The sequence below is a fragment of the Oryx dammah genome, unplaced genomic scaffold (assembly GCF_014754425.2).
Source record: "Oryx dammah isolate SB20612 unplaced genomic scaffold, SCBI_Odam_1.1 HiC_scaffold_3, whole genome shotgun sequence".
Lineage (NCBI taxonomy): Eukaryota > Metazoa > Chordata > Mammalia > Artiodactyla > Bovidae > Oryx > Oryx dammah.
The window spans coordinates 72,349,234-72,421,322 of record NW_024070187.1 but is presented as its reverse complement, the minus strand read 5'-3'; positions in this window follow the sequence as shown (position 1 = coordinate 72,421,322).

Genomic DNA, 72,089 nt, shown 5'->3' with positions numbered 1-72,089 from the left:
AGTTTTTGCCAAAACATGTTCTATAGAATTGTCCCCTGAGGTGTCTTTTCTCAAAGCTAGTCAAACAAACATGGAAACTACTGTATTCCCCATGCACCCTCCCTTAGAAATTTACAATAAATACCAACATTTTAAAGGCTCTTAGAAATCTCATCAAAATGAAACATATTAAAGTATGTTTCACTCAGAGGGCTTTTTTTAAAGTAACAAATTTTTTTATATTACAAACAACAATAACTACATTGAAAAAATAATATTTTAGAAATTTTGAATCATCCAAATTTTAATTAAGGCATTGTGATTCCTTGGATTACTTTTCAGATTAAGTAAACAGAAACTATGCAAGAGATTGAAGGCAGTTATGTAGATCTTAAACACTGTTCACCACTGATCTTTTTAAGGGATTGCTATTTCAAAAATTATTGAAATAAATTATCATAGTGATCAGAATTTAATTAAAAAGTAAATAGAGTGAATATTTCATGGTTTGCATGAATATTGCATATTGATATGCAAATTATGGGTAGAAATTATTTTTAATTGCTGTCTTAAAATCTCAGTAGGGCTATCAGAAGGAAACTTTCAATTTTTTTATTTTTACTTTTGCTCTGATCGTTGGAAAAGACATTTTATACCTACTATGTGCCTGGGTATTTGACATTTGAAAAGTCCCATAAAGAGATTCTAAGAGCCTTCAATCATCACATAACTGTTTTCTACTAAAAGTTGATATGAAAAGGGGCTTCAAAATGAATAAAAGGCCTTCCTGAAGTATGTTAACTTTTGATCTTCACTTGATCCTGAGGGAGAGACAAACAAAGAACAGTTTCTCTTTCAGGTTCAGCTAAGCACAGTTTTTCAGATACATGTGCTAAGAGCACATGGTTAAATGTTTCTGCAAAAGGGATCCCAAATTCTCCAGGGTCAGCAACTTAAAAAAAAAAAAAAAAAAAGTACTGTATGTGTTGATTTAATAATATCTATCACAAAGCCCTGCAGCACAACAGTAGGTGAAAGGACTTTATGTTTTCATTAGGTTCTGAATGAATGAGGTCCTGCCTAAAACTGGAACACAAGTACTTAAAGAAAAAGTAAATAAAAAAGAGTAAGAGAACTAAGTTGGAGTGAAAGGAAAAAACTTAGGATGTGAATGAAAACACTTTAAAACTTTCAAATCTGGTGCCTTTTTCAAAGTCTTTCTATTAATAAATGAAAGCCTTTGTAACATAGTATTATATCTGGAAGTCTGATAAAGAATGTTTAATATTCATTCACATTTTTTTAAGTGGTACTCCCTCATGGTTTGACTGTACATGGTCAAACACTACAGGCTCAATAAAGAAACAACATAAAATGACATTCTGATGGATTTTCTTTTATTTTATTCACTTTCCTGTTCCAGTTACTCTCCATTTTCACCACCTTGACTTCTCCTGTTAAAAAATAAAGATGGACTAAAAAAATTTAATTTATATTGACAAATTAATCACCAATTTAAAGACAATGTCTAAATAAAAAATAGTTTAAGCAACTTCACTGACAAATGCACACACACACAAAATTGTTATAGGTTCAGATCAAGGACCCTATTTCAGATAGACCAGTTTGTTTTGTCGTTGTTGTTGTTGTTCATTTGCTAAGTTGTGTCTGACCCTTTGCGATGCCATAGACAGAAACACACCAAGTTCCCCTGTCCTCCACTATCTTCAGAAGTTTGCTCAAATTCATGTCCATTGAGTCGGTGATGCTTTCTAACCATTTCATCCTCTGTCACCCCCTTCTCCTTTGGTCTTCAATCTTTCCCAGCATCAGAATCTTTTCCAGTGAGTAGGCTCAAATTCACTTTTATTTTAAAACAATCTGGATTCAGCTTAATAATCAATGAAATGTAATTATTAATCATTTTATATTCTATTCATTGTTATAATTCAATAATACATTTTATCAGATTTAGTTGGATATACAGATACTTGACTTTGAATACATTATCTAACTCTTCAGGTTGCAGACCCTTATATGATGAACCAGGCTTCCAGCCTCACCAGGCAACTTTTATAAGCCTTCTATTTTGTCTGACCTCCTCCATACCATCCTTACCACAGGATGATCTTGGTTGCCATTTCTGTGTAGAAATAAAAACAATGGACACATTTCTTCTCCACACACTTAGAAGTAATATTCAGCATACACAGTTGTCTTCTCATGTATCCCTCTAGGCTCAGGGGAATAATTGCTTCCCTCCTTTTCTAAATATAACCCCTGTATTTCACTCCTTCATATCGTTTCTCAGTTTCTATAGGGCATTGCAGGTTCCTGACTTTTATGATTTTCTTCTTTGACCCAGATCTTGAAACTTATGTCTGGTCTTTCCTTTCATTACCTCCAAGCAACTACAATACTATATAATAGTAGTTGGTGGTTCAGAAAGCCTCAAAGTAAAAAAAAATAATAATAAAAAAGAAGAAAGAAGAAAGAAAGAAAATCATTGTCCACTTTTACCAAGACATGAAAATAGACTAAGTGATATTAAGAACATTTTCAACATCTGAAATAAAATTAAATTCTAAAAAGAGTTGGGATCACAGGAGGAAATAGTTTACAAAAAGCCAGGAAATGTATAAATCTATTATCCCGCCCCTAGAGTAAGCTAATGAGATTAGTGGTAATAACACTGGAATAGAAGTCAGAAAATTGCCTTTCTGTTGCATTTCATCATATTTTTATGTGAAGTAATTCACCTTTAATGAACCTCAGTCTTCATTTCTATAAAATGAGAGAGTTGCTAGAGTGTTTTAAAACTGCTGGTCACAATCCATTCAGAAGGGGTGAGCAGAGGTGGTTTCACTTGTGTAAAACCTGTGCTGCCTCTCAGGGCTTCATGCTCAGGGGGGCCCAAGCTTGGATTAATGATCTGCTAATGCAATCTTGAAATCTTTAAAATTTCAAATGAATCTTTAAATAATAATTTGACCAAGGAGAACCATAGTTGCTTTTGGATCTGCAAAATATACAGCTGGTCCTGGTGGTTAGTTTGATGGGTTGAGATCAGCTTTCTTTTTCTTAATAAATTAGTTGAAAAGCTAAGGTATATCACACAAAGCATAAATATTCTTTCATAATACTCTTTTCCAATTTTGTTTACATGCATGCATACATCTGTGTAGAGCAGGCAGAGGAGTTTCGGTTGCAATATAAAACATACTTTTATGTGAGTTGTGGTCAGAGAGTACTAAGGTCTCTACCAGTTCTAACATTCTAGGATTCTATGTCTCTCACTATTAACTGAGATTACATAAATAAAGAGAAGAAAAGCCCATCACCCAGTGGGAAAACCAAATGATTCCTCACAAAAAGATTCAAGTTCAATCCAACTAGAGCCACCTTCCATTTGAAACATTCCTATATACAAAATAAAATAATAATAATAAACATTATAACTATGGAACTATAATATAAACATACTTTTTAAAAGAATCAAGATCAGTACCACACAGTATCTAACAACAAAAACAGGAAAGGTAGAATTATTCTTTATAAGATATCAAGCATGTATTCTCCAACATGCTTAACTATAAGGGTTCTCATTATGTTTTATCTTCCAACATCATCATCATAAATGTTAATATTGGGGTACATGTGTCTCTTTCAATTCTGGTTTCCTCAGTGTGTATGCCCAGCAGTGGGATTGCTGGGTCATAAGGCAGTTCTATTTCCAGTTTTTTAAGGAATCTCCACACTGTTCTCCATAGTGGCTGTACTAGTTTGCATTCCCACCAACAGTGTAAGAGGGTTTCCTTTTCTCCACACCCTCTCCAGCATTTATTGCTTGTAGACTTTTGGATCGCAGCCATTCTAACTGGTGTGAAATGGTATCTCATTGTGGTCTTGATTTGCATTTCTCTGATAATGAGTGATGTTGAGCATCTTTTCATGTGTTTGTTAGCCATCAGTATGTCTTCTTTGGAGAAACGTCTATTTAGTTATTTGGCCCATTTTTTGACTGGGTCATTTATTTTTCTGGAATTGAGCTGCATAAGTTGCTTGTATATTTTTGAGATTAGTTGTTTTTCAGTTGTTTCATTTGCTATTATTTTCTCCTATCCTGAAGGCTGTCTTTTCACCTTGCTTATAGTTTCCTTTGTTGTGCAGAAGCTTTTAATTTTAATTAGATCCCATTTGTTTATTTTCGCTTTTATGTCCAGTATTCTGGGAGGTGGGTCATAGAGGATCCTGCTGTGATTTATGTCAGAGAGTGTTTTGCCTATGTTCTCCTCTAGGAGTTTTATAGTTTCTGGTCTTACATTTAGATCTTTAATCCATTTTGAGTTTATTTTTGTGTATGGTGTTAGAAAGTGTTCTAGTTTCATTCTTTTACAAGTGGTTGACCAGTTTTCCCAGCACCACTTGTTAAAGAGATTGTCTTTTCTCCATTGTATATTCTTGCCTCCTTTGTCGAAGATAAGGTGTCCATAGGCATGTGGATTTATCTCTGGGCTTTCTATTTTGTTCCATTGACCTATATTTCTGTCTTTGTGCCAGTACCATACTGTCTTGATGATTGTGGCTTTGCGGTAGAGCCTGAAGTCAGGCAGGTTGATTCCTCCAGTTCTATTCTCCTTTCTCAAGATTGCTTTGGCTATTCGAGGTTTTTTGTATTTCCATACAAATTGCAAATTGAAAGAGACACATGTACCCCAATGTTCATCGCAGCACTGTTTATAATAGCCAGGACATGGAAGTAACCTAGATGTCCATCAGCAGATGAATGGATAAGAAAGCTGTGGTACATATACACAATGGAGTATTACTCAGCCATTAAGAAGAATACATTTGAATCAGTTCTAATGAGGTGGATGAAACTGGAGCCAATTATACAGAGTGAAGTAAGCCAGAAAGAAAAACACCAATACAGTATACTAACACATATATATGGAATTTAGAAAGATGTTAATGATCACCCTGTATGCGAGACAGCAAAAGAGACACAGATGTAAAGAACAGACTTTTCGACTCTGTGGGAGAGGGAGAGGGTGGGATGATTTGGGAGAATGGCATTGAAACAGTATACTATCATGTAAGAAATGATTCGCCAGTCTAGGTTCGATACAGGATATAGGATGCTTGGGGCTGGTTCACTGGGATGACCCAGAGAGATGATATGGGGAGGGAGGTGGGAGGGGGGTTCAGGATTGGGAACTCACGTACACCTGTGGCAGATTCATGTCAATGTATGGCAAAACCAATACAGTATTGTAAAGTAAAATAAAATAAATAAATGTTAATACAATTTTTGGAAAACTCAATTATTTAGAACTTATATTTGGTCTTTTAAAAAATATATAACATTTAATATGATTGTACACCATATTCTGATATCTATTTATTGAACCTGCACATTGAACCAGGGATAAGACACCATATTCATGCAATAATAAGCACTCTCCTGAGATGGGTGTGTTGATATAAAACCGAAAAATGTATCTAAGCCATATAATTTTTTTCATATTTAGAAAGCAATGGCATTTTTTCTCTTCAAGAAACTACTTTTACAACGCACATTTACAAAATGTGAGCTTTCTAGAGATTAAAAGCTTTTTCCAGCCAAGCAGAAATAGGATAGAGTTAAAACATTTTCCTGACATACTCTAGACACACTAGAGATCAACAGGGAAGCAGAAAGAAAACCCAGTCAGCGTTAAGACTCTCCTGAGAGAAGGTTGAAAAGATAAAATTATGAACCCAAGGTAAACCAAGAGCCAGGGAGACTTCTGCTTATAATTATAGTTCCAAAACCATGTCAATTTAAGTGCATTTCAGATTTTTATATGTGAATTATTTGTCATCTTGCTACCATTACACATGCCATACATATATTTTGGGTGCTCATCACAAGCACCTTGCAGCTAGAATTCAGTTTGGGTATACAGAATCTGAGTCTGATTCATAGTTATCATTTTTTTCCCCTGTGGTTAAAAAAGTCTTATTCATACCCTACTTGATAACACAACACAAGCGGCATTTCTAATGTATCCCAGCATTTAGACGAAAGATCAGGGAGGAACAATCCAGCAGTAGTAAAACCAGTAAGTGTTATGAGTGTCAAGAAATTAGCTATATGTTTATGCAAAAAGAAATCATGGATAAAGTTGACAGTTCATAAGGAGTTAAAAGACTTGTACTCGTCTCTTATTTCAACCCCAGCCATGATTTTGTTTTATCTTGCACTTCAGGGACCTTTTTAGCAAAGGGAGGCAGTGAATATGTTTCAAACTCATCTTCCAAACTTACTGTTAGAATGACTGAAAGACAATATGATATAGAGAAAGATGCCAGTCTCTGAAGCTTGAGACTCATGTCTCAAGCTGCTGTATGGATGAGGGCCTTCACTCCCAGAGAAGGTCAATTTTTTTTCATATGTAAAATGAATCTTATAATACATAGTTTACAGAATTGAAATGCAAATGAAAAAACTTCTTGTATGGTTAAACTGATTTGCAAACAGTAAATTGCTACTATTAATGTTAGATTACTATCTTGAAGTTACATGAGACATATTTCAGAGAGGATCTATTTAGATATCCTGGATCTAAATTCCTAGGAAAATAACTATTAAGGAAGAATTATAATTCCAATATCAGCAGAATACTGGAAGAATCTGCAATGATACAATGCCATACACTACACAGTGAATAGTGTTAGGGCAAAAAAAATACACAATTTGATGGTCTATCCATATGTATCCATCTGAAATGAAACAAACTTATAAGCTGAAAAAACGTAGGAAAAAAGTAGGAAGGGCCTTACTTGTTTAGAGCCATGGAACCACCTCACCAATCAGGTATCAGAGAGTTTTGGTTACCCCATAAGAACTTCTCTTCCAGCTCATTCATTCCTGTTCCACATCCTACACATATACGTACTGTAGTAACAGCTACTACCACAAATTTTACCTGAAGAAAGGACCAGTTATGGTTAGATAGATAGGCTGTTCTTACCAGTCTGGTCTGTTTAATGTGCTGGAACTTGAAGTGGACCTAACATAACTCAATCCCATGGACAACAAATGAGCAAGTGGTGAGGATTTCAAAATCAAATTAAAGTGCTCCTTCTAGGAGAAGAGTAAATAGATGCCACTTGATCTATAACTAGATAAAAGAGCAAAGCATTATAATCACTGATTCTCTATCAGTACGAGATAAGACCACGCTTTTCACATATAGCACAGTTTTTCTGATCTGACCTCTGCCTTCCCCAGTGTCATTTTTGCCATTTTACATTGCATATTACATTCTGGCAATATCCAAATGCTTGTATTTCTTTATTAACTCAGCGTTATTTCTGTACTTCATAATTTGCCTTAAAATAAAAACAGCTTTGCCCTTATACACATGCTGCACAAAGCTACTGCCTTCACATCATGAAGCCTCAAGTGACAAGTCTTCCAGATATCTTTCTAACTGTGAGGCTTGACTTCTTGGTCTTCCGTGTTCTCACAAAACTGTATGCACAGACTTGTACTATATTTATCACATAAAAAAAAAATCTATATATTTCTACTCCCCTTACTGCAACAGGTAAACCAGTTTCCTGGGACGGACACTGAGTCCTGGTCTCCTTTGTGGTGTTGGCACCAGACACAGAGCCTGTCTATGTCTTTTCTAGATGCAACAGTATTTCAGATGGTAACTCAAGTTCTAAGATTCCAGGTAGGGCACAGGTGGTCTGGGACAAAACCACAAGAGTCAAGGGTAAGCAAAAGGTAGAGCCAGAGGTAAGTAAAAAGTAGAGCCAAAGGGCAGCATCAGGCATAACCCAAAATTGATCACTTGAGGTGACAGCCCAGCATTAATCCAGTAGAAAGTAAAATCCAAGAGTCCTTAGCTCAGGAGCAGATGAAAGCATGGATAGGTAAAAAGAGAAGCAAATCAAGAGTATAGTAAGTGGATTATATCAGAGAACTGAAAGCAGAATCTAGAACTCTTCTCCTCACTAGAATCCGAGTTTCAGGAAACCTGATAAGAGCAGCTCTCGTTTCAGGAAAAGGGGTAGGAAGAAGGTTAAAGATATAAAGATGGTCAGAAAGCTGTGAAGGTAACTTTACATGTAATACCTTATTTGTGCTCATTACATCTTTACGAAACCTAAGACAAAATGTAACTTGATGTCACAAATATAAATTAAAAGTGTCCTTTTAAAAACCATAACCTCAATCTTTTGACTAAACCCATCTAATAGAAGATTGCAATCAACAGCTGCCTAAAAGTATGTTACGTTAGCTCCTACATTATGAGACAGTAAACTACCGGGGTCCAGCCCCGGTGGATTCAGGGAATTCGAAGGTGGGGACGGCGTCGGCGTCTTTGGAAATAACTTATTTAATCACAGATAGAGAGGGATTAGAAGATTGGCAGAGAAAAAGAGGCTGAATAACTTGGTTCACATGGGATACCAATCACCACCTACGTAGGCTGCAGGCGTCTTCCCATTCTCCCGAAGGAGAGGAGGCACTGAGGCCCCCCCAGTCCGATCTTAGAAGCCCAGGCAAAATTAATAGGCTTGGTGGGTACCCATGTACCAGATGGGAATTGGCCAGAAAATAGTAGGAGAGAAAAAGGGGCTGAATAACTTGGTTTACGTGGGATACCAATAAAATTCCAAGACAAGGAATTTGCACCATCTACGTTGGGCCACCGGCGCCACTTGAATATCAGAAGGTGCCCCTCCTTGGGCTCCTTCTCACGTGGGCTTGAAAACCGGGGCAAATAAATAGACTTGGAGGGCACCCACGCTCCAGATGGGAATTCAGCCAGAAAAACGGGGAGCAGAAAAGAACGACACGAGGGAATCAGTCTTTCCAGAAACTGATCCGATTTCTTTATTTTGGGGTTTGCTTATATACCTTTTGTTACACATAGGGATGAATACAGAGTCACGTGGGGGTCAGCAGTCCTGACCTTTATCAAAATCAGGTGCTTCACATAAATGTATAACAAAAAAAAAAATGGTCTTATCATCTTCTGGCCATGAGTGAGACCTGCTGACATTCTATGATCCTTTCTTTCTGATAACCAAAAACCTTATTTCTTCCAAGGGTGTTTTTTCTTAAACCAGGCACCACCTTCCAGATAAAGCTGCATTCCTATAGGGTGAGGGTGTAGTGAGTTACAGTCAAGAAAGGAATTTATTTAACCCAAGGTTAACAGGATTAATCTTAAAGGTTAATACTTATTTCTCCTATATGCTTAAAGGTTAATGTTTATTTCTCCTATATGCTAGTTATATTCACTATAAGGGCAGGGAACATGGAGATTTAGCAGCAAACATCAGCCCAACAAATGAAAATCCTTTCATCAATGCTCCCCTTAAGATCTATTTAGTCTTAAGATAGCGATAAAGTTACATTTTTACATAACAAAGACACAGTGATTTATAACAAAGCACAGTGATCTATTACAAAAGAGAAAATCCATTAACTCAAAAAGTCTAGTATTGCTAACATCAAAAACTACTATATTTCCTTTTCTATATTCCAAATACATTGATTAATATATTCCCAGGTGCCTAAGGATATGGAGGCCTGGTGTCAATCATTGACTCAATGAGAAGAAAAAGCCCTATGCTAATTAAGACTCTCAAAATACTCCAAAACTCTCTGTGCTGTTTATGGTTGAGAGGTAGTAAACAATCATGTGGCAGGAGTATGGATAATCCTGTCACACAAGCTAGTCTGCCAGCAGAGAGGTTTGACCTGTGACATCCTTGTCCCACCCAGAGCAGGGAATTAACAGCAATTATTGGCACAACAAATGAAAAACCTTTCACCAATATAATTCCTAACCAACCCACTATACTAATAATTTCTAACTCCCCAAAAGAATTTGCCTTTAATAAGTCTAAAACATCTCGTGCCTCTCAGATTGGGAGGCTGTAAACAATCACATGTGGCCGGACGAACCTATACAGGTGGGTTAGATAAACTTCAGAGGAGTTGGTAAGCTGAAACACTCTTGTCACGCCCAGGAATTTTTATTGCCTTGGAGCTGCACGTTTACTCCTTCTCCGAGAGAAATGGTTAAGGGGAGAACATAAAACAGACTCTGGTTTTGGGGTAGATGCTCAGGAACAGGGGGTTTCCTGAGGCTTGATCATGCCTTTGAGTATGCCAAGCCTCCTTCCTCATGACCTTTGCCATGGGCAGAGTTCCTCACGCTGGCCCCCAACAGTACACCATCAAATGAGTCCACAAAATTATTAAGTAAATTGGTTACAATGTTTTGGAAACTGTTTTCAAATGCATTACTATATGCAGTTTCAAAGTATATTAATAAATGGCAGGATAACTCAGAAATGTGTTAAACAAAAGATTATACACATATGTAATATTTGCAGTAGGTAAAACTGCCTGATTTGTGTTTGCAATAAACATGTGAATCTATTAAAGGGCCAAGAAAAAAAAGTTAACATTGAATATTCAGAACAAGGAATAGTTTTATCCGAGGGAATATTTCATTGGCAGATGGAACTGAATATGCAAAGTTGTTCCAGTTAAGCAAATGTTCCAGATAAATTTTCAAGATAAAGCATATTTGCAGTCCTATGCAATTTGCACTATTTTAATAGTCTATTACTGGATGATTTTTAATATGACATTTTTATCATCATCCTCCTTTGGAGCAACACTATTAAAAACTGAAATGCAAGAAATGCTCTGGCCAGGCAGTGGATAAGAGTAGAAGTAGAATGATGATGTTTTAACGGAACTATGAAAGGATGACAGATGCACAGGGGAAAGTTCTTAAACATCTTGGAGATGAAGCCCGTTAAGTCTCCAAACCTCATGATGTCTGTCTCATCACTCAGTCTGGGATTCATTATACAAATGGCTCAGCACTTCCAGGATGCATTAGACTCAGGGCCCCAGTGTTGGGGCCTCATTCCTGGAAACACAGTATTGAAGTTATGGATGGATTTCAGAAAAAAAAAAATTGTGATTCCAAGATTAGAAAGAAATACATGCCACAGGGATTAAGAGACTCTTAAATCATAAACTCTGGATTTGATTCAAGCTCTATTGAGTGTTAACATATGTCAGTCAGTCAGCTCAGTCACTCAGTCGTGTCTGACTCTTTGAGACCCCATTGACCAGCAATCCAGGCTTCCCTGTCCATCATCAACTCCCAGAGTTTACTCAAACTCATATCCATTGAGCCAGTGATGCCATTTAACCATCTCATCCTCTGTCAAACCCTTCTCCCCCCACCTTAATCTTTCCCAGCATCAGGGTCTTCTCAAATGAGTCAGTTTTTCACATCAGGTGGCCAAAGTATTGGAGTTTCAGCTTCAGCATCAGTCCTTCCAAGGAATATTCAGGATTGATCTCCTTTAGCATGGACTGGTTCAGTCTCCTTGCTGTCCAAGGGATTCTCAAGAGTCTTCTCCAACATCACAGTTCAAAAGCATCAGTTCTTCAGCACTCACCTTTCTTTATAGTTCAACTCTCATATCCATACACAATCACTGGAAGAACCATAGCTTTGACTAGACGAACCTTTGTTGGCAAAGTAATGTCTCTGCTTTATAATATGCTCTCTAGGTTGGTCACAGATTTTCTTTCAAGGAGCAAGCATCTTTAAATTTCATGGCTGCAGTCACGATCTGTAGTGATTTTGGAGACCCAAAAATTAAAATCTGTCACTGTTTCCATTGTTTCCCCATCTATTTGCCATGTAGTGATGGGACCAGATGCCATGATCTTCGTTTTATGAATGTTGAGTTTTAAGCCAGCTTTTTCACTCTCCTCTTTCACTTTCATCAAGAGGCTTTTTAGTTCTTCTTTGCTTTCTGCCATAAGGGTGGTATCATCTGCATATCTGAGGTTATTGATATTTCTCCCAGCAGTCTTGAGTCCAGCTTGTGCTTCATCCAGCCCAGCATTTCTCATGATGAACTCTGCATATAAGTTAAACAAACAGGGTGACAATATACAGCCTTGACGTACTCCTTTCCCAATTTGGAACCAGTTTTTCCATGTCTAGTTCTAACTGTTGCTTTTAGACCTGCATACAGATTTCTCAAGTTAAGATATGTGACCTTGGGCAGCTTGGTAACTCTTAATATGCATCTGCTTCCTCACATGTAAAATGCAAATAATAATGTCACCCACCTCGTAGAGCTGCTGTAAGAAATAAATCACGCCATGACTATTAAATTCTGGCACACAATAAATTCATGGATGAAGACAGAAAGAAATGGCTGAAATAATCAAATAGTGCAGCATTCACATGAATGTCTTTCTGTTGCATTGATCTATAAACTCTAAGAGTTTTTGTCACCTATATATGCCATTAGAAATATTACTTGACTAAACTCAAATTCAGCTTGAAAATAAAGGTAAGCGTTTCTGACTTTTAGTTGGAAAAATCTATGTGTTTCACACATAATAGTAACAGCTTAAATGAACCACAGTCTCAAGGTAATTTAACATTAGCTGGAAATAGCTGGCTTCTAAATCTTAATGGGAATAAAAAGAATATTTGAATATTTGTGTCACTTTACTTAAACAGACACAAGAAATGCACAACTTCTTTCCAAGTTGAATTACTAAGAAAGCTATCTTTAAGTAGTCATCAAAAAATTTTAACATTCACATTTTTCTGAAAATAAATTTACTTTTAAGGTTTGACTAGGCTTTTGATATCAAATCAAAAGTACTCACTTTACACAAGAGAAAACTGAGTCCCAAAGATGTTTGATTTGCTCAAGGTAAATAGAGTAGTGATCAGAGACTAAGTACCAGAATCAGGTCCCTAACTACAATAACATCATTCACTTTAAGACCTCACAACCAACAGTGAGATGTATTGATTAGTACATAGTTACAAACTAGAGAGGGGCTGTATCTTTTGGTATTTTCTTCAGTTCAGTTCAGTTACTCAGTCATGTCCGACTCTTTGTGACCCCATGAATCGTAGCAAGCCAGGCCTCCCTGTCCATCACCAACTCCCAGAGTTTACTCAAATTCATGTCCATCGAGTCAGTGATGCCATCCAGCCATCTCATCCTCTGTCGTCCCCTTCTCCTCCTGCCCCCAATCCCTCCCAGCATCAGAGTCTTTTCCAATGAGTCAACTCTTTGCATGAGGTGGCCAAAGTATTGCAGTTTCAGCTTTAGCATCAGTCCTTCCAATAAACACCCAGAAATGATCTCCTTTAGAAGGAACTTGTTGGATCTTTTTGCAGTCCAAGGGACTTTCAAGAGTCTTCTCCAATACCACAGTTCAAATGCATCAATTCTTTGGTGCTCAGCTTTCTTCACAGTCCAACTCTCACATCCATACATGACCACTGGAAAAACCATAGCCTTGACTAGATGGACCTTAGTCGGCAAAGTAATGTCTCTGCTTTTGAATATGCTACCTAGGTTGGTCATAACTTTCCTTCCAAGGAGTAAGTGTCTTTTAATTTCATGGCTGCAGTCACCATCTGCAGTGATTTGGGAGCCCAAAAAAAATAAAATCTGACACTGTTTCCACTGTTTCCCCATCTATTTGCCATGAAGTGATGGGACCAGATGCCATGATCTTGTTTTTCTGAATGTTGAGCTTTAAGCCAACTTTTTCACTCTCCTCTTTCACTTTCATCAAGAGGCTCTTTAGTTCTTCTTCACTTTCTGCCGTAAGGGTGGTATCATTTGCATATCTGAGGTTATTGATATTTCTCCCGGCAATCTTAAGTCCAGCTTGTGCTTCATCCAGCCCAATGTTTCTCATGATGTACTCTGCATCTAAGTTAAATAAGCAGGGTGACAATATACAGCCTTGACATACTCCTTTCCCAATTTGGAACCAGTCTGTTTTTCCATGTCCAGTTCTAACTGTTGCTTCCTGACCTGCATATAGGTTTCTCAAGAGGCAGGTCAGGTGGTCTGGTATTCCCATCTCTTTCAGAATTTTCCACAGTTTATTGTGCATTTATGTAACACTTACCAATTCCTATCGAGAGTCAAGTATCCTATGTAAGGTGCTGATTTAAAAGATATTATCCATATATATGCGTTAGTATACTGTATTGGTGTTTTTCTTTCTGGCTCACTTCACTCTGTATAATCGGCTCCAGTTTCATCCATACTAACGCATATATATGGAATTTAGGAAGATGGCAATGATGACCCTGTATGCAGGACAGCAAAAAAGACACAGATGTGTATAGCGGACTTTTGGACTCAGAGGGAGAGGGAGAGGGTGTGATGATTTGGGAGAATGGCATTGAAACATGTATAATATCATGTAAGAATCGAAATGCCAGTCTATGTCTGATGCAGGATATGACACGCTTGGGGCTGACGCGCGGGGATGACTCAGAGAGATGTTGTGGGGAGGGGGGCGGGAGGGGGGCTCATGTTTGGGAACGCATGTACACCTGTGGTGGATTCATGTCAATCTATGCCAAAACCAATACAGAATTGTAAAGTAAAAATTAAAAATAAATAAATAAATTAAAAAAAAAAAAGATATTATCCATTTTCCAAAAATAGAAAAGAACTAATTTAAGTTGTGAAATAGGACTTAATCAAATATTCCTGGACGGAAGGGTTGAAAGAGAAGATAAAACAAAAGATCATTTTCTTCATGACTTCACGGTGTGAAGTCATTATCAAGAGGAAAGTGTTAGTTGCCTTCCAAATTCAGGGCAAAAAAAAAAAAATAGGCAAAATGCCAAGAGATGTAGACCAGTGTGGTAGATCATATTTCCAAAGATGGTCACAGAAAAATCTCCCATTCAACATCCTGCTTTACGATATGAATTTATATTCCCATCAGTAAGTGGAGTCTATTTCCTCTCTCTTTGAAAATGGATGGTTCCTATGATCTGTTTTGAACTATAAAGTGTTATTAGAAGTGATATTGTATAACTTCTCTTGCAAGGTCTTAAAAGGTCCACACATGTTTCAGCTCTACTGTCTAATAACCCTTCGTTTGAAAACCCAATCACCATGCTGTGAGGAAGCACAAGTAGGTGTGTGGAGAGGACCACATGGAAAACTGAGGCTCTTGGCTAACAGCCCACACACACTGGGCTCCCAGCTGACAGTAAGCACCCATTTCCAGCATGTAAATAAGATCACTTAGACCTCATCTGATGCCACATGAAGCACAGCTGCTCAGAAGTGCTCTGTTCAAATTCCTGATGCTGAAAACATTGAGCAGATTAAATGCTATTGTTGGTAAGCCAACCAAACATCACCTTCTACTTATTCTTCAGGCTAAATGACCTTTCTATGTGCTTCTGTAAACACTATTATTGCCCTACCAAAGCACTTATCATGCTTCATCTTAATTACGTGTATCAGCATTGCCTCTGACTGAAGCTTTGCTAGTTTCTTCCAAATGCTAGTAGCCTTAGTATAATTTTGAATGTTAACAAAGTTGGACATAAATATTCTTTATCTTATGTATAAATTCAATACGTAATCCCTTTCCTTCCCTTAGATAATTCTCTCTCTGAATTCCCAGATGGATAACAAGGGATGACATATGTTAATCGAAAGTAAATGTGCTTTCTTCCTCCCTCCTGTTCTGGCACTATTTTCCTTCTCTCTCTCAATACACACACACACACACACACACACACACACAATACAACACAACACAGGCAAAGAAAAATACCGTTAGTCAACAGATGCACTGCTAGAATAGAAGTCAAACTGGGAGCTCATAAAGCAAAGAAAAAAGAAAGAAAAAATGTTCCTGACAGTATATAAAGAAGAAGCTGGCTAATTGCCAATTCAAAAAGGAATTATTTAGGTAATAATCTTCAAATCATATGCCATAATTTTATTACTAGAGCAAGGAAATGAATATGTAGAAGCTCAGAGCAAACCGAAGGCTTTCACACCATTTCTGGCTTGTCTAAAACTTCAGACTCCTCTCTCCTTCACACCTAAGCCAACTGAGCTTATATATAAACACATACCAAGTACCACGAAACAAAGGCCCCTTTTGTTTAAAGTAGTTGAATATATTTTATGAGCTATATTAAAAATAAAGTGGAAACTTATTGGTTGCTTATAAATGTTCAGATTTTAATGAATATTTTGATGCAAACTGCAAAATGCAAACTATGCAAACAAGAATCGGCTGAATTGTGTTTCCCTAAAATTCATAAGCTGAAGCTCCAATACTTTGGACACCTGATGAGAAGAGCTGACTCATTAGAAAAGACCCTGATGCTGTAAGAGATTGAAGGCAGGAGGAGAAGGAGGTGACAGAGGATGAGATGGTTGGATGGCATCCCTGACTCGAGGGACATGAGTTTGAGCAAGCTCTGGGACAGGGAGTTCGGCGTGCTGCAGTCCATGGGGTCGCAAACAGTAGGACACGACTGAGCAACCGAACAACAGCAAAATTCATATGTTGAAGTCCCAATGCCTCACATCTGAGACTATGGCTGTATTTGGAAACTGAGTCTTTAAAGAAGGAATTATGTTAGAGCGAGGTCATTAGAGCAAGCCCTAATCCAATATGACGGGTGTCCTTGTAAGAAGAGGAGTTTAGGACATACAGACACACCAAGGAAGGCCAAGTAAAGACACAGGAAAAAGCTGGCCATACACAAGCCAGGATGGGGAGCCTCAGAAACCCACCCTACCCATCCTGTGATCTCTAACTTTTAGCCTCCAGGAGGGAAGAAAATAAATTTCTGTTGTTTAAGCCACCCAGTCTGTGGTAATTTGTAATGCCAGCCAGAGCAGACTAATATAACTACTAACTTCCTAAATTCATGGCAATAGGCACTTCCTAAATACAATACTGGTATTGCTCACAAAGATCACTTTTCCATAAATATCACCCACAACTAAAGAGAAATATAACTGAGAGAATTTCTTGTAAAATCAATGTAACACATTCTATGGCTGTATATCTATGTGTTTTCTTCCTAAGTCTGGCCAAGTATTTCATAACAGCCTCAGGGGGACAGAAATGGTATATTCAGGAACCCAGGCAGAGAGCTGCAAGTCAGAAAAGCTCAGGACTGGAATGTGGAAATAAGAAAAGAACTGGCTGCAGGGTTAGTTTCCTGGGGTGATGATAGACTTTCTACAACGGGAGAGAGTTTGCCTCAGATCCAAACAAGTTGTCCTGGGTCAAAGGCACCTTGATTTCTTGCTCTTATTCCATGGTCCCCTACAAAACTTCTAGCTGAAGGTTTCTTTCTGTTGCTCTAGTCATTTGTTTATGTGTCTGCCTCAGTTCACTGGCTCAGAATTTCTGGTAGAGCAAAGACCACGTTTCTGGCACAACAAAGGCACGTGTTTGATAAATTGTTGAATGAGTAAATGGAGAACTACCAAAAAAAAAGAAACCAAAGATTCAGGGCATCTGACAAAATTCCAAACAACAGGCAATCAGCAATGTGGGTAGATTAATGTATTTAATAGTGGATATCAGTATAATGAAGTCATTGAACAATACATATCATCAGCCCCTTGAGGCATTATTCATCTCACTGTAATTCAGTCTCAAGAAGGTTGGACCCATTACATTCAAATCTGGTTATATGTTTATAACAGATAAACAACCAGACTCAGTCAGTGTTGAAGCAATGAACTTCAGCCTTTCCTTCCAAGGAAATGATTAATCCCAGAGTCCCTTGGGATGAGAAGACCTCTATTTGGAATGTGATTTAGGAACAGAACACAGTTAAGCTCTATAGGGACAAATTATATAGCTATACTGAATCTCTAGCCTAATTTCTAATATATTAGGTTCTCAATTTTTTTTTATTGATTAAATCAAACAATGCTCATTCACTTTCAAAATACATCCAACTTAGCTCGAATGTATAATACTTTGCAAATTAATAAAAGCTGTGCTATAAAACACTTTTCAATAATTAACTATTCCACTGATACTAAATATGAATGGGTGGAATTTGGTGATACCAGCCCTTCCAGCATTGTCCCTCTTTAAGTCACATAGAGCCTGTCAGGCTCACGCAGTCCCACTCTGTATTTGATCTGCAGCCACTGAGAAAGCACATGGATCAAACTGCTTAATCAAGATGTGTTCTGTTATACCCACCATGCCAGTTATTTTCATGTGAGCTGAGCATCCATCACTTTAATTACATATTCATAGTGACTTAGCCATCTATATGACAACTGAATTATTAACAGTGTTGACTATATGCCTTTCTAATCCAAGGGAGAAAGCTGTAGGAAAGGAAGGGGTGAAAAGGAAGGTGGAGCTGATAAAAAAGGTGAAAGGAGAATTGACATTAATTAGACACATGCTATGTGTCAGCTGTGGTGATAGGCCTATTTATAACATCTCTCATATAACACAGTCCTCCTAACAACTGTTTGAGACAGATGTAATCATCTCCATTTTACAGATAGGTTAAGTGAATCTCAGAGGTTTACTAAATCAATTTAGTTTAAGACAATAATCATTTATATTTCATGATTCCATAAGCTGAGTTTGGAGGCAGGGTTCAGCTGAGATATTCTCTCATCTCTGCTGGCCTTTATCGAGCATCTGTTGTCACTGTAGCTGAGCTTGGGAGACCTTGGCTCTGGAGAGTGGCCAGTCATTAGCTGGGGACCTCTCCTTCATGCAATGTCTCTACATGTGGCAAGAAGTCTAAGCGCCAATGGGCCACACAGCCATTCATTCTCTAGCCACTTCATTATGTTGGTCAAAGAAATTAAAAGACCAAATCAGAGTCAAGGGCTGAGGAAATAAACATCACTGCTTAATGAGAGGAGACACAGTCACATGAACAGAGTGGCGAGTAAAGAATTAGAAATACTTTGCAATTAAACTAGCATAGATTTCAAGTAGCTTTTCCAAAATCACCACACTATTAAGCACTGAAATAGATTTCGAACTCAAGTTTTAAGTCCTAATCTTATTCTTTACTCTTTCTTCATGTTATTATTCTCCTTGACTTCCCTGGTGGCTCAGAGGGTAAAGCGTCTGTCTACAATGCGGGAGACCTGGGTTCGAGCCCTGGGTTGGGAAGATCCCCTGGAGAAGGAAATGGCAATCCACTCCAGTACTGTTGCCTGGAAAATCTCATGGACAGAGGAGCCTGGTACACTACAGTCTATGGGGCTGCAAAGAGTCAGACACGACTGAGCGACTTCACTTCACTTAAAACAGGTTGTAATTAAGTTAATGGGGTTGAGGAGAAATGCCAGGTTCCAATTAAACTGAGATAATTCTGTATCTCTCCATACCTTGGAAACCCAGTCCTCACCTAGAGATCATTTTCAAGTAAACTAGCTTTCCATGTAGAGAAGGATTCTCCTAGGTTGAAATGCTTTTCAGGATTAGTATCAGGCTATGTTTCACATGCATCAAATTGAGTAACTGCTTTTGAACCATTACATTGGAAAATCATTATACACAGAACTATACAAAAGTGCATACTAAAAAAAATGAACTCAAACTGAGAAGCATAATTTTTCTTTTATAAAAACAGTAGAAACATTCTGTGGAGCTAGTGTCATATAACACAACTCTGTTATCATTATCATTGTAATTTCCTGTAATAAGGCTGCCTCTGCATGTAAAAAAAGATATTAGGATTAGAAGAATCTTGCTATCAACCTTACCCCTAAGCCCGATGGCCAATTTTTATCTATCCAGATCTTGTTCAGAATTTTCCAGACCTTTACATATTTATTTTTTAAAGGACTCTCCTTCAAAATGTGTTATTCCAAGTTGAATTATACTCAGTTAAGAGTCCAGTTGGTTCATCTTTTGATACACTTAAGAATAGCAGCTTTCTACCTAAGCAAAGAGGATTTGGCTCCCAAAATATAAATTGTGGATACAGCAAAAATATTAATACTAAAATAATGAGCCAAGTTTTGCTGATTCATTAGTATCCTCAGAGCCTAAAGAAGGAGTGAAGACAAGTAGAATCCTGCTTGCTCTGTATAACAAACAGAGATAATGCAAAACTAAAGCTCCACATACTGGCTTGCTGCCCATACATAATGTTCTCCATCCCCAACTATAGCTTTTTCTCTCATCACTGTAAGTTTTTGGAACAAATTCTATTTTATTCTAGAACAGTCCTCAGCAACTGCCACAGAGCTACATAAATGGTGGATGTTCGAAACTGCTGGAACAATGACAAATTCCATTAACTCTGCTGCTGCTGCTGCTGCTGCTAAGTCGCTTCAGTCATGTCCAACTCTGTGCAGCCCCATAGATGGCAGCCCACCAGGCTCCGCCGTCCCTGGGATTCTCTAGGCAAGAACACTGGAGTAGGTTGCCATTTCCTTCTCCATCAACTCTATTGTATATCTAATTAAGAGCTGTGTCCTGGGTGGGCTATTTTTGCTCCTCATCCGATAAACTGCCACAAGACCTGCTGCTGCTTGTTGCTTAGTCACTTCAGTCGTGTTCGACTGTGTGTGACCCCAGGAACTGCAGCCCTCCAGGCTCCTCTGTCCATGGGACTCTCCTGGAAAGAATGCTGGAGTGGGTTGCCATTTCCCTCAGACCTAGTTTACTTTAAAATCTCCCCAAAAAAATTCTTTTCAAAAGAGTTAGTATGTTATTTATGATCCTTAATAGCCTTTATTTTCTGGAAAGAATCTGTTAGAAATGCTATATATCAACTGTTTTGTTGGTCTGTTTGTCTTGTCTGATTATCTTTAAATGTTAAGTGAAAGGGAGAGATTCCTTAAAAAAAAAAAAAAAAAAGCCAGATTCTCAAACGCAGACTCGAATCAAACTAAATAAGTAACAAGAAGCCATCCCACAAATGACAAGTACACTGTGCTCCTCCAGTTTGAGAAAGATTCCAGCACAGAAGTTTTTCAGAGACTGAGTATTCTCTAGAGGTCATTCCCCACAGTGGTTACAACCAAGACAAGGACACCAGGCAGGGGCACCATTCAGGATTAGGAATGGCTTTCAGAGCAAATTAATTCAAGCAGCACAGTGCTATCAGCATCATCTCGGCCTAACTCCTCACCACAGAAGGACCTTACAGGCCCTTGAGCTTGACTCTGAAAATGACACCTCTAAAAAAGGCAGGAAATTTCAGCCACTGAGCTAAGGATAACCCACCCAGAGAAAGTGAGGATAACCCACACAGAGAAAGTGAGGATAACCCACACAGAGAAAGTGAGAATGCCCTTCTTGGCAGCAAGTAAGAAGTTCCACAGTACTCAGGAAATAACAGCAAACAGCCAAGAAAGATAATTTTTTAAGTACTACAAGGTAAAACTAATTACACAAATAAGGGTAGGAGTTGTGAACAGTAACAACTAACTTTGACCCCTAGCATGCAACATATACTACAGTAAATGTTGAATTACTATTTCACTGAATTTTCACATTGACTCCAGAAGGTAGATTCTGTTTTATTCCTATTGACAGGTAAGAAAACCGGCACCCAGGTCACATAGCTAGTACATAACAAGGCTTGTTTTGTTTTTTTTTTTTAATTTTATTTTTACTTTATTTTACTTTATAATACTGTATTGGTTTTGCCATACATTGACATGAATCCACCACGGGTGTATCCAAGCTCCCAATCCTGAATTGAAACCACAGTTCTCTGATCCCAGAGCCCATACCTTCAACCTGTACACTATTGCCTCAAGTGAAGCCTGGAGTTCCACTTAAATGAGGAAAGGATGAGCAAAACCATATTCTCTTTACAAAAGGGGGGTTTTCATTGTTGTTATACAACTAAATATAACTAATCACAGACGATTTTGCATAAAACAATTATTCAAAGTATGATGCTACACATAGGTATAAATTACCATTGTCAGAAGAGGATCGAGGAGCCCTTTCTTTTGGTAAGAACAGAATATCAGCTCTCTCAGTTCACAAAATAAAGCATCAATCTTTCCATTATCACTTTCTGTCATTCAAAGCACAAACATACTTAAGTCATCAGCTCAAAATTCCAAATCATCAGGTCTGAACTTGAGGGTGAAACCTGGAATAAAGTCAAAATCAATTGTCAAAATTAATTCAAACTCTCACCAAAAGGGTGAATATACTATAATTACAGTCACCATTTCTTGAATACTTATTTTGTGTCAGATGCTTTACATGCATTGGCTTCAATTCTCATATAGCAGGGCAATGCATATTGATATATTTTGTTGGTCATTTGTTTTTGTTTGTTTTAATCCCTTTTACACATAATTGTCCCCCTCCCATTCAAATGACAGTAATATTTATCTATACATAGATAAATATTTTTTTTAGCTTAGCATTTGATACAGAAAGAAAAATGAGTCAAATTCATGCCTTTCAAGCACTTCTACAGATTTTTATAAATATTTTATGGCAACATTAATATTGAACTCTACAGTTTCAATTGCAGGAACTAGATGCTTGAGAAAAAAGTTTCTCTCCCTCAATTTTCTTTGTTCCTTTCTCCACCTCCATCTCTCTCTTCCCAACCTTCCCTTCCTTCTTCTCACTTTTTTAAAAGTTTAATCATTTGATTTTATTTATCAAGATCCAAATCCTACAGAATTCACCAATGACAATTTCTTCATTAACCACAGAGTGGTTAAAAGAAAAATAATGTATGAGATTATATAATAGCCTTATTTAATGAGAGTCATATGCCAAGGATTTAGATGAGGTGGGACTGAAATGAGGTGGGAAATCCAGCTACCTGCCCCCTTCACCATCACTCAGAATTAACATCTGGTGGGGAAAATGGTGAAATGGTAGAAACTGCAAAAGGTTATTAGATGTATTTTGAAAAATCACAGAATATAAAAAACAATCACCTGAAAAACTAAATATAGTACAAACCTACAATGAAATATTGTTCAGCCTTAAAAAGGAAGAAAATTCTGACAGATGCTACAACATGAGTGAAGTTTGAGGATATTATGCTAAGTGAAATAAGTCAGTCAAAAACAAAAAGACAAATGCTGTGTTATCCACTTATACGAGGTATTGAGAGTAGTCAAATACAGAGACAGAAGTAAAATATGATTTCCAAGGGCATTTCCAGGAAGGAGAAATGGGGAGTTATTGTTTCATGAGTATAAAGTTTTAATTCAGCAAGATGAAAAGAATTCTGGAGATGGATGGTTGCACAGCAATGTGAATGTATTGTTAACACTAGTGAACGGTACACTTAAAAATACTCGTGATACTAATTCTATGCTATGTGTATTTTACCACATAAAAAAGTACCAACTTTTTTATTTTAAATAAGTATCTGACTCTCCAGAGTATATACTGAGAGGATATAAGCCTTACATATCCAGCATAGCAGCAGAGTAGCAGTGGCCCAGAAAGTTGTCTAAGAAGATAGCTATCATCAAAGAAATGAAGATAATAACTGCTGGTGAGGATGGAGAGAAAGGCATTGGATAGTGGGAATGTAAATTAGTACAGCAACCATGGAAAACTGTATGGAAGGTCCTCAAAATATTAAAAATTGAATATCATGTGATCCAACAATCCTATATCTGGGTGTTTATCCAGAAGAATTGAAATCAGGATCTCAAAGAGATATCTGCACTTCCATGATCATTGCACTATTATTCAAAATAACCAAGACATGAAGGGAACCTAAATCTCCAACAAAGGACAAAGAGATAAAGAAAATGTGGTATAAATATGAATGGACTATTACTCAGCTTTTTAAAAGAAGAAAATTCTGTACACCCTAAACTTCAGTTCAGCTCAGTTTAGTCACTCAGTCATGTCCGACTCTTTGTGACCCCATGGACTGCAGCACACCAGGCTTCTCTGTCCATCACCAACTCCCAGAGCTTACTCAAACTCATGTCCATCAAGTCGGTGATGCCATCCAACCATCTCATCCTCTGTCGTCCCCTTCTCCTCCTGCCTTCAATCTTTCCCAGTATCAGGGTCTTTTCCAATGAGTCAGTTCTTCACATCAGGTGGCCAAAGTATTGGAATTTCAGCTTCAGCATTAGTCCTTCCAATGAATATTCAGGATTGATTTCCTTTAGGATTGACTGGTTTGATCTCCTTGCTGTCCAAAGAAACCTCAAGAGTTTTCTCCAACACCACAGTTCAAAAGCATCAATTCTTCGACATTCAGCTTCCTTTATAATCCAACGGTCACATCCATACATGACTACTAGAAAAACCAAAGCTTTGACTAAATGGATCTTTGTTGGCAAAGTAATGTCTCTGCTTTTTAATATGCTATCTAGATTGGTCATAGCCTTTCTTCCAAGCAGCAAGCGTCTTTTAATTTCACGGCTTTAGTCACCATCTGCAGTGATTTTGAAGCCCCAAAATATAGTCTCTCACTGTTTCCATTGTTCCCCCAATTATTTGCCATGTAGTGATGGAACCAGATGCCATGATCTTAGTTTTCTGAATGTTGAGTTTTAAGCCAGCTTTTTCACTTTCCTCTTTCACTTTCATCAAGAGGCTCTTTAGTTCCTCTTTGCTTTCTGCCACAAGGGTGGTGTCGTCTGCATATCTGAGGATATTGATATTTCTCCCGGCAATCTTGAGTCCAGCTTGTGCTTCACCCAGCCTGGCATTTCGCATAATATACTCTGCATATAAGTTAAATAAGCGGGGTGACAATATACAGCCTTGATGTACTCCTTTCCCAATTTGGAACCAGTCTGTTTTTCCATGTCCAGTTCTAACTGTTGCTTCTTGATCTGCAAACAGATTTCTCAGGAGACAGGTCAGGCGGTCTGGTATTCCCATCTCTTTCAGAATTTTCCACAGTTTGTTGTGACCCACACAGTCAAAGGCTTTTGTCAGTTATATCCCAATAAAGGTGGAATTAATGAATGGATTAACGAATAAGTGAAAAAAAGAAAGAGAGAACGTGGGGGAAGGGGGTTGGAGGAGGGAACGAGAAAGGCTTGATAAAAACCTCATGGAAAAGAAACTGAAAGAGGGCTCCTAAACCTCTTAGAGGGACACAGAAATGAAAAGGAGCATTGGTATACCAGAAAGATATTTACATTCACAGTTAGCATAAGCAGTGAGTAGACTGCAGAACTAGAGGCTATTATTTGTCCAAAGATACCCAAGACAAACACATAGGCCCATAAGGCAGCACCTAACACCTAATGGAACAAGTTATACCTCAACAGATGCCAGTAAGCCCAGAAACCAGAAAGGTAACCAACCAGACTTTTCTCTTCTATCAACAGCATACTTTCATATTGTATGTTTCTCTCAAACTAGGATCACATGGAGAAATAGGAAAAAGGGACAAGAGGAAGGGGATTTTTTTGTTGACCTGAATGTTTACTCAAAATAGATGGTTTTAAACAAGTGGTTGACCAATCAGGAAAAGGGGAGGGGGTAGGATGAGTTGGGACACTGGGATTGACATATAAATAATATTGATACTATGTATAAAATAGATATCTAATGAGAACGTACTGTATAGTGCAGGAAACTACTCAATGCTCTGCAGTAATCTAATGGAAAGGAAGTCCAGAAAAGAGGGGATATATGTATATGTATAGCTGATTCACTTTGTTGTACAGCAGAAATTAACACAGCATTGTAAAACAACATACTCCAATAAATTTTAAAAGTGAGTGGCTAAGCTATTGTGAATTGATAACATTGATTATATTGCTCACTGATGAGCAGAAATATGCTCCAGTTATTTCAGTCACAAAGAAATAAAGAATAAGATGTTTTTTGCAGACCCTCTAATGTAATAGTGAAATGTTTTATTTACTATATTTACAACTTCCCTCCAAGGAAAATAATATTATCCTGACTACAGATGAGACTAAGTTTTCACATAATTAAATAACTTGCCCAGTTTGTATTTTCTGTGATTTGAGATTCACAGTGTTTCCCATTCTGAAGTTTATTTACTATGTTATGGTAAGATTTTCAACATGTTCTCCATCCCATCCTTGTACCAGGTTAGATTCCCAAAAAGACCCATATTCTCATATATACACCATGAACATACATGGCCAGTAGTTTTATTCTTGACTTCTTCCTCAGTCTTTATTCATAACTTGTGTTCCCTCAGTCTGTCCTCCAGGTCTAGTCCCAAATCGGAAGCCCTGGACTTCCTACTTATGGCAGAGGGTCCTGCTGCTCTTCAATCATGTTAATCCAATTCCCTGGAATTAGGACTTGAACAATACCTGAGGTCTCCTCAGACAAATTTTTTTCATAACTCACAGTACTGGGCACATTCTTCCCTGACAGCCATAGCCTGATCAACAGATTCTCACACTCTGTGCTCTCCCAGTGGGAAACCCAGTCTTAATAATTTTAGCAACTGTGGCTTTTTGTGAATACTCCCTGGTATAGGAAAATGAACATCCAATGTTAATTTCTGCAGTTGCCCTAAAGTCTCAGTCCACCTTCATTTCCGGTCTCTTTCTTCTCTCTCCTAGTACCATTCTCGGAGAAGGCAATGGCACCCCACTCCAGTACTCTTGTCTGGAAAATTCCATGGACAGAGGAGCCTGGTAGGCTGTAGTCCATGGGGTCTGCAAAGAGTCAGACATGACTGAGCGACTTCACTTTCACTTTTCACTTTCATGCATTGGAGAAGGAAATGGCAACCCACTCCAGTGTTCTTGCCTGGAGAATCCCAGGGACTCGGAAGCCTAGTGGGCTGCCGTCTGTGGGGTCACACAGAGTTGGACATGACTGAAGCGACTTAGCAGCAGCGGTAGCATTCTGCCTCAAGAGACTGTCACATCTTATTATTACATTTCTGAAAATACAAATTTGGCAACAAAAACATATTCATACACATATGCAATAGATATACATATATGAATGGAGGGGTAGTTTGTTGACTGTGTAAGTACAGTAAATGCCAGGCATACTGACTTATTTAGTACTAATATACATCCATGGAGAGTTATAATTTTCTGCATTTCTTGAAGTGAAGTGAAGTTGCTCAGTCGAGTCCGACTCTTTGTGACTCCGTGGACTCTAGCCCACCAGACTTCTCTGTCCATGGGATTTTCCAGGCAACAGTACCGGACTAGATTTGTTTTTCCTTCTCCAGGGGATCTTCCCGACTCAGGGATCTGTGTTTCTTAAGTTTATGTAATCCTTATGTACTTTTTAACAAGAAATATCTTACGAGACTAGGTTTCAGAGTGTATGTTTTGGACAGTGTTATGTTGATGAAAAATTACACGAATAAAGTCAGAGGTTTTGAGTTTTATCACTGAGTCTTCAATTATCTGTGCTGGAAGCACATATGAATGAGTAAGACATGCTGCCTTCTACAGACACTTATTCTGCCTCTCAAACATCATTCCTCCTCCTTGAAATCACGTCTTGATTTTCCTTTTGAGAACTATCCTTGTGGGTGGGTGCATGCTCAGTTGCTTCAGTCATGTCCGACTCTCTGTGAGCCTACAGACTGTAGCCTGCCAGGCTCTTCTGTCCATGGAATTCTCCAGGCAAGAATACTGGAGTGGGTTGCCATGCCCTCCTCCAAGGGATCTTCCCGACCCAGGGATTAAACCCGCATCTCCTGCAGCTTCTGCACTGTAGGTGGATTCCTTACCCAATGAGCTACCTGGGAAGCCCATCCTCACCCAGTTTGGATATGGTTGATTGATTCTACCCTTAGCTTCAAAGACAGTACCATGAACCAGATCAGCCAATCAACATAATCAGACACAGAAATTGGTTCAGAGTGCTCACATGACTGAAGTCAGGCTGACTCTTAAATTATTTTCATTGGAATTCTTGGGAAAGAAAAACTCTTTTAACTAAGTTTTCTCAAATTGTAGGATATAAGTCTGAAGCTGCTTGGGGGTACCACCTGGAGAAAGCCAGCCTAAAAATGAAGTCTATCCAAGAAAGCTGAGCCAAAAGTTAGAGTGTCCATGGACATAATAGTGTCATTGTGTCTAGCTGACGGCAGACAGAAGCTAGATTTTTCAGTTACATCAGCTATTTTTTTAATCCATTATTAGTAGGGTTTCAGTGACCCAAAGAATCCTGATTAATGCACTGCTCACTAAATAGTCAGCACTGTGCCCCCAGTAATAATAGCACAGGTAGAGTACTTAGGAAAAGCTAATTCATAGCACTTTAGAGAAGTTAATTCACTTTCATGAATCTAGCCTTACATCCTTTATCCTAATTCTGGGGCAAAAAAAAAAAAGTCACAGAATTAATAAGGAAATCTCTTTCTTCTGCAGTCAAACAAATGAACCCCAGCTTCAGGTTTCTGCTTTTTTTCCTTAATTGATTGAGGCCTTACAACTCTCAAAATGCTTTAAATTAAGATCCATTTTGTGAGCCTTGTGAATCGTAATTAATCTTTGCAAAGCACCTGGAGATTCTTGGGTGAGAGACCAGATAAAAGACAAAGCAACATTATTAAATAATTTAACCATTATTATTTTTTCAAGGGAAAATACAAGAATGAAAATCTTCAGGGAACATAATAATCAGGGAGACAATAATGAAGAGATGATTAGAAAGCAGCTCCTTGTACCTGCATAAAAGAAAATCTTTCAAGAGCTTTTGGTGGACGCATAGCTTGGGTTTCATATCCCTTTATTCCCCACAGATCACTCCCTCCTCCTCTGTATCCCAAACAAACACACACACAGACCCAAGAGGAAGGGCCTTTGTGCACATTTGAATTAACAGTTGTGAGGAGAACCTGTAATAGTTCCTACATAACAATGGAAACGTAGTGTCATGAGACACTTCTCCAAAAAGCAAAGCTGCCTGGCAAAGATTAACATTTTAAAAACAAACAATCAAATAATAGAGAAATCTCATAAATATCAGTTCTGACCACTCATTAGAAACTAGGAGAAAAGGAAATCACTGATTCTAGACAAACTACTTATGGATATATGCAGATATAAAGCGTGACTTATAATTTGGTAAGCAAATGGGTGTTTTCCTAAAAACAAGTTTGGGGTGAAAAAAAGCTCCCAGCTTGGCAGGTACATCCTTTGCAGCCCCTACAACAGGATTAATTCCTACAGTGCCACATCACTTCATATAAAGGTCAGACTCAAGCGATAATGATGAAAGGACAGGTCATCTCCTAAGAATTAATGACTGGAGGGAAGGAATTGATGGTCTTTGGCTCTACCTTCAGCCATTAACCCCAGCTGGCCATTAATCCTCAGGAAATGCCCTGTGTCGAGGATGTTATTGCTGTTATAAACTCTAAATGAGGGAAACTGCACAGGCTCAAACATTGGCATAAGAAACTGAACTTAATGAATGATGCATTTTGAAAAGCATACTCTAGATTGTCAGAGAAGTAGTTGAGCTACATGTGATTGGCCGGCTTGCATCCATCGGCTCCTTTCAGTTAGGCTATAAGTAAGACTACAAATGATGCCAAAACTAGGCTCTGAATCTCACCAGTTTTACATGTGAGTGCTGTGATTGATATTCCATTATTGTCAGTGTTCCTGATTAGTGCAATATAATTACAAGGTTTATTGCTTATGTCAGTGAAATTATACAGAGATGATTAGCAGCTAGCAGAGGGTTTTGCAGACATTTCCAAAGGTCTGTCCGCCCACTGACTAGTTGATGGAGTTGATATTTTGCTCCCCACCAAACTATTTGTAAAAAGGGAGCTGGACTATTCCACATGCCTTTCTGACTGACATTTCCAGAACTATCATCCTTATGCCTGAGGTGATAATTTCCCAAATTGGGTTTGTGTGCTGAAAAGAATAAAAAAAAAAAAAAAAACCCACAGCTGATCCTTACAGGCTGCTTGAAATGCCATCTCTGCAGGGACTCATCTTGAAGCAGTACTTCCAGAGTGACATGAAAGGATTAAGAGGTAAATAAAGGAATTGGGCAAGCTCCAAAGTCAATTCATTCAAACAGCCACTTGTAGGAAAAACAAAAAATAAAAGTAATACCACGTTGGGATTAACAGTGAGAAGTTAAATTAGTCAAGGCATTGTAAGAGCAGTATTAAACAACAGAAAGAAATATCCTGGACCAAAATGTAAGACGTTAGCTGGAATTAGGAAACAACTCAAAGTAATTTAGTTTCCCAACAGACACCATTAAGTGATCTCTGCTAAGTGCTAATCTCTGATATGATGCACTTTCAAATCAATAAATCAGACCCACTCTGCCCTTTCAGGAAAAAAGAAAAAAAAAAAGTGATGAATCTGTACATGGAAGAAGTCTCAAATAGACAAAGTTTAAATATCATATTTTATCTAGTGCTTTCTAAATTGCTGTAATTTATAAACTTTAAAGTAAAATGCAAGGTAAGCATTTTTACCCCAACTTTAAAGATGAAGAAGCTGTGAAACAGTCATGACTCAAGACTCCAGAGACAGAAAATGAAAATACCAAAAGTTGAACTTAGGACTTTCTGACTCCAAAGTCCATGTCCTTCCCATTGCCTTTCTTTAGAGATGACACCTACGCATAATGACTCTTCATAACAGCACTCTAAACTACACCTGCAGTCTCATCTTCCAGAGCACCCTGGACATGCTCCAGCCACAGAGACTTTGTGCCATGCCCTGTCTGCCTCCTTGTCCTTCCTCCCATACCCAGTGTCATTGCCTGTAGAGACCAGGGTCCACATGGCTCCGTCTCCACAAAGCCTTTCCCAATATCCAGGCAAATGTTATCTTTTCACCATCTGACCACTCATGTAGCATTAGGCACTGACCTTTGACAGATTATTTTATATCACACTTATTTGTATATGAAACATATTCACTATTAAATTATAAGCTTTTTTGAAATGGGAATTCATTATATTTCACCTTTGTTCTTCATCATTACCTCATCTTAAAAAAATGAATGAATGATGAATGAGAGTAGCTTCTTTTGATTTTCTGATTATTTGTAAGCCCAAAGAAAGACTCAACCTATAAAGCAATCACATGCAACCACCCCTAAATCGTTTTTGAAGAATTTTGATTAGAGCATTTGGCCTGAATCTTCCAAGATCAATCCTGGCACACTGACAGGGCCCTGCGTTTCCTGAGACTTAATAACAATGTAATCACTGGTGTAGTCAGTGATATGTATAAAATGGTACTACAAGAATGACAAGAGGTAAACCTCTGCCAAGAAAACTTCAGTAGGTGAACCACTGGGTGAATCTATACACATCATAACCTAATAGAACTAAGATCAGATTTGAGTCTAACATTGTATTAATCTTTCTTCTTAAAATACTGCCGGAATGAATCTCAATCTCTGAAAACCACACTATCATGCAGACACACACCACCACAACTAACTAGTCCAATTGTAGCTCACAGCATACTGTATGTGGACATTCTCTAAATCATCCCTCTTGCACTGAGGTTTACCGTGGTGACTAATGAAAGCCACTTAAAGAAGCACCTTGCAAACCTCTCCTGGATGATAGAAGGTTGAAATGATAACATTTTCTTTGAGGAGAGAAGCAGTTGCCTTATAGCACTCCTTCAAAATACAGTGGATTCAATAAGAGACCCTATCTTTTGATTTTATAGTGCGAGGTCACAGGCCTTTGGGCCTTTGACACTATAAACATGTAACTCCAAAACCAACTCTTTCAGAAGTTATACAGAAGACAATCACAAGAAGCATCCATTTATCTCTCAAGGAGAAAGAAAAGGTTTGTGCAGACTTTGTAGCCACTTTTATGCTATCTTACGTGCATGTAACTCAGATAATGCTTCCTTTAAAATGAATTGTCTTCTCTCTCTCTCATCTATAATGCTATGGAGGGTTTTGTTTGTTTGTTTGTTTGTTTGCAAGAGTGTTATTTTCATAATAGTGTCTACACAAGGAAGACACATGGATTATAGAAGCACTTAGCTAAGAGCATAGTAGTTTTGTCATATGCATTTCTTTATCAACAAAAGCACAATTTCTAAGATATACAATGTTCCCACTGATCTAGAAAATTTAAACCAAGCATCAAAAATTTAGGGGAAAAAAAAGCAGAATCAGGAGAAAAGGAAAAGGGAGAAGTGGAGGACAGAAAAGGAAAGAGAAGTGGAGGAGGGAAGGAGGAGAAGCAGAAAGTAGGTGAGAGAGGAAGCAGAAGAGGAACAGATAGAGAAGGAAAGAAAGAAGAGAAAGAAAAAGTAAGGCATTAGAAAGAGATCAGTTACTAGCAGCAAGATTGACTTAAACACCATCAAAGAAAGCAACTCCAGTTCCAAGCTATACAGCTCACCCTTATTGGATCATAACAATTGAAACATCGGAAACACATGCAAAGATGTTAAAATTACAAATTAATCAGGTAACATGACTGATTATCCTACATCTATATATAAGAGGGGAAATGTTAATAGCCAGAGGAAGTAATTTGTCTTATGTGTAATAGATTAGCAAACTTATTTAAAAACTCAAGTAGCTAACGTTGAACCAAGGAAGGATATGAACATTTCTATATATTATTTGGCAAACTATGTATCTCCGTGTTTTTATTAACAAAAAAACTGGTTTTACAGGAAGGAGGCTGATAGCAAATTCAAATATTTCTATGAGGGATTTACTAAAGCCAGGCTGGCTATCTGGCTGGGAAAGGAAAATATTTGCAGAAACATTTATATTTTCTGAGAACTATCTCACGTCATGTTTCCTGAGCTGCTGATCCACTACCCAGGAACTCTGTTAGAACTCTGTTTTTCTTTTGGTAAAAGAAAGATCTTTCTTCACATCGCATCTCACCCCTCCCTCATATATTGACTCTCCTCCATGAAACATCAGAAGTCAGTCCACTTATTCACAGACTTTCCATGTGGCAGGCAGCATGCTAACCACCAATATTGATGTATAAATTGCAGCATTGATGTCTTTTGGGGGAATAGCAAAAGAGCCTCATGTTTCCACCATGAGAATTTCATCTTCCTGCACAAGGAACTGTCGTCTTTAAGAAACAGTGTGTGAGTCAGCACCACCCCACCCCAGGATAGAGCTCCTGCATTACTTGAAGGCTGATCCCTGGAGAAACAAGCCTAGTTCCTTTTTCATCCTGCTTCACAGCAGGAAGGCATGGGGATGCCTCTACTAAGGCTTTCTTAGCCCTCACCCCTTGCTGCAAACAGCGTTTGTGGCATGGTTCGCTGCTTAACAAATACAAACACTGACATTCAGCTCCATTTTCCCATGACTCTGTGTAAATCAAAATTGGGTCATAAACGCTGCCTCCTATAAAAAGCAATAGGTCAAGAAAACCATTTCATAACTTAATGTGAAGAAGTAGTCAGACCCACGTTACCATGGCATTTATGAGAAAGGGAGACAGAAAGAAAACAGCATAAACAGTGTAAGGCAAGATTCTTGTTCAAACTGAAGAGATTCTTGTGCCAATGTGTTTTTATAGGAAAATATTTGGTATTCAGATATATTTTTGCCTGACAGAACGAAGCACTGTCACTTCTCTCTGTGAATGCTCCGCAGAGAGAGGCTGTATCTACTTAAGGTTAATCGTCATTTGTAGGGGCAAAGTTCTTACCCTCCAAAAGTTTGTCTGGGTGAAATCAGGTTGAAACAAATATCTGAGGGAGCCTTGAAGAGTAAAGTGTGTAGGAAAATACCTTTATTTGCAGCTTGCTGAAGCAAAGGCATACCATGTGATTTGACTAGGTCAAGCTTTGCAAATTGATTAAATGCTTCCAGGGGCCATAAATGAATAATGCAAAGTGGGAAGGGACTTGTAGAGACCCTGGCCTAAAAGGCAGAATGTGTGCCCAAATTCAACTTCATATACCTACATGGATGGTAGATGCTTCACCTGAGGCATTGGTTTAGAATTATTGGAGTACGTGATTTTCTGCAGAGGAGGATAAATGCTTTTAAATTTGCAGTCTTTTCTGAAAAAGCTGAAAAGTAACCTACTTTTTTTACAGTACACCTTACTGAATAGATCTCCATAAGCTCTGGTACCTCTAAAATCCTGGGCTCCCATGAACTTTTTGCACCAATTTGCTTTCCACCACAGAGAGAAGGCTTTCTCCTTGGCATTGCCCCTGCCACCCTACAAGTCTTACAAATACCCAGATCTTAACTACCACTGGGTACCAATATTCCTCAGCTCAGTCTATAAAGTCTGAGCTCACTGTGCTCACCACAGTCTCATCTCAGGGGGCTGTTTGGATGCATTCTCTGCTGTAGGTAAGACTCCTGGGGCCCCAGCCAGCTGGCACATAAACATGTGACTAGTCTCAGAAGGCACAGACAAGAAAGTATCTATGGATCAGAGTGAAGAGTTTTCTTTCAGTCCTCATTCTAGACTTTAGGCCACATTTTGGTCCTCATTACAGCCTCCTTAAAACTCTGCTCTGTTGGGTTTCTTTTGTTTTGTTTTCTAGATATCTTCTTACTTCTTGGTCCTCCTGTGAATCTCTCATGAGATGTTTCTCCTTTAACTACCTCTCGCACATCATGGTTCCCTACGGTTCTGTCCTCAGGCCATCGCTATTGTAAAGACTCTCCCCACATGAGAGGAGGGAAGGAAATGATGAGTCTGTATAAGGAGAAAACATTAGTTTCCAGGAAGACAGAGGGAGGGCTAATGAGAACCAAAGCTTGTAATAGGAAATCTTCCAGATGGCATGAGAAGGAAAGGCAAGAGCTTCCTAGAAGTAGCACAGCAACTAGGAACATGAAGGCTGTGCATTCCAACATCATTATAAAGTTATAGTTGCAACATCATGGATTGAGTTCCACTTTACATGCATTTACATGCATTATTACATCATGTAATTACCAATTCAACTCTACCAGATATTATTCCTGTTTCAACTCAACAGAGAAACCTGAGACTCTTGAGAGGTTAAGAAATTTTACTAAGCCCCTTGGATGCAGAGGTTGAGAGGGATTCATGTCATGGCCTGACTACATCCAAAGTTGGTTCTCCACATTATACTGTGACAATATACCTCTGATGGTAAGAATTAATCTTTCTGCCTTAGCAGGTGAAATCTCCAGTGAGTGACATCTCTGAGACTCTAGGGAACTTCAACACTCAGATTTGGGGGAACAGCATTAATAGTTGTGAAGAGAGACAATTCCCTTCTCATACAAATTGCCAACATCCACTGTACCATTGAAAAAGTAAGAGAGTTTAAAACATCTACTTCTGCTTTATTGACTATGCCAAAGCCTTTGACTGTGTAGATCATAACAAACTGTGGAAAATTCTTCAAGAAATAAGAATACTAGATCGGCCTTTACCTGCCTCCAGAGAAATCTGTATGCAGTTCAAGAAGCAACAGTTAGAACTGGATGTGGAACAAAAGCTTGTTCTAAACCAGGAAAGCAGTACATCCAGGCTATATATTGTCACCCTGCTTATTTAATTTATATGCACAGTACATCATGTGAAATAAGTCCCAGGCTGGATGAAGCACAAGCTGGACTCTAGATTGCCAGGAGAAATATCAATAACCTCAGATATGCAGATGACACCACCCTTATGGCAAAAAATGAAGAGGAACTAAAGAGCCACTTGATAAAAGTGACAGAGGAGAGTGGAAAAGATGGCTTAAAACTCAACATTCAGAAAACTAAGATCATGGCATCCGGTCCCATCACTTCATGGCGAATAGATGAGGAAACAATGGAAACAGTGACAGACTTTATTTTGCGGGGCTCCAAAATCACTGCAGATGGTGATTGCAGCCAGGAAATTAAAAGACACTTGCTCCTTGGAAGAAAAGCTATGACCAACCTAGGCAGCATATTAAAAAGTAGAGACATTAATTACTTTGCCAACAAAGGCCCATCTAGTCAAAGCTATGGTTTTTCCAGTAGTCATGTATGGATGTGAGAGTTGGACTATAAAGAAAGCTGAGTGCTGAAGAATTGATGTTTTTTGGTGTTGGAGAAGACTCTTGAGGGTCCCTCGGACTGCAAGGAGATCCAACCAGTCAGTCCTAAAGGAAATCAGTCCTCAATATTCATTGGAAGGACTGATGCCAAAGCTGAAACTCCAATACTTTGGCCACCTGATTCGAAGAACTGACTTATTGGAAAAGACCCTGATGCTGGGAAAGATTAAAGGCAGGAGGAGACAGGGACAACAGAGGATGAGATGGTTGGATGGCATCTCCAATTCAATGGACATGAGTTTGAACAAGCTCCAGGAAGTGGTGATGGACAGGGAAGCCTGGCATGCTGCAGTCCATGGGGTCACAAAGAGTCAGACATGACTGAGTGACTGGACTGAACTGAACTGAACTAATCCTCTTCTATCTATAGTAAAACATGCTTACTCTACCCCAATGAAGGGAGTTGGTAATTCAGTTCAGTTCAGTTCACTTCAGTTCACTTCTTTGGGACCCCATGAATTGCAGCACACCAGGCCTCCCTTTCCATCACCAACTCCTGGAGTTCACTCAAACTCACGTCCATTGAGTCGGTGATGCCCTCCAGCCATCTCATCCTCTGCTGTCCCCTTCTCCTCCTGCCCCCAATCCCTCCCAGCATCAGAGTCTTTTCCAATGAGTCAACTCTTCGCATGAGGTGGCCAAAGTATTGGAGTTTCAGCTTTAGCATCAGAGTTGGTAATAGTGTTAGTCAAAACATAGAACTTTCACTGGACCAGGTTTTAGAAGTGATCTGGTTAACTCTCCTTTATAATTTGACAAATTCTGATTACCTTTTTCTTTTGTACTCCTGTTCCCATGTGATAAATGTATCTGAGAATGGTCTACTATTAAGATTTGGGCAAAAATTACAGAAGCTTGAGCCTAAGCAAGCAACATCAGCTGGCCCAAGAGAGAACTTTGTCTAGACTTGGGTATTGTTTCTCACACATATAGATTTTTGGTGGGAAACCTCCAAGAGAGATGGGAGGTGATGAAATTTCCAAGGAATGCCTCAGAATGTTAATGCTGTGTTAACTTTTATTTTTAAATGGTGGCATGCATTCATGTTCATCAAAAGTAAGAAAGCCAGCCAAAGCTGACAGTGAAGAGCAATTCTAAGCTGTTTCATTATGGATTTTCATAGTATAAACCTGATGCTGAGATCAGGAAGAAGCAAGCTGTTTAAGAGCACCCCCCGACACTTCAGTGTAGCCACAGTCCTTCTCCTTTCCATGAGCACTTTCCCCTGTGATGTCTCTCTTCATAGGAAACTGCTCCTTGCTTCCCCTGTTAACAGGGAAGAAAGAAACCTTGGCAGGTAATGGTGGTTTTTACTGTCTTCCTCCTGCTGCCCCAGAGCCAGCAAGGGCCTGCTGAGTTTCCTGCACAATCACCAATTAGTATTACCCAGCCCTGAGGCAGACTGCGATGCAGAGGAACCTGGGGAAGGATGTGCAATGTTTCTGCTGCAGCAGCCAGGAGTTGTGTTTATCTGGGGGAGAGACTCACTGAAGGAACAAGTCTAGAGCAAGAGTGCCTCCAGCCTGGGACAAGGACAGCACAGATTGCCATGCACAGTGGGCAGTCTACAGCCAGAGTTCCAGCACTGCACTGGTAAGTCCAGACTGTCATCACAAAAGAGCAGCTCTTTTGAAAATTATAACATATACAACACCAAGAAAAAGGCCTCTTGAAAACAGAATTATGTAAGAATTCTTTTTACCTGGTTTTAGCTGCTTTAGCACTATAGTTTTTATAGCTAGGTAGGATTCCTAATTTCCAGATATCTACATGTAACCCAGGGCTTCCCAGCTAGCACAGGAGTAAAGAACTGCCTGCCAGTGCAGGAAACACAAGAGACATGGGTTCAATCCCTGGGTTGGGAAGATCCCCCGAAGTAGAAAATGGCAATCTACTCCAGTATCCTTACCTGGAAAGTCCCATGAACAGAGGAGCCTGGTGGGCTACAGCCCATGGGGTTGCAAAGAGTCAGACACAACTGAGCACAGTACCATCACACTACATGTAACCCATGATGTTAAACTGGCAGTTTTAACTAACCAAGAAATAACTAATAGAAAAACTCAATTTTCAGAGTTGATTAGAAATTCTAGCTCCTAAACCATGGCTGTGTTTTTCATCTTAAACTGATCACAGGATTTTATATTATCTAAGAACATTCAGAATAACATTAGAACTGCCTAAAATCTCATCTAGAAGCCCGGCAAGACTTTACTCACTGAATACACTGTAGAGAAGCAGAAGAAATTTACACAAACAAACAACTGAGCTTTGACTATCTTCTGCAAGTTCTCTTTGGTCTAGCTATTAGCTGTCCTCATAAAACAACATCTGAAAGTGTTCCTTGATTCAGAACTTTATTTGGATGACAAATGATATTGATTTTCTATGTGTTGAAAATTACTTAGGAAAAGGAAATGAGAATTAGATTCAGTTTGCTGAATCTCCAAACCAACATATAGATGAGCTGTATGGACTGAATAAAAGGTATTCAATGAGATCTGACATCAACCTCCAATTCACCCTCCTAGGGAAGATGTGCCTTAATCCATGAGTTGAAAGACATAAATTGGCTTCATCCTGGGTCCTCTCCTCCACGTCACAGATTGACACTATCTAGTAGAAGCACCAGTAATGATCTGTACTGGAAGCTCTGCTTCTTGGTTCTGGTTTCCTATGTCTGGCTTCCCTTATATACTTGACTGAGCAGATTTTAAAACAGTCTTTGTCAAACACAAACAAATGCATTTTTTTTCCCCTCCAATACTCTGCAAAAGGCAAATTAGGGCTGCTGTTCCTATAGCCCTGGGCAACCTGTGCTGAGGAGTAGATTCATTTAGATGTAGTCGCCTTACCAGTGCACTCTGTCTGTGGGGGTCAGTATGCTTCTCCACATTATGAGAAGGGAAAGCAAGCTTCAAACACATTTTTGCAGAAATAATCATTTCTTTGTTTAGAATGAAATATTAAAATACATCTCCCACTATGCTAAAATATGGATACCATGATCATTTCTACCCTATAAGTAAGCCCCTGGCAGAAGTTTAACTCAGAAGAATTTCAAGAGAATGTTCATTCAATAGCTCTCTATACAGTATCATTATTTATATTTATTTAAATAACTGTGAAAACTCAAATGGCAAGCAGCTACATACAAAAAAATGTTATCGTTTCACAGAATATGTGATATTAAAGAGTTGCTGGAAGTTCAAAGTTGGGGAATATGGAAAATTTGAAATATAAACACATGGGAAATTTTACTTCAGAAGGCCTTTGGAAAATATATTAAAAACTGTCTCTAAATATTAAAACACAGGCTGCTGGTAAGATTGCATTTAATGACATCTGTTAGTCAGTGACATGCTGTACATTGCTATCCAGAAAGAATAGGAAAATTCAACTATTTCCCAACTGATTTACTATAACACAAAAAAAGGAGAATAATTTGGTCATTAATCAATAATTAATTTTAAAAAATACCACCTGTGCAAATGGAGCCTGAATATCAGAACCTTGTGGTATTTTATATGTACTACTCTGATAAGACTCTCAGTGTCTAAACAAAGTCAATGAGATCAATTAATAACATCCCCTTTCTACTTCTAAGAATTATACTCGCTAACTTCTAAAGCCTTCCTCTGCATCAGGCACAGGCTAAGTGCTTAAAAATGTTGCTTTATTTAATTTTCCCAAACACCCAAGAAAGTAAGGCTCTCAAATTCACACAACCAGACAAGGGCAAAAGCCCTAAAGATCTCTCCTTTTCCCCTAAATCCTGGTCAAGGGCAGCCCAATTCATTCTGAAAATTTACTAAACCATTACTTCTTGGGAAAAAATGAGGCATTCATTTATTTTTAAAGCAATTATGTCTCCAAAGGAAAATTAATTACCCTCTAAGTACCACCATCTGTTTTAACATTTTCAAGCCTAAACTTTGAGGGGGGGACACAGTAACATTAAAATGACCCTAATTGTAGAGCCCAAATGACCTTTGTCATTAAGGAGGCAGAACAGAATCATCCAGCACCAAGAAATTTAATATGAAAATGATGTTGTATGAGGGGTCAGGAAGCTGCTTCCAGAGTCTATGAAAAGATCTCCCAATACACAGCATAGCTGATTTGTATCTATGGGAGATCAAAATACTGCAGAGTTGAAAGGCCTACAAATACCAAGATTATACAGAGATGTCCCAATCAGAAAGGAATAGTCATAATGACAAAGATTCCAGAAAAGTAATTTGTCAGAGGTTTTCGTTTCATAGCAAAAAAGTTTACTTACAAACTTTCATTATGTGTTTACTATATGCAGTCATGCTAGTTAGAGGGAGACAACGGTAAACAAGAAAGCAATCCTGGCCCTAAATGTGTGCTGAAATATACTAAGAAATAATGTATTTATAGAGGATAAGCACAGTAGAACTTTCTGAAGTGACAGAAATAGTCTGTATCTTGATAATGGGTATGTGCACGCATGCAAAAGTTTACTCTTCTAGGGGTCTGGGTGAGTAATTAAGAAACTACATTCTATGCATTCTGTGCTATGCTAAGTCACTTCGGTCATGTCTGACTCTTTACGACTCTTTACAACCCTTTGGACTATAGCCCACCAGGCTTCTCTGTCCTTGGATTTCCCAGGCAAGAATACTGGAGTGGGTTGCCATGCCTTTCTCCAGGGGATCTTCCCGACCCATGGATTGAACCTGTGTCTCTTAAGTCTCCTGCATTGGCAGGTGGGTTCTTTATCACTAGTGCCACCTGGGAAGCCCTCTGAGCATTGGCGGCTTGAACACATGAGTAAATATATTAAAGAAAATGGGAGTCAGGTGTGTCATTGTTGGAGAAGGAAGTTGTAAATAAAAGGAGGGAAAGAAGAAGAAAGTACCTATGAAAGTTCCAAAGTTTAAACAATAAATATGTTCAAAAAGTCCCGATCCTCAGGTCAGATTCATCTTCCCTATGTGTTGCTTGAAGCTCACAGTGTTGGTATAACAGCATATTTTGTTTGTTTGCTTGCTTTTATTAATTGGTAATACATTTTAAAGTGGACATTTCATTTGAGCTGAGCAGCAGAGCCTGGGTTTCCATTTACAAAGGAAAGCATGATGCCCCCAGCCTGTGTGCTGCACTCAGCATTTGCTCAGCACGGATTCTGTTTGTAGACAGCTCAGATGTTCTCTACTTGGATCTGTTCTCTACATAACTAAACTCCCTTTTTAATTTGTGTTATTTTCCTGTCTTTAGTAAGTAGTTTGGTTGGTAACCCCTAAGAAAAGCTTAAAAATTGCTACACAGTTAAAACCTTTTACATGAGCAAATTTCTCTCAAAATGAGATGATGATGAGAGAATAGTTATCAATCAAGAGAAGTGAGGAAGCAAACCCACATAAAATACAGCTTTGGTGTTGCTATTTAGTCACTAAAACGAGTCCGACTCTTGCAACCTGATGGACTATAACCCGCCATGCTCCTCTGTCCATGGGATTTCTCAGGCAAGAATACTGGAGTGAGTTGCCATTTCCTCCTCCAGAGTATCTTGGCAACCCAGGGATTGAACCCAAGTCTCTAGTGTCTCCTGCATTGGCAGGCAGATTCTTTACCACTGAGTCACCAGGGAAGTCCATAAGTTTTTTGATGTGCTACCCATCCTTACAAAGAAGGTTAATGCCATAGGAAAAGAATTTTTGTCACTCAACTAATTCTAATTTCCTAAGTGAAAAAGATGTATAATAGAATCACATTGCATCTTCTGCTCTTTAAGGATCAATAGGGATAGAGTCTGTGACATCTCACTTAAAATTCCCCCGAGAAAGGCCACTTGCTCACTGAGAGAGCTAACTTTTTTAAAGTTCCCACTTCTCTGCTGACAAATCAGAAAGTCCCTTTCCATACTCACCTTGGAATAAATGTGCTATTTAGAGATAGAAGAAAAGATGATCTTAAACCACAGGGGTTCTAAGAAGGAAGAATCCTAAGAAAGGGAAAATGAAATGGCAGGACAGTCTTTGCATTTCTAAATGAATCATGTCTTTCTCTTTTGCCTGAATAACTAGATGGGTTTCAGATATGCAAAGGAGATTTCGGGAAGGGAGACTGAAGAGAGTTAAGTTGTGCTATATAATTGACTGAGAATTCTGAATTCCCAGAGGCAATTCTGAAGAAAAATAGAAGTGGGCCCCTCATTAGGCAGCGTGGCCAGTGATAATGAATTGCAGTGAATTAAGAGCAAGGATGACTCACTTCTGGGCTTCCCTGGTGGCTCAGATGGTAAAGAATCTGCCTGCAATGCAGGAGATCCAAGCTTGATCGCTGGGTAGGGAAGATCCCCTGGAGAAGGGAGTGCCCACCCCCTTCAGTATTCTTGCCTGGAGAATTCCATAGACAGAGGAGCCTAGTCGGCTAGAGTCCACGGGGTCACAAAGACTCAGATGTGACTGAGCAACTAACAACGACTGACTAACTTCCAATAATATACTTTCAATAACTTTGTTCTGCTGCTGCTGCTAAGTCGCTTCAGTCGTGTCCGACTCTGTGCGACCCCATAGACAGCAGCCCACCAGGCTCCCCCGTCTCTGGGATTCTCCAGGCAAGAACACTGGAGTAGGTTGCCATTTCCTTCTCCAATGCATGAAAGTGAAAAGTGAAAGTGAAGTCGCTCAGTCGTGTCCGACTCTTCATCTGTTCTACTGTGTACAAATCTCACCAAGAAGGGGCTATGTATCAATTAGGGTTAATGGCAACAGTGACAGATCAGAGATAAAGGAACAAGTATAAGACAAGAGCTAACGACAAGAAGGCAGTAGAGGCAGGATACTGCAGTCAGGCGACCATCAGTATAAGCCTTTTGGGAACTACAGAAGTCTTTGGAAAAGCAAAAGACTCCATAAGACGAAGAATGAGGAGATGAGCTATTCTTGCCTAAATCCGTAGGGGCAAAGTGAAACTAGTTCACATCTTGGTTACAAATTTATTACTCACTCTGCAACTGGTAGAACAAATGACTTATGAGCCTTATCAAGACTTGCGGTTTCCTTCAATTCTAAGCATCTGCTTTCAAACATCTCTGTGTATCCTTCTATTTTTAAGCCTGAGTAGTTTGAAATCAAGCACAATTGTAAATCTCTAATGACCTACCACATTTTATATTATCATCCAGCCCATCCAATCACTTCAATATGAACCCAGCACTAAGCCTCGAGAGGCTCATATTAATGCAATTAAGTAGTTAATTTTTCTAGGATGTGCACAGCTGTGGCCATTAATAATCTAATAGCCCTCATACTGCAGTGCTTGGGAAAAATCAAAGCAGCAATATCTAAAAAAATGTCAAGGAACTAAAAACTGAAAGCACAGAGAAAAAAATGCCACCAGCTGTAGACAGTAAAATCTATTCTACCTGACTAGCTACATGTCAAAGAATCAATGCCTGTCCTGAGAGATGAACATGAACCAGTGCGTGAAGAGCTGCCTGCTCAAGATTATTAAGATTGCTAAGTGATAATTCACAAAACACTGAACCCAGAGTTACAGTCTTGCTTTCCTCCCAACATTCAGTTCAGGGAAAAGGACTTTGTCCTTGACTTCCAAGTTCAAATCTCTACTTCCTCTCTCTGTACTTGCATCCAGCAGCATTTCACTTTCCTAACATGTACATCTGTTCAATAATTATTTACAGAATGTCTATCATAAAACAAGTACTATGTTAAGATATAATAGTAATGCAATCACAGAACATTATCCCTGGCTTCAAGGAGCTTACAGACTAGTGGTAAATAGTCAATTAGTAGTTCAGAGTGCTCTGATAGTGACAAAGAAATAAAAGTCATTTCAGAAAGAGGGATTGATATAGAACACCTATGTGTGTTTTATTGTCATTCTTGTATACTGAACTGTATGACCCATATGAACAAAGGTGATTGCAGGAGACAAAGCTAGAGAGGAAGCCATGAACTTTATCATTGAAGGTTCTGAATATGAAGCCAAGAAGAGACTGCTTTAGAGTAAGAATTCACTAGAAGATGGCAGAGTATAGAAGGGATAAAACCAGTTACAAGGTGATCAAATAAAAGAATTACAAAGGGAACTAACATAGCAGAATGGCAATGGAAATACATGGACAGATAAATAGCAAGATTTGACTGATTGGATGGAAGGGCAAGACATTATAGGAAAAATAAAAGATAATAAGCAGCTTAGTTGTTTGAATAAGTAAAGATGCCACTTACTGAGCTATGGAAGGAGAAGCAGACTCAGAAGTAAGGATGCAGTGGGAGATGAGGAGAGAATTAGAGGTACATGACATTGAACTGGAAATGTCCTATAGGCAGCAGGATGTCATTCACTAGGGCCATTTTCATAAAAGGTGGCAGATATCGATCAAGCTAGCTTTAACCAAGAGCGAACTTCACTGTAAATGTGCTGGGATGGGATGTAACGGCACCTCAACAAATAGATGATTCAGAAACCTAATACCTCAGGACACTGGACATGTCTCTCATTTATTTTTTTAACTTTTAAAAAACTATTTAGTATTGAGATATAAATCATATAAGGATAAATTTCATAATATCTGACTTACAGACTGTCCATCTCTACATATACAGTCTATATGAGGGTATACACAGTTCAGTTCAGTCGCTCAGTCGTGTCTGACTCTTTGGGACCCCATGAATCGCAGCACGCCAGGCCTCCCTGTCCATCACCATCTCCCAGAGTTCACTCAGACTCACATCCATCGAGTCAGTGATGCCATCCAGCCACCTCATCCTGTCGTCCCCTTCTCCTCCTGCCCCCAATCCCTCCCAGCATCAGAGTCTTTTCCAATGAGTCAGCTCTTCACATGAGGTGGCCAAAGTACTGGGGTTTCAGCTTTAGCATCATTCCTTCCAAAAAATCCCAGGGCTGATCTTCAGAAAGGACTGGTTGGATCTCCTTGCAGTCCAAGGGACTCTCAAGAGTCTTCTCCAACACCACACTTCAAAAGCATCAATTCTTCGGTGCTCAGCCTTCTTCACAGTCCAACTCTCACATCCATACATGACCACAGGAAAAATCATAGCCTTGGCTAGACAGACCTTAGTTGGCAAAGTAATGTCTCTGCTTTTGAATATGCTGGCTGGTCATAACTTTCCTTCCAAGGAGTAAGCATCTTTTAATTTCATGGCTGCAATCACCATCTGCAGTGATTTTGGAGCCCCCAAAAATAAAGTCTGACACTGTTTCCACTGTTTCCCCATCTATTTCCCATGAAGTGATGGGACCAGATGCCATGATCTTAGTTTTCTGACTGTTGAGCTTTAGGCCAACTTTTTCACTCTCCTCTTTCACTTTCCTCAGAGGCTTTTTAGTTCCTCTTCACTTTCTGCCATAAGGGTGGTGTCATCTGCATATCTGAGGTTATTGATATTTCTCCCGGCAATCTTGATTCCAGCTTGTGTTTCTTCCAGCCCAGTGTTTCTCATGATGTACTCTACCTAGAAGTTAAATAAGCAGGGTGACAATATACAGCCTTGAGGTACTCCTTTTCCTATTTGGAACCAGTCTGTTGTTCCATGTCCAGTTCTAACTGTTGCTTCCTGACCTGCAGATTTCTCAAGAGACAGGTTAGGTGGTCTGGTATTCCCATCTCTTTCAGAATTTTCCACAGTTTATTGTGATCTACACAGTCAAAGGCTTTGGCATAGTCAAGAAAGCAGAAATAGATGTTTTTCTGGAACTCTCTTGCTTTTTCCATGATCCAGCAGATGTTGGCAATATGATCTCTGGTTCCTCTGCCTTTTCAAAAACCAGCTTGAACATCAGGAAGTTCATGGCTCACGTATTGCTGAAGCCTGGCTTGGAGGATTTTGAGCATTACTTTACTAGCATGTGAGATGAGTGCAGTCGTGCAGTAGTTTGAGCATTCTTTGGCATTGCCTTTCTTTGGGATTGGAATGAAAACTGACCTTTTCGAGTCCTGTGGCCAGTGCTGAGTTTTCCAAATTTGCTGGCATATTGAGTGCAGCACTTTTACAGCATCATCTTTCAGGATTTGAAACAGCTCAACTGGAATGCCATCATGTCCACTAGCTTTGTTCGTAGTGATGCTTTCCAAGGCCCACTTGACTTCACATTCCAGGATGTCTGGCTCTAGGTGAGTGATCACACCATCATGATTATCTGGGTCGTGAAGATTTTTTGGACAGTTCTTCTGTGTATGAGTATACACAGTTGCCTGCAAATCCCAAACTTTGAACCCTACAATTAGAGGATGTCTAAACTATTTAATAAGTTGGACCAACCAATAATATAGGGCCCTTATGAGGCTCTAGATGCATTCGAGACAGCCACCACCCTAATGTCAGCCCCGGATCTCAAAGAGAGGCTGTCCTGACTCCCAGTCTCAAACCCAAACATCTCAGGACATAAATTTATGGTCCAAGCTTGAGTGAAACACTCATCCCTGGAAATACTGGCTGTGGAACCTGGAAAGGTCACACAGTAATACAACTTCAACATACAGTTAGAAAGGGAGAGTCATTCCTGAAAAGTGGATCCTCTGCAGAAAACCCCGTAGATGCTTACTACAGCCATCTAAGGCTGTGCTAAGGAGAAAGGTCTGCTTTTGGAGCCATCAGCATATGGATGGAAATGATACCATGAGAGAAGACAGAGATCACTCAGAGAAAATGTGTATAGAAGGACTATAAGGCCAAAAGAGGTTTAACGGTGAGAGAAAAAGGTGACTTGATGGAAACTAAAAAGGAATGACTAAAGGGGTAGGAGGTAGACCAGAAGAATAAGAGCACTTTCATTAAAGAATATGTTGTTAAGCCAGTGGACAAAAGGGATTCAAGATGGTGAAGCTCTGTGTAAAATGTTGTGGAGAAGTCAAACGTCTGGGAATGAGCAAGAAGAGATCTTTGCAAGCTAAAACAAGAGCAGTTTCAGTGGCATTGCAGGGACATGAGCAAGATTGTGGAGGGTGGAGGTGTGAGTGGAAAGTGAGAAAGTGATGACAGCATGTTACTGTCATACCTCAGAGGCAACTGGAAGCTCCTAATGTACATAATAGCATTTTTGTGTATGTAGATATATGACTAGTGAAATTTGTCACAGCTCTGTGATTGCTTTTATTTACAGTCTTTGACACCTTGAATCATGAATTCTGGTTCTATACCATGTTTTATGCAAATGAGAACTTCTTGGGCTTATGTTCATCATGAATATAGATTTTTTTCCCCACCAAAGCAATATAAACTATAGAAAAAGTATATAAGCACCATGTGTAGTAAAATCATAAAATGTCCATTAAAATAATCATACCTTATATTACTATAGTATATTACAATTCTCTATGCATATTTACCGTTATACCTCATTTTATAAACTGTTTCTAAGTGGTCACGGACTCTTCCTTCTAAGCAACCTAAATTAAGCCAAATTCCATGAGGCATTCCCCCAATAATCAGCCCACAGACAAGATAAGATGCCTAAACACACAATAGTTATTGAGGGCTAGAATTTGATACAAACCACTTATTCAAATGGAGGATGACATTTTCTCAGGTGACAAACTTCTGTTTCTATGCAACAAGTCAAACAGACCAAAATAATGCTCTGGGGTTTTTAAAATTCAGAATTTAACTCCTCAAAATTGTTTATGGCCTGGTAATTTTAAACTTCATAACCCCTTTTCATTTTCTCAAGACTGCAGGATTAAATTTCTCCAACAATTTTCAGCTAAAATGATACTCATATGGAATAAGCAGAGACCAAGTTGAAAAATTAAATACTCCCCAGAGCATCAAGCAAAGTCCAGTTTACCCAAATCCAGAATATCCAAACTCCTAATGTAAGCCTAAAAACATTCTGAGACTGGTAGGTGAGAAGTTATGAGTAACTGGGAAAATGCTTTCTCAAAAGTCAGAGGAAATCCTATCAACTCAGTACAATTCGTTTATTTATTTACTCCATGCCTAATAAGCAAATGCTCAAAGGCTCAATTCTCTACTGCCTCAAAGATGATGGTATCCACATTAAGAGAAACTTCTGCCTAAAGGAAGTTCTTTCAGTAGCAACTAACTTTTCTGGACCACTAAGTTGTGTTGTTCTTAACCCTAATGTAATAAGTTAAAGACTTTTTGCATGCATGCCTGGTCAGTCGTGTTCAACTCTTTGCAACCCCCTAGACTGTAACCCACCAGGCTCTTCTATCCATGGAATTTTCTAGGCAAGAATATTGGAGTGGGTTGCCATTTCTTACTCCATTAGATCTTCCCAACCCAGGGATCAAACCTGCATCTTTTGTGCCTCTTGCATTGGCAGGATTCTTTACCACTGGGTCACTTAGTACTTGACAATAAAAATAGTATTGTCTTATATAAAGTCTCATATTAAGTAATAGCTGATTTAAATTCAGATTATTAATTAGTCTGAGATCAATTTTGTCTGAGGTATTAGATCTTAGAATTACAGTCTCAACCAAGTCAAGTCCCTTGAAGTAGATGTGATTAAAAGTGCATCACTGTGTGTGTGTGTGTGTGTGTGTGTGTGTGTGTGTTAGTTGCTCAGTCATGTCTGACTCATTGTGATCAGATGAACTGTAGGCCACCAGGTCCTCTGTCCATGTAATTCTCCAAGCAAGCATACTGGAGTGGGTAGCCTCTCCCTTTTCCAGGAGATCTTCCCAACTGAGGGATCAAGCCCGGTTCTTCTGTATTGCAGGCAGATTCTTTACTGCTTGAGTCACCAGGGAAGCCCAGTGCATCACTGAGGTAACAGGAACATATTTCTAATCATCAGGTGCAGAGGTTTAAGTATATACTCAACAGGTAGAATTAGGCCTTGGGCATAAGTAAAACATTGCAGAATTAAATATTATTCTGCTTTGAGGAACAATAGCAAAAAAGATAATGTAACACAAAGGCTGCTGAGCACTTGTAGCTTTGGAGTTAATCCAACTTTGAGTCAAGGCCACATGATGTATTGAAGTAAACAGAATCATTTTTATTTTTTCCTGAATGGTATACATACTTTCAATCTCTGGAGATGTCCAGTATTCCTCTGTTCTCCTGACTGTGTTCCAGAGGCATAAACAATTCAGATAAATTAGTTCATTGATGTTCAAGATAACAACCACTGTAGATTTATCTTAGCAGAGATGATAATTACATCTCAATTTGTGTTAAGGCTAGTGTCCCTGAGAACCTCTATGGTTGGCATCATAGGTTTTCCATCTTTGCAGTTCTTTGGCATTGCTAATATTGTGAATGCTTAACACTTGACACATATTCACAAGGTTCTGAGCAGTGCCGAAAAAATATAGTCAATCCTGAAGGGAAGAAATAGTGACGTAAGTACAAGGTTAGTTGAGTTTTCTAGTGAACACACTGAGGCTTATACGTAGGCATAAGCCCTAACTCCCTACATTTAGAAAAAAAAACAAAACTGGGCTATGGTGTGACCTTGTAGCTGGGGCTAGAATGGGAGGAAAAGAGAGGAGGAAATAAATGAGGAAAAGTTCTTCCAAAGAGTGGCCTGGAGGAGCTCTGCAAATACATAAATGAGGAGTGTGCACTGGGAGAAGGCGATGGCACCCCACTCCAGTACTCTTGCCTGGAAAATCCCATGGACGGAGGAGCCTGGTGGGCTGCAGTCCATGGGTCGTGAAGAGTTGGACACGACTGAAGTGACTGAGCAGCAGCAACAGTGCACTGAGTTAACTGTCAGGAGGATTCACAGAAGACCTGCATTTGCTCCAGCTGAACCAAGTAAGCAAAGACATGGAGGTAGGGAAACTTCAAAGAAGAGCAAGAACTCTACATGGGTTGCTGTGGAAGGTGATAAAGTATCTTCTTAGTATATGATCAGCAAATCACTACAAGATTTCAAAGATCCTAGAGTGACTGTGCGGAGAAGGCAATGGCACCCCACTCCAGTACTCCTGCCTGCGACTTCACTTTCACTTTTCACTTTCATGCATTGGAGAAGGAAATGGCACCCCACTCCAGTGTTCTTGCCTGGAGAATCCCAGGGACGGCGGAGCCTAGTGGGCTGCCGTCTATGGGGTCGCACAGAGTCAGACACGACTGAAGCAACTTAGCAGCAGCAGCAGCAGAGTGACTGTGATTCATAAGCAATGGATGAGAATCATAGCTTAGTTCTACCAAGGGAGTTGTGGATGGTAAAAGATCATGGAAGGAGTAGATTTGAAGGTCAAAAGAAGTTCATTTTAGGATATGCTAAATTACAGATGGTTTTTGAGGATGATTTGACACCCTTATGCCTTTATGAAAAATGTTCTGAATTAAGAGCTTCTAAGACTTTTAGCCACTTGTTTCCACCTGGGGAAAATGTAACCTCTGGTTCTGATCTACTTGAAGCTTAGTTTTTCAGTCTGCTCACGCAAAACCCAACTCAACTGAAAGAGGAAAAATATGATAAAGTGGCTACTTGGCTGAACTGACCAATCAATTAATTCAATTAACAGTCAACCACGCAGTACCATTCAATCTAGAGACTATCTCTTCAAGACTGTAAAGGAAGAAGAGTCAAGACCTGGTCCTCCAAGGTTACTCTTCTAAAGCATGAAATAATGCTTTTATCAAACAATTAGATCTCTCAGCAAAACCAATTACTGATGGTATCCTAGATTCCTGGGAGAACCACATCATAAAAAGGAGTTCTTTGTAAGTTGTCAAGGGCAAGGACAGAGCAGTTTAAAATCTTTTGATAACCATAGTGGTCATTAATGCATGCTTTGCAAAATGAAATGCTTTGATCTTTATATTTTCTGAGGAAAGGAGAATTTATAGCAAAGAGATTATCTATTTTTTAGGATGAATGCATTCATTTAATGATTCATAAGAGATTTCAGTATTGTTTTTCAAAAGGTATGGTAGCATGAGTGATTCTTCAGTCTTATATTTCCTTTTTCATATAAGGAAAAAGCTTTTGAAAGAACACATTTCCAAATACAAAATTCTGGTTGTCAAGTTGAGGAGACATGGTTTCCTGTGATTTCAGAAACACTAAGCACTTGTGGGGTACATGAAACTCCAAATTCCTTAATTTGAAGAAAACAGTTCTTTCCTGTAAATAGAAAGCCAGTTTCTGATACAACCTTATGATCTTTCTTATTTTTTGTACAAATCTTAACTTTTAGGTATAAGAGATTATCTTCCATTTTCTTTTGTCTTGATAATTGAAAGTGGAAAGCATGCTTTAATTGAATAAGTGATTCCCAGTGGGAAGAAATGTCTTGTTCTGCTGAAACTTGCTGTGGATTTGGTGTCAGATCCTACAGCTCCAAAAAGAAATTGCTCCCCTAGTTAATAATTTCCATCTCAAAACTAGAAAATATTGGTAGTTTTTTTAAGTCACATCTAAGCAATTTAAACTAACAAGTTGTTCAAAAATTGATGCTTCAGAAAGAAAATGGAAAGAATTAGGTTCATCAATTTAGGAAGGGTTTCAAATCAAAGTGTTTCATTTTAGCCAACAGAAAACTTTTTAAAAAAAGGAATATTAATATCTTTAAGCAATTCTTAGACTCTATTGTTCACCAAGACTTCTATAGGCTCCAACAATCCTTATTATGTTATACCCAGCCACTTCATGTATATTTTTATTTAATGCCTATTACCAAAGGCATTTCTGCTTTTGAGGTGGCTCTCAATATTAAATGTTAGAGCCAATTTAATCCAAATGATCTACTCTCTAAAAGTTTATTTCATAAGACCGATTATCTGAGTACTAAAAGGTAGTACAAGAAAAATTGAGCTGTCTTTTTAAGTTACATTATTCAGTTCAGTGCAGTTGAGTTGCTCAGTTGTGTCCGACTCTGCGACTCCATGAATTGCAGCACGCCAGGCCTCCCTGTCCATCACCAACTCCCAAGTTCACTTAAACTCACATCCATTGAGTCGGTGGTGCCATCCAGCCATCTCATCCTCTGTCGTTCCCTTCTCCTCCTGCCCCCAATCCCTCCCAGCATCAGAGTCTTTTCCAATGAGTCAACTCTTCACATGAGGTGGCCAAAGTATTGGAGTTTCAGCTTTAGCATCAGTCCTTCCAAAGAACACCCAGGGCTGATCTCCTTTAGAATGGACTGGTTGGATCTCCTTGCAGTCCAAGGGACTCTCAAGAGTCTTCTCCAACTCCACAGTTCAAAAGCATCAATTCTTCTGCACTCAGCTTTCTTCACCATCCAACTCTCACATCCATACATGACCACTGGGAAAACCATAGCCTTGACTAGATGGACCTTAGTCGGCAAAGTAATGTCTCTGCTTTTGAATATGCTATCTAGGTTGGTTATAACTTTCCTTCCAAGGAGTAAGCGTCTTTTCATTTCATGGCTGCAGTCACTATCTGCAGTGATTTTGGAGCCCAGAAAAATAAAGTCTGACACTGTTTCCACTGTTTCCCCATCTATTTCCCATGAAGTGATGGGACCAGATGCCATGATCTTGGTTTTCTGAATGTTGAGCTTTAAGCCAACTTAGGAGGACTTTATTTTGTGTGTGTGTGTGTGTGAGCTGAGAACATATATTTTTCTTCCTTTGCCTCCTCATTGCTAACAGTTGTTTCGCCAACCTCTAAAAATGTAGGCACAGTTGTCATTGCCTTTGTTTGTCAGCAAAAACAAGACCGGGAGCTGACTATGGCTCAGATCATGAACTCCTTCTTGCCAAATTCAGACTTAAATTGAAGAAAGTAGGGAAAACCACTAGACCATTCAGGTATGACCTAAATCAAATCCCTTATTTTGATTATACAGTGGAAGTGAGAAATAGATTTAAGGGACTAGCTCTTATAGAGTGCCTGAAGAACTATGGACAGAGGTTCATGACATTGTACAGGAGACAGGGATCAAGACCATCCCCATGGAAAAGAAATGAGAAAAAGCAAAAGGGCTGTCTGGGGAGGCCTTACAAATAGCTGTGAAAAGAAGAGAGGCGAAAACCAAAGGAGAAAAGGAAAGATACAAGCATCTGAATGCAGCGTTCCAAAGAATAGCAAGGAGAGGTAAGAAAGTCTTCCTCAGCAATCAATGCAAAGAAATAGAGGAAAACAACAGAATGGGAAAGACTAGAGATCTCTTCAAGAAAATTAGAGATACCAACGGAACATTTCATGCAAAGATGAGCTCGATAAAGGACAGAAATGGTATGGAGCTAACAGAAACAGAAGATATTAAGAAGAGGTGGCAAGAATACACAGAAGAACTGTACAAAAAAGATCTTCACGACCAAGATAATCATGATGGTGTGATCACTCACCTAGAGCCAGACATCCTGGAATGTGAAGTCAAGTGGGCCTTAGGAAACATCACTACGAACAAAGCTAGTGGAGGGGATGGAATTTCAGTTGAGCTATTTCAAATCCTAAAAGATGATGCTGTAAAAGTGCTGCACTCAATATGCTAGCAAATTTGGAAAACTCAGCAGTGGCCACAGGACTGGAAAAGGTCAGTTTTCATTCCAATTCCAAAGAATGGCAATGCCAAAGAATGCTCAAACTATCTCATAATTGCATTCATCTCACACACTAGAAAAGTAATGCTTGAAATTCTCCAAGCCAGGCTTCAGCAATATGTGAACCATGAAATTCCAGATGTTGAAGCTGGTTTTAGCAAAGGCAGAGGAACCCGAGACCAAATTGCCAACATCCGCTAGATCATCAAAAAGCAAGAGCGTTCCAGAAAAACATATATTTCTGCTTTATTGACTATGCCAAAGCCTTTGACTGTGTGGATCACAATACACTGTGGAAAATTCTGAAAGAGATGGGAATACCAGACCACCTGACCTGCCTCTTGAGAAGCCTGTATGTAGGTCAGGAAGCAACAGTTAGAACTGGACATGGAACAACAGACTGGTTCCAAATAGGAAAAGGAGTATGTCAAGGCTATATATTGTCACTCTGCTTTTTTAACTTATATGCAGAGTACATACATCATGTGAAACACTGGGCTGGAAGAAGCACCAGCTGGAATCAAGATTGCCAGGAGAAATATCAATAACATCAGATATGCAGATGACACCACCCTTATGTCAGAAAGTGAAGAGAAACTAAAAAGTCTGTTGATGAAAGTGAAAGAGGAGAGTGAAAAAAGTTGGCTTAAAGCTCAACATTCAGAAAACCAAGATCATGGCATCTGGTCCCATCACTTCATGGGAAATAGATGAGGAAACAGTGGAAACAGTGTCAGACTTTATTTTTCTGGGCTCCAATATCACTGCAGACGGTGACTGCAGCCATGAAATGAAAAGACGCTTACTCCTTGGAAGGAAAGTTATGACCAACCTAGATAGCATATTCAAAAGCAGAGACATTACTTTGCCAACAAAGGTCCATCTAGTCAAGGCTATGGTTTTCCCAGTGGTCATGTATGAATGTGAAAGTTGGACTGTGAAGAAAGCTGAGTGCAGAAGAATTGATGCTTTTGAACTGTGGAGTTGGAGAAGACTCTTGAGAGTCCCTTGGACTGCAAGGAGATCCAACCAGTCCACCCTAAAGGAGATCAGTCCTTGGTGTTCTTTGGAAGGACTGATGCTAAAGCTGAAACTCCAATACTTTGGCCACCTCATGCGAAGAGTTGACTCATTGGAAAAGGCCCTGATGCTGGGAGGGATTGGGGGCAGGAGGAGAAGGGACGACAGAGGATGAGATGGCTGGATGGCATCACCAACTTGATGGACATGAGTTTTAGTGAACTCTGGGAGTTGGACAGGAGGCCTGGCGTGCTGCAATTCATGGGGTCGCAAAGAGTCAGACACAACTGAGCAACGGAACTGAACTGAAAAGTTAGCATATATTTCTTTAAGTCTACATTACTAGCATATCTAGCTTACAAATCCTTAGGACACAGAGTTACATAAAGCCTTTAAAATTTTATTCTAAAAATTATCAAAACATAGATTAGTGGAATTAATCTTGACTCATCTAAGTCAGGATAGAAAAGTTCCTTGAGGACAGGGTCACTTCTATAGCTTCAATGTTGAATATTCTTTGCCTGCCCCAAAGTTTCATTCAGGGTGAGTATCCTTGTTATATGATGAAGTTTTATCTCAATCATGAAATCGTGTGTTTATTTATAAATAATTTCTGTGTATGTACCACAAATTACAGAATTTCAAATCTGAGTGTTTAAGATAGTTTTTAAGATAGTTTCATTTTGAAGGCACACAACAAAATTCTTTTGGGTGAAATGAACTATTAGGAAATTATAACTTAATTTCCACCAATAAAACAATGTTGTTGCATTCCCTTCGCAGAAGAGACCATCAAATAATTACCAATATTTTCCAAATCTGACATCAAAGAATTATGAAAACTATTCCATACTGTATATTAAAGAAATAAAAAAACCTCTTGTCATCTTTAGCCACTTACATATTCATGCAAGAGTACTACTAGTATTGCATCTCTTGCTTACTTTATTTCTTAACTATTTAGATTGAACAGAGCAAATAAAATATTTTCCATAAAAATAAATACTTCATTATTTATGCATATCAATAGAAAATTTCAGAGATAACCATGTACAGTGCCAAAATTTTAAAACCTATGTTTATATTTAGTAAAAAAAGAAAACACTTCAATTTCCTTATCAGTCTCATTAACTGACTTCATGCCTTTCATATGATAAAGTATATGAAAAAGTCTTATATTTAATATTTTAAAACTGATCACATATAAAAAATAGTCACAGTTACAAGGAAAGCCTGGAACAGACTTATCCATTCTATAAAATAAATCTCCTTGGTTGATAAAGTATGTTTTACCAAAAATTTCTTTATTGACACTGAAATAATTAAATTTCAAAAAAGTCAACAAAATTGCAGCTAAAACATTTAGCATGAAAAGCCACTAATTACTTATTTTCTTTGTTATAACATATAGAACAATGTTGGAATACACAGAGCAGTTGTGCTGTAGATGTACCCATTGTCTCTGTAATTGAAGTTCCAAGCAGAGCACTGTCACGAGCATATTTATGACATAATTCTGCTGGTCCACAAACAGAGAGTACAATGAACCTATCGCATACCTTGTTGTTCTTTTTTGGCATTAACTTTGCTCTTATTTCTCAATTGATAAAGGGGTTGATAGTTTCCTGGCTAGACATGGTAGATGTCTGAATCCTGTAAGACAACTGGAACCAATTTATCACTGGGCAGAAGCATCTTCCACTAATGGAAATGGCAGATGTCCAGCCTACCCTTCCAGGAATGTAAGTAGCTAACTTGTCAGTACAAGGTGTTGAGAAAGATAGTAGTGTTTAGATGTGTTTGTTTTAACAGCAGCTCCTTCTCTATTGTGAGCCTACACTGCAACAATTCTTTTGGAAAAAGGTAATTGTGAAAAGTTTCTGGTTAAAAAGATAATAAGGATGAGTCTGTCATTGTGAGTAATGCAGTGGGGGAAAATATGTAAATGGAATCCAAATATAGAGAGGAATTTAGCAAATTTTCAAAATAAGTAGGAAGGATGTATAAATACCTTCAGCATATTAGAGTGAAAAAAATAATGGGCTCTGCAGTCCAACTGACCAACATTTGAAATCCCTACCATTTTCTAATTGTATACACCTGAGCAGGTTATTGAAACCCTCAGTCTTGGGGGAGAGGATTGTTTATTTTGACTTAACAATATAACTGTAAAAAAAAAAAAAAAAAGGCAGACTGTTCTGAGAATTACTTAACATATAGCACAGTGCCTGACAAATAATTGATACTCAGTGAGCAAGAGAAGCCCCTGTAACACTACTTCAAATAGACCTACTGTCTGCCTTGACTTAGTGTATTATTCAGTGCTTCCCAGGTTTCATAGGGAGAGAGAGGAAACACTGATCCTGCTTTCCATATAAGAATGGCATACAAATATGCAGCAGCAGGAAATTCCTTAGCCCACACAGATCAACTGGCTTAGCCAAGGTTGTGTCCACTGCTAAAAATCAGATGTGTCTAGTCACTGCTAGTGGATCAGAGGGCGGCCCAACCAAGAGAAGTTTATATGGGAGCTGTTGCTCATTGCTGAGGCTATAATGAGTCTGGGGATGAACAAGCATTGACTTGGTAAAGGAGGTCTGTCAGGTCAACTTGCCTGGACACTGGAGAGACTCATGACGGTCATTTATTCCATGGAGACAAAGAGGAGGGCACAATGAACTGACCTAATGACAATCAGGAATGGGAATGTCGATTCACTGTAGCTATCAGCCAAACCTACCTGTAGACTGGGCCCATGAATATGCCGGGGTTCTATCTGAGAGAGAGAAAAATTTGTAATTAAAAATTGAGAGGGTCTTCTGACCTTGTGAAATGGCAATGAACAATAGCAGTACAGAAATTCTGAAACAGCCTAACAAAGAGGAAAGAGACATTCCCTCCCAATCCATCAAGGACCCTGCACAATTGGATACTTCAAGGCCTGTAATGCATCAAGCACAGTACCTGACCCAACACTGACAATACCCTCTGGATCCCCAGGATCTGGTAGGAAAGCAGCAGACCTGGACAGAAGGGCAGTAGTGCCAGGCTGAGGACCTGCCTCCCCCTGGAAGTTCTATATTAAAGGTTGGAGCAAGAGATAAGAACATTCCGGCTATCATTTTAGAACATTCTGGCTATCATTTTATTATTATAGCCTCATCTCTAAATCCAGGTTGGTAAAGTCTAGGAAAATGAGGATTTTATTTTCTGATGTGCTTCAAGTTTGATATTATTATATATCATTATCCCTTTATTTATTCACTATAATTCTTCTCTCCCAGAAAAGGAACAGAAAAAAAAGTGAAATAGTTGAGGGTTTCCATTATAACTTGGGGAGTTTTGTTTATATGGATACTTACATTGCTGGGCTTCATCAGGTGGTGCATTGGTAAAAAATTCGCCTGCCAATGCAGGAGACACAAGAGATGCGGGTTCTATCCCTGGGTCGGGAAGATCCCCTGGAGAAGGAAATGGAAACCCACTCTAGTATTCTTGCCTGGAAAATTCCATGGACAAAGGAGTGTGGTGGGCTATAGTCCATGGGGTCACACAAATTTGGACAAGACTGAGTGACTGAAATTAAAGCCCTTTAAATTGTTAAATTTAAATTAAGCCCTTTAAATTAAGTTAAATTGAAAGCCCTTAAAAAAAAGTTATTAAAGTATAGTTGATTTACAATGTTGTGCCAATCTTTGCTGTACAGATAAGTGGCTCAGTTATACATATGTATACATTCTTTTTTAGATATTCTTTTCCATTATGGTTTATTGCAAGATAGTGAATATATTTCCCTGTGCTATGCAGTAGGACCTTATTTGCCTAGACCTTCATTTAAAGTACCCCAAACACTGTTGTACAGTTGTTACTTAACATCATAGAATTTTATTTTTCTAAAAAGCCAGTAAAAGTAAAATAGACTTTTACAGGGGGTAAAGTAAAAGTCTATTTTACTCAGCAAAGAATCTGAATTCAAGAAATGCAAAGTGTTTTACTAGTGAGAAGAGCATAACCCACGCTTTTCTGATTGTCATCCAGCAAGCTGTCAACTAAAGAGTACAGATTTTCAAAATGAATATTTTTAATCATGAGCTCAAAACTCAGCAATTAGCCCTTTCTGGTGGGATTTTGTTTGTTAATTTTGAGGATGCAACCCTCAAAGTGAATTTATTAATTTTTACAGCATATTTATGTTTACAGTGTCACTCATTCACTCTAACAAGTCTTGCACGTGAAGGATACAAGTGCACAAGTACTTCAGGCAGCCTTTGGATTCCTCCTGCCTTATGTTTTATTCAGTCAATCAACTTGGCTGCCATTCTGTATTCCTAAAATATGAAGATGTACAGAGATCCCGTAGGCAGCTGAGAAAGGTCCCCACCTCTTTAATCCCCAGGATGTATCAGGAAAGAATTGACTCAAACCAAGAAGCCTCATATCCTTTAAGCCCTTTAAAGTCATAGGGTGACATTTCTCATAGTGTCAGGAGCCTCTGGAACATGCTGAATTAGCAGTACAACTTAATGAGGATTAGGCTAATTTGACAGAAGATGTAGAACACCTTTTCCATATCTCCTCACTGTAGTTTCAATCTGATATCCAGTGGCTAAAGGTGAAGGAAGGAGTGAACTTTACCAGCAGCTTTGAGTCTCCAAGTTGACAGGGCAGAATTGCTCCTCTTCAGATGTCAGAGTAACCATGATGCATGATGTTGATGGGGGTCAAATTGCCCAAGATATATATTTTCATTCACCTCCTTAGAGATTGAAACTGACAAAACTGTAATAGCTTATTGAGTTCCAAATGACAATGACATACTGGATATTTTCAAACACTTTTATTTTTCTTATTTCCTGACTGGTTAGAAAAGAAAGCCATTATCCCACAAAATAATAATCTTGTGATGTTTCAAAATAATTTTTTCAGAGCATGTAATTTTATAATACAGTAGTGAGCCTCTTGGTGTATTGTATAGACATAGAATATTATAGCCAACAAATGTATAAAATTTATGGTTGCTTTTCCACAAATTTAACTAGATCTCTCTGGAGCTTCTTCTATATAAACAAGCATCATGAAACTAGATCAAGAGCCAGCAAACTGTCTCTGTAGAGGACCAGAGAGCAGATAGTTTTAGCTTTGCAGACTCTAAGGTCTCCCTTGTAACTACTTAACTCTGCTCTTGTAGAGCAAAAGCAGCCATGTGTGTGCGTGCTAAGTCGTTTCAGTCGTGTCTGACTCTTTGCAACCCTTTGGACTACAGCCCATCAGGTTCCTCTGTCCATAGGATTCTGCAGGCAAGAATCCTGGAGTGGGTTTCCATGCCCTCCTCCAGGGGATCTTCCCTACCTAGGGACTGAACCCAAGTCTCATGTCTCCTGTGTTTGCTGCTGGGTTCTTTACCATGAGCACCATAATGTCTATGGGAAAGCAGCCATAGACATTATATAAACAAGTGTGATTTTGTTCCAATAAAACTTTATGGACACTACAATTTGATTTTATATAACATTTACATATCATGAAGCATCCTTTTGATTTTTTTCAATCATTTAAAAATGTGAATACCGTTCGTAGCTCATAAGCCATATAACCAGCCCGTGGGGTGGGCCTGGTTTGGTCCAACGGTAATATCTAGATATTAAGTTTTAAAAAGATATTCTGAACCTTACTCTGGTTTCAAATTCTCCAAGCTTTAGATAACATTTAATGACACTGACATTTATAAAATGTATCATACTGAGTATTTATAAAATTTGTTAACCTACTGACACCTAGGGCCTGGAAAAATACTAGGTATGTCTCAAGTTTAATGTACATATGAATCACCTGGAGATCTTATTAAAATGCATATTTTGATCCAGTAAGTCTGAGGTGGAACAACTCAGAACCTAGATTTCTAACAAATGATGCCCATGCTTTTGGTCTATGATCCACTCTTTGAATGGCACTGCTTAGAAGATATACAATTAAAATTCAACCAAACTGTTGAAGGTAAGGCAATTAAATCAAATAATAAGTATTTACTGAGGATCTACTACATGTCTGCTTCTATACTTGATACCAAGGAAGATTCAGAAAAATACAGAGAATATAACCTTTTCCCACAGGGAGCTTACAATCAAGATAGTATAGTGCAGTACATTAGTTGCTCAGTAGCATCTGACTCTTTGTGACCCCATGGACTATAGCCCGCCAGACTCCTCTGTCCATGGAATTCTCCAGGCAAGAATACCAGAGTGGGCTGCCATCCCCTTCTCCAGCGGATCTTCCCGAATCAGGAATCTTCTGCAGGCAGATTCTTTATCACCTGAGCCACCAGGGAAGCCCACAACCAAGATTAAGATACGTGAAACAAACATAAAGAAAAAGAGCTAAATTAAAGAGACTTTAAGTGACAAGGCAGTTCAGAAAGAAACAGAATGACATATGAAATCCAACAGCACAAGCAAATAGATGAGCCTTGACCCGAACCACAAAGAACAAACAGTGGAAAAGGAAGGGAAAGCTTAGGACACCACTACCAAAGTTATGAAAGCAGATATGCTGTGGTCTAGAATGTCTGACAAAATAGATGTGGGAAGCCATCTGGTTGGAACAGGTGACATCTGAAGGTATTACTTAGGTTATTTGTTTCTTTTAGGTGACTTGGGGAACTGTTAATGAAAATGAGGGGAGGTTTGCCAAACCACAATATCTCTTGGTGTCACTCTATACCTGTAGAAAATCTCCTAAAGGTTTGGCATCTTTCAAAGAATTTTCCTTTAGGAACACAATTAGTTATCCTTTGAAGTTATGGCTTTAGCTGTTTACTGTGGGAAATGACATACTTTGAGTTTTCAGTGCTGAGTATATTTATCAGGGCTGCCTTTCATAATAAGAAGGGATTTAAGTATTACTCTCTGTCACTTAAGCAAATTTTTGCCTGAAATCCCACTTTTAAAGGCTGTTTATATTTAGATTAAGACCACATTTCTCAAACTTGGACTGCCCAGCAGTATGCAGACAGCGTGGAAACTCATGGGGAAAAAATAGTGCATCTTATAGAGGGCCAAGTTCATTGATTAGTGAAGATGAAAATTAAACAACTTAACTGTAAACAAAAAATACTATTTTTGTAGTAAACTAACAATGGACATACTATGAAATAGACTGTAAAATCCATGATTTCTTTCTGTATGATAAATCAAATTGTTTCAAAGAAATATGGAGCTTGAGCCTAGAACTTTGGGCTCCACTTTAAGAGGCTATAGGGGTATAAGTTCTCTTTCCTCAATCTTAAACAGTTATTTGGTTTTAAAAAAAAGTTTAAAAACATTTGAATTGATGTCCACCTCTGAGTACTATACAACAGTTAAAGATGAGGCACCAGATTTGGCTGAATGTTAAAGAACATCCCATAAGTGAAAAGGCATGAAAACAAATGAGAACTAGTAGATAGTATAATGTTTACATGAATTATTAATAAAATACTTGCAAATAAAACAAAAATATATATTTGACAAAAATATAAACAGAAAGATATGCATTAAATACATTAGAATGGTTACTATTGAAGTGTGGGGAATGAAAATAGAAAGCAACTAAACAAATAAGTAAATTAGAGAGAACTTGCATGTATAATAAATTGAATATTATAGTTAAATCAAACCTCTGCACTTAAGACTCAGAACAATTAATGGGTTAAGGCATCATCAACCATAAAGCATTTCTTTTTACATGAAGAGGGCTTGGGGTATCTGATATTAAGTCTTTAACATCTAGGCAAGAATTAATTATCAGAGCAAGATAATAACAAGGAACAGAGAGAGATAAGAGGAAAAGAGAGAGAAGGCAAAATAATAATTAAAATTTATTTCATACTTGATATTTCCCTAGCATTTGGGCCAAGCCTTTTACATGCATGAGCTGAGGTAAATACTATTATTATCCCCAGTAGACAGATGAGGAAACTGAGGCTTGGAGAGGTCTAGAAAGATGCTTGGTGATATCACCCAGTTTGTAAGAGGCAGGTAGATTTCAGACTTTGATCTATTTCACCTTTGATAGGTGGAGTAAGACTCCTAACCATTACTACACACTGCTTAGCATGAAAAATCTAAGGGTAGCCTGAGGTCAGGATTCAGTTGGGTGTAGATACTGACCCAAAGGTCGGTGTAGATACTGGGAAAAGACTTGCTAAAGAAAGAGGGGGAAGAAGAAAGGTGGGGGTTATATGGGAATGCACTGAAGAAAATTACAATTCACAACTTAGTCCTTCAGTTCGGTTCAGTTCAGTTCAGTTGCTCAGTCGTGTCTGACTCTTTGTGACCCCATGAATTGCAGTACACCAGGCCTCCCTGTCCATACCAACTCCCGGAGTTCACTCAAACTCATGTCCATCGAGTCAGTGATGCCATCCAGCCATCTCAACCTCTGTTGTAGCCTTCTCCTCCTGCCCTCCATCCCTCCCAGCATCAGAGTCTTTTCCAATGAGTCAACTCTTTGCATGAGGTGGCCAAAGTATTGGAGTTTCAGCTTTAGCATCAGTCCTTCCAACGAACACCCAAGACTGATCTCCTTTAGAATGGACTGGTTGGATCTCCTTGCAGTCCAAGGGACTCTCAAGAGTCTTCTCCAGCACCACAGTTCAAAAGCATCAATTCTTCAGTGCTCAGCTTTCTTCACAGTCCAACTTTTACATCCATACATGACCACTGGAAAAACCATAGCCTTGACTAGATGGACCTTTGTTGGCAAAGTAATGTCTCTGCTTTTTAATATGCTATCTAGGTTGATCATAACTTTCCTTCCAAGGAGTAAGCCTCTCTTTAAAGTTTACAATTGTTTTTCAGATTCACCTACTATTTATCTGCAGCAATTTATGAACAACTAAACATCATTATTTTCCCTTCTGCCATTTAGATGAGAAAATAGGTTGTTATTTTGTTGTTCTTAAAGCAATGTTTTTAGAGATAGTTCTTGCACCTAACACTGGAAGTGCCACTTGGCTGACCTATAGTTTTATTGTTGGACCCCTCAAGAAGCCTTGAAAAATAGCTAAGCACCGAAGAATTGATGCTTTTGAACTGTGGTGTTGCAGAAGACTCCTGAGAGTCCCTTGGACAACAAGGAGATCAAACTGGTCAATCCCAAAGGAAATCAGTCCTGAATATTCATTGGAAGGACTGATGCTGAAGCTGAAACTCCAATACTTTAGCCATTTGATGCAAAGAACTGACTCAATAGAAAAGACCCTGATGCTAGGAAAGATTGAGGCGGAAGGAGAAGAGGAGGACAGAGGATGAGATGGTTGGATGGCATCACTGACTCAATGGATATGAGTTTGAGTAAGCTCTGGGAGTTGGTGATGGACAAGGAAGCCTGGCATGCTTAGTCCATGTGGTTGCGAAGAGTCGGACATGACTGAGTGACTGAACTGAACTGAACTGATCCATACTTTAGTTCTTTACAATTTTTCAAAGAAGGAAAATTGTAATTATGTTAAGATATGGTAAGGACCAATAACCTTGCATATGTGTGGTGCTTTGACAAAGGGGAGCTCTGTGTGTTAGTAGTTCTTGCCAAGCACTCCCACAGCTTTTTCCTCTCTGCCTCTATGGCAAGCTCAACCAGAATTCCAGTTCCTTAATCATGATGACAACCATTTCCATAGATCCACCTGAAATACCACAAAGAGGTCTCTCTTCAGTTTTTTGAGAGAATTAATAGTGTTTTCAATGCTTTTATGTAGCTCTAGTCACAAGGCAAGGGTATGCAATTCAGCAGAACACTTAACTGGTAACTGAGGCATGAGTTCCATGAAAAAAATTCAGTTTGTGGGTTTCTGCTTTATTTATCTAAGTAAATAATCATCTAACTTGGCCCTTATAAAGAATCTTCTGTTGAAATCTCTCCAGCAAGCTCATCACAGAATTTTGGTGTGTATGTGGGTTATTTTTTCCATTTTTGTGTTTTTGCTTTTTACTTTTTAAATTTTTTTTTTTTTTTTACTTTACAATACTGTATTGGTTTTGCCATACATTGACATGAATCCACCACAGGTGTACATGAGTTCCCAACCCTGAACCCCCATCCCACCACCTCCCCATATCATTTGATGTCCAAAATGCCAGGTGTTTTGTTTTGGGTTTTTTGGTTTTTTTTTTTGTACTTATTTTAAAAAAATATGTTGCCTAGAATAATGGTATAGAACTACTTAAGATTCAAAAACTGCTAAAACTTTCTGTTTTAGAAAGCCTAACTTTCTAAACTTGGAAATGAATTATCCCCAGTAATCAACAACAACTAAAGAAGTATAGCAAAATGTTTTTTTCTTTCAAGTTGTTTAACACAAATTCTGTAAAATTACGTTTATTGTATTTCTATGCTAGAAAGAAATACAATAAATACTTAGAATTCTTTAATTGATGATAATATTATAATCATGGTATGTCTGTTATGTACTTAAGGAGAAACTTATGGATTTATTAAAGACATGGACATGAATTGAAGGCCTGCATATACTTGAAACAAAATAAATTCTATTTTTTAATAACACTTATGACAAAAAACAATGCACTTTATGGATTGAATTGCATGGAATGTTAACATTCAAAATTTCAGAGGGAAATAAAAGGCAAAATGATTTTTGAATTGACATTTCTGAAGCATGTGTTACTTCTGTCAAATGTGAAGTAAACAGGGCTAATCATAATTAAAGTTTCACATTTGGCTAATCTGAGAACATCATTCTGAAACAACAAGTCACTTTAGCTTTCTGTCTCCTTATTCCCCAACATTTTTTACTTCTCAATATCACAAATGTTCCAAGTTAAGCAGAATAGTACGCTATTGACACTGACTGACATTTATGCATTAAACATCTACACACATAAAATAATTCTCCCATTATCTCTTTAGTCATTCAACCTTTCATGTCAATTTGCTTTCCTTAATTGCTTTTTTGTTTAGTTTTCAGGATTTTTCAAAGCTATTCATACTATGAAGCAATGTTTGAAGATGTTTGTCATCTTAAATAGCTCCTTTTCCACTTGTTTAACACTTAGAAGCAGAAAGAAATTTCAACATATAAACTAAACACTGTAGTCTTAATAGATTTAATTAAAAAGGCTATTGCTTAGGGACTTAACCATTCAGTCATCCGTTCATCCATCTATCCATTCAACAAAATTTTTTGAATACTTATGATATTATACTAAGATAATAAAACATGATTCCTACCCTTGAAAATTCTAAATCTAGTACAAAATCTAGTACAAAAATGTGTGAACAACAATTACAATGAAATCTGAGAAATGCTGAAAGAGATTTGTACAAATAGCATTTAAGAAATAGGAATGAAAACCCCATCAGTGTTGGGAGGAAAGTTTAATAGGTTTTTAGATGTAGTAACTCCGGTTGTGTGTAGTTTTGTTTTCCCCGCTAGGACATAAAGATTCTGTGGTTTTCATCCCATCATTTAAGATTCCTCTCTGACTTGGAAAATGAGATTCTAGAAGAGAAGATTAAAAAGACAGCTGTAGCACTTCACATAGAACCTTCCCAAGGAGATTATTGAAATTGACCATTACATTACCTTTTTGACAGTCCAAAATTAATTTTAAGATAAAGAAAGTAGCCCCTATCTTTAAGAATGTCAAAGTTTAGCTGGATAGAGATTCTCATGCCAATCATAACATAATTATGAATTCAAAAGAAATATAAAAGCATAAGGAAGAAACTTGATACTTTTTCAGGATGAAAAGGCAAATGTGAGTAATCTGGTAAAGCCAGGATATAGATCATGAGGAAAATATGAGATGAACCTGGAAAAGCAGAATGGACCCAGATACAGGATCTTGAATGCCAGGGCAGGAGATTTCCACTTTATTCTATAATCATCTAGGAGCAGTCAAATATTTTTAATTATTGGAGTGATGTCATGGTATGCTTTTAAAAGCTAAATTAGGTAGATAGGTAGAAGGTACATTGAGGAATTGAGATCTCAGTGTACAAAAGTACAGTAAGGAAGCTCTTGTGATGAGGACCTGAACTAGATCAATGACAGTGAAAATGGAGGAGTGAAACATTTGAAAAACATTCCTAGAGGATTGAGGGTGTCTGGGAGGGCATAAAGAGATTGATACATCTTTCAAAATCAGGAATAGAGTAACTCAAGACAGACCAGAAGTCTCTGCAGAAGAGCATTCCCAGTTTCCTGTGAAGCAAGACTAATTCTGGGCAAAGCAGGAATGATGGAAATATGGTCTAAAGAAATGGCCAGTACTCCAAGGTTTTGAAGAAGCATAGGGAAAATGATATCATTACTTTTCCAAATGCTTAGAATGTCCTGGATACTGTATTAATTGCCTCAGGTACATGTCTCATAAAATTTCTTGTAACAACAAAGAAGAAATGATTCTCCCTCATTTTACAGATAAGAAGACCTATGCACTGATAAATTACATGACCTACTAAAATTCCATGACTTGCACAGAGTAGAGCTAAACTGAAAACCAAGACCTGTCTGAATCTAAAGCAGGGGTTGGCCCATGCCATGACCATTCATTTACACACTGTATGCATGCTTTCACACTACCTCAGCAGAGTTGAATACTTGCAACAAAATCCAAATGGCCCACAAAGAATATATTTACCACCAAACAATAAGTTCCAGGCACACAGGTGGGGTGGGGGGGTTGGTTTCAGGCACTATTCCCAGCCACTCAGGCAAGTTGTAAAAGTAACAACAATAGGATGGCTCTTGACTCTGAACATTTGACACATCAATAAATTGCCCATCTTGATACTCCTCAACTTTAATGGTACTGTAGGCAGACAAGGCTGTAAATAAAAGAGAGAACAATGGTTTCACTATCACTGTTTCCGTACTTGATGCAAGATATAAATAGCCTTTGAGATTTGCAAGAAATACCACCCAGGTCCTTCACAGATCCTCAAAATGTCAAATACAGCAAAGTCAAAAATTAAACTGCCTCAAGTATAAATGAACACTTAAAATTATACCTGCATATCAATAATCATCCTATAAATATAAGGTTACTAATGAATTCTGTAAGATAAAATTAACATATTATATTCTGTTTAATAGGATATTAAAATGGGACTTCAATTTCAATAGAAGTACCAGTACTTAACAAAGCACATGTGAGTAGACTGTTAAGTGGAATTTATGAGGAAATATTCAGAGCCTGTTTCCCAACTTGGGTGCCCTTTAATCATGAGACCTTCATGCACTCCAAGAAAAAGAGCAAGAGAGGGCAGAAGAGGAAGTGGAGCTGAGAGAAAATTCTTTGGAGATGATATGTTGTGAGCCCCATCCTTTTCTCTCATCACAGGAGTTGCCACTAGAAAGGATCTGTGAGGCGAGTCTAAAAATGACTTGAGGGAAAGAGTCCAATTTAAACATTAACCAACCCCAGAGACCACAAAAATAATAACTTAAGTAACAAGTTCAAGTTCAGTACAGAAAATCCCTGCCTTCTGTTCTACTGCTATGTAACAAGTTACCCTGAATTTAGTGACTTAACACAACAGAAACTCTATTAAACTCAGAGTTTCTGTCAGTTAGGAAGTCAAAGAAGGCACAGCAGGGGAGGCTTATTTCTGCTCCATGTTATCTGGACCTCAGCTGGGAAGATTCAAATGACTGGGGGTGTTTCAAACATCACTTCTGCTACACTCTCTTGACCAGGACAGTCACAGACCTACCAAGATCCTAAGGTATTACATACACACCCAATCTCAGAATGGGAAGAGTAGCAAAGAATTGGTGGCCACATTTTAAAACCAACACAGTATTCTTTCCTCTTCTCTCTGTCCTTGCACTTAAGTCAACGGGGATCTGAGTCTTTACCTACTCAGCTGGGAAAAGAGAACAAGATGCCTTCTTTTCCTATTGTAAATGACCTGCTCATGTGGGTCTGGCTCAGGAGTGTAAAAGGTTTGATTTTAAACAAGTTCAAGGTTTTGATTATTATCAAGGGCAGGACATTCTAATTTCTGACATGAGTGTAACTTAAAGAGGTGGTAAAACTGTCTATTACCCTAGATAGACAAGTAGTCAGGGAACATCACCAAGTTTTCATCCAGAAATAAAACTTAAAGGAGAAGCGAGGGATAAAAAATAATCATGCTGAGATCGTATGCACAGTTAAGGCTTTTCATTGAATTGTTTACATATATTATTACTACAGTAATATGTGTGTGTGTGTGTGTGTGTGTGTGCACATGCTGGGGGCCATGGACAACAAGTTGTACAGGGGGTAGAGTTGAAAATAGTTATGAACCTATGGAGCTTCCCTGGTGGCTCAGTGGTAAAGAATCCACTTGCCAGTGCAGGAGACATGGGTTCAATCCCTGATCCGGGAAGATCCCACATGCCATGGAACAACTAAGCCCATGTGCCACAACTACTAGGCCTGTGCTTGAGAGCAGCAACTACTAAAGTCTGTGTACCCTAGAGCTCAGGTTCCAAAACAAGAGAAGTCACCGCAATGGGAACCCCATGCACAGCGACTAGAGAGGAGCCCACACAGCAATGAATACCCAGCACAGACAAAAATAAATTGTAAAAAATTAATTAATAAGAAGCTCTGAGAATGGTTCAGGTGAAAGATAATGGCAGCTGGATGGTGGCAATGGGCATAGTGAGAAATAATGACTATGGAAATGTCAAGTAGTCAGAATGTGGATATACGTTGAAGAGAAAGCTAAAGGACATGCTGGTTGATTAGATAAAATGGTGTGTTGTTTGCGACATTTTCCAGAAAAAAAAATTCTATGTGGAATGACCAACAGGTATTACATTTCAGTGGGTGAGATGAGTCTAAGCATTAGCACATATAAAAATTCTTATATAGACTAGTTTAGTTAATAACACTCATTATTATTATTGAGCAATTTTTATAGTAACTTTGCAGGCTAGAGCATCGTTCCATAAATCCTTTCCCTTCACCTCTGAAATAACTCACTATGCTTCCCAGATGGCACAGTGGTAAAGAATCTGCCTGCCAGTGCAGGAGATTCAAGAGACCTGGGCTCAGTCCTGGGTTGGGAAGATCCCCTGGAGGAGGGCATGGCAACTCTCTTCAGTATTCTTGCCTGGAGAATCCCATGGACAATCCCATGGTGGGCTATAGTCCATGGGGTCACAAAGAGTCAAACACGACTGAGGCAACTTAATACACACACACACACATACACACACACATCTCTATCATATCAAAATGTTTGAAAACTAAAGCATTTTGAACGGAATTTTTTCTGTAATAGACCATACTTTGAGTAGAATATAAATTGTTGTCAATCCATAGGGTAGCAGAGTTGGGCATGACTGCATATGCAGGCAGGCATGCTCATTAAGTTAACAAATAAATAAATTTTAGTCTTTGACAGACAACACAGAGGCAGAGAAGGAATTAGAAAGTTCTGCTTTCTCTCTGCCCTCTTTTGACATCACATTATTTTCCTTGAGTTTGAATCTATCCTTTTCTTGTTTTTAGTTTGCTCCAAACATAGCTTTCGGGATTTTGTAGCCATTAGCATTTCTCACAAAGTCCTTCTGGACTTTAGCTTTCCTGACCCTGCTCTTTAGAAATGTGCCACTCTTTTGTGTTTGTCCTTGGCGTGTGCCTCTTTTATATATGATCGTTTTATGTCTGAGCTCAAAGAGCTCTCTATACAGACACATTGATCTCTTTCAGTGTTTCCTCAACTTCCTTCCTGAGATCATCTGTGATTGTATAGTCAAAAAACCTTGTTTTAGAACCCTTCATTTCTATTTCTTATATCCTTCTATGGACATCTTCCAGTATTTTCTCCAAGTTTTTGGAAACTTTTTTCTTAAGTTGTATTTTTTAGTCTTGTTTACTCATTAATGAATTAAGTAAAATATTGTTAACTCTCAATTATGTTTCTGTAAGAAGACATCAAGAGTACCTTTATTAATTGCAAATATTTTTAGTTTTTTTAATTGAAGTACAGTTGATTTACAATGCTTCAGGTCTGCAACAAAGTGATTCAGTTTTATATATATATATATATATAGTTTTTCAGATTATTTTCCTTTATAGGTTATTATAAGATAGTGAATATAGTTCCCTCTGCTATATAGTAAGTCTGTGTGTATCTATTATATATATAGTAGTGTGTCTCTGTTCATTACAGATTCCTAATTTATTCCTCCCCTCTTCCCTTTGATGGAGAAGGAAATGGCAACCCATTCCAGTGTTCTTGCCTGGAGAATCCCAAGACAGGGGAGCCTGGTGGGCTGCCGTCTATGGGGTCGCATAGAGTCGGACACGACTGAAGCGACTTGGTAGCAGCAGCAGCTTCCATTTGAACTAGAAGTTTGTTTGCTATGTCTGAGTCTATTTTGGTTTTTATACAAATGTTTCTTTTATTTTCTATTTCACTTTGTTATGGTTACTAACGGGAGATTGATTTTACCTGCTATAAATGCCTAAAAATGGATTTTAGTGATAACTGTCAGATTCCAATTTTGCTACTAGTATTGACACAATACATATACACACACACATACACACACACACACCCCCACACACACACATACCACACACACGCACACCACACACACACACACACCACATACACACACACACAGAGTTTAAAGCAAAGACCTTAGAGGAATAGGTCAGATTTTTTTTCAAAAGAGAGCAATACTAATCAGGATAATATTTAAATATCTATAATATTTCTTCTCTCAGGTTTTATTTCTATGTAACAAAATTTGACTTTTTTTTTTTAATATAAGCCATACTGAAGTGAGTGTTCTGCCACCAACAGAGTATTAAAAAGGATGTCTGTGTCTTTAGATTTCAGTCTCAACTAACATCAACTTTTACCAAACTGATTCAACACTCAGTTTTTAAAGTTTTCTTATGATCAGTTTTCATACTCCAAAACTCCAGGAGATCCTGCGATCAGTATTAATGGTGAAGGGCTCCAAAATTACATGATTACATTATGTAGCTCTGTTTCCTTTACCTTCTACTTAAACCACTTAAAACAGCATCATTACTAGGTGATGTATTGCCAGGTTTTATCATTTATATTTGTGGTTTTTCTCTTCTTTTTAGACTTTGGTTCTTTTCTATCCTCTGGAAGAGTCATATGTGTTAATACCCATCTTTTATCCACAAGAAAGAATTTTCTAATTGATCCTATGAGTTCAAGAGCTTGAGATGTCAGACCAATAAAGCAACTGATATATATAAACTTTTCAGTTTTCCTCTTTTTATTTTCTTGAAAATATAGAAAAGACAGTTATGTTTCTATATTTTCCTTAAGCGGAGCTCCAAAGGAGAAGAAAGTCACCTCCAATCTATAGTTTTCAAAAACACAGTTTGATATGCTTTACGTAGACATATATGTGTATATACATATATCTAGCTTATTGAAGCTTCACGTTTCTAACATCTAGTACTAACACATTTTGCCATATTTTCATTTATTTTAAGATACAGTAAAAATAATTTGACAAAGAAACTAAATGCATTTAAAAAGAAAATAACCTTCTACTTTCACGGCTGCCTTGAAAATGGGCAAGTTACATACAGGCAAAACTTAATAACCAATAACTCAAGATTCCTGTTCTCTTTCTGAAGCACAACTGTCATAAAAATATACTCTACCCTTAAGATTACCATGATTAATCGATTATAAATGGCAAAGAAGAAAATGAATATACTCCCTGGCCAAACATTTTCATCGTTATCAATAATAGAAATGTTGCTTCCAACAAGCCCTTGGGTACTACTAGTACTCAGAACC